The sequence below is a fragment of the Xenia sp. Carnegie-2017 genome, unplaced genomic scaffold (assembly GCF_021976095.1).
Source record: "Xenia sp. Carnegie-2017 unplaced genomic scaffold, XeniaSp_v1 HiC_scaffold_6, whole genome shotgun sequence".
Classification (NCBI taxonomy): Eukaryota; Metazoa; Cnidaria; class Anthozoa; order Malacalcyonacea; family Xeniidae; genus Xenia; species Xenia sp. Carnegie-2017.
This window is the reverse complement of record NW_025813526.1, coordinates 15,471,270-15,543,358: the sequence shown is the minus strand read 5'-3', so window position 1 is coordinate 15,543,358 and position 72,089 is coordinate 15,471,270. Positions and strand designations below refer to the sequence as shown.

General features: G+C 33.0%; 2 protein-coding genes and 5 long non-coding RNA genes across 7 annotated transcripts in view; 3 read left to right on the top strand and 4 right to left on the bottom strand.

The window, feature by feature from the left end:
- Nucleotides 1–8,327, bottom strand: part of LOC124458108 (neurogenic locus notch homolog protein 1-like) — an 18,138-nt gene extending 9,811 nt beyond the window's left edge. Inside the window, exons 1-10 of the mRNA XM_047008202.1 lie at nucleotides 7,954–8,327; nucleotides 6,935–7,051; nucleotides 4,940–5,174; nucleotides 3,621–3,898; nucleotides 2,825–2,935; nucleotides 2,206–2,328; nucleotides 1,422–1,694; nucleotides 754–1,233; nucleotides 421–664; nucleotides 121–176 (exon numbers count right to left, since the gene is read on the bottom strand). Of these exons, the coding sequence (XP_046864158.1) occupies nucleotides 121–176; nucleotides 421–664; nucleotides 754–1,233; nucleotides 1,422–1,694; nucleotides 2,206–2,328; nucleotides 2,825–2,935; nucleotides 3,621–3,898; nucleotides 4,940–5,174; nucleotides 6,935–7,051; nucleotides 7,954–8,293 (2,257 nt within the window). The 5' untranslated portion in view covers nucleotides 8,294–8,327. The remainder of the gene's footprint in view (nucleotides 1–120; nucleotides 177–420; nucleotides 665–753; nucleotides 1,234–1,421; nucleotides 1,695–2,205; nucleotides 2,329–2,824; nucleotides 2,936–3,620; nucleotides 3,899–4,939; nucleotides 5,175–6,934; nucleotides 7,052–7,953) is intronic.
- A 10,885-nt stretch (nucleotides 8,328–19,212) lies between these two features.
- LOC124458126 lies at nucleotides 19,213–19,772 on the bottom strand. Its single transcript, XR_006953022.1, has 2 exons — nucleotides 19,714–19,772; nucleotides 19,213–19,461 (listed from the first exon to the last, which is right to left on the bottom strand). It is a non-coding gene; the product is annotated as an uncharacterized LOC124458126 (long non-coding RNA).
- Nucleotides 19,773–19,826: 54 nt separating this feature from the next.
- On the top strand, nucleotides 19,827–29,430 carry LOC124458125. Its single transcript, XR_006953021.1, has 2 exons — nucleotides 19,827–20,143; nucleotides 28,859–29,430. It is a non-coding gene; the product is annotated as an uncharacterized LOC124458125 (long non-coding RNA).
- Nucleotides 29,431–45,258: 15,828 nt separating this feature from the next.
- LOC124458122 lies at nucleotides 45,259–46,084 on the bottom strand. Its single transcript, XR_006953019.1, has 3 exons — nucleotides 45,822–46,084; nucleotides 45,458–45,689; nucleotides 45,259–45,280 (listed from the first exon to the last, which is right to left on the bottom strand). It is a non-coding gene; the product is annotated as an uncharacterized LOC124458122 (long non-coding RNA).
- Nucleotides 46,085–47,277: 1,193 nt separating this feature from the next.
- Nucleotides 47,278–49,515, top strand: LOC124458117. The gene is made up of 3 exons (XR_006953014.1): nucleotides 47,278–48,714; nucleotides 48,785–48,861; nucleotides 49,127–49,515. It is a non-coding gene; the product is annotated as an uncharacterized LOC124458117 (long non-coding RNA).
- A 389-nt stretch (nucleotides 49,516–49,904) lies between these two features.
- On the top strand, nucleotides 49,905–52,123 carry LOC124458121. The gene is made up of 2 exons (XR_006953018.1): nucleotides 49,905–50,080; nucleotides 52,060–52,123. It is a non-coding gene; the product is annotated as an uncharacterized LOC124458121 (long non-coding RNA).
- A 9,161-nt stretch (nucleotides 52,124–61,284) lies between these two features.
- Nucleotides 61,285–65,298, bottom strand: LOC124457169 (uncharacterized skeletal organic matrix protein 5-like). The gene is made up of 3 exons (XM_047007452.1): nucleotides 65,261–65,298; nucleotides 63,654–63,756; nucleotides 61,285–62,002 (listed from the first exon to the last, which is right to left on the bottom strand). Exons 1-3 carry the CDS (start codon nucleotides 65,296–65,298, stop codon nucleotides 61,487–61,489), a joined length of 657 nt encoding a protein of 218 aa, XP_046863408.1. The 3' UTR covers nucleotides 61,285–61,486.
- Nucleotides 65,299–72,089: the final 6,791 nt, after the last annotated feature.

The following is a 72,089-nucleotide window of genomic DNA, read 5'->3' as shown; positions in this document are numbered from 1 at the left end:
GGATGTTTCTACGGCTAATCGTAAAAAGTTTTTTTTGACAACATTTACATATCTTGAATTTTTAACATAAAATCTCTTTTTTGCGCCTTTTTACATTAATCTAATAAGTACAATTCTTACTTTTTGATGAGCATTTTCGGTCGTCGACACAAGTCATAGCACCCCTATTACACGTACTAAAAAAAATGAAAAGGAAAAAAAATTATGTTGATCATAAGTATAGTAATAAAATAAATGGTTTGAGTCCGGGAGTATCGCTCTTCATTTGTTGATGAAGATCATCCAGGTTAGTAGAGTCCTGAGAAGGACTGCTGGTGTTAATGTTTACTGACGTCTCGACAACCTTAGCAGAAGTCATCTTCATACACTGACAAACATGTAAAGTATAGTAACATAATGTTCCTACGAAAAGAAAATTACCAGGTTTTACAACGTCCAACTTTCACACTTTCACCCGCCTTGTAATAAATTCCTTCAAAGAAACATGGACATTTCTTCATAGGTACACAATGATTCTTATCGTCCAAGTAAGATCCTTTAGGACACTGACATCCAGGAATGCATCTTTCACTGCATTTTAAACCACGTGATATATCACGACATGTTTTTGCACAAGCAGATCCGCATTCTGTGAAAATTTCTCCTTTGTTACTGCATGTTTTTTCTACATAAAAAACAATAAACGTTTAGTGAATATTTTATTAATATACCAACAATTATTTTTATGCCAAATTTTTCCACTTAAATGCTTACCACATTCTTTGAGTTTTGGATATAAGTAAGTTCCTTTGAATCTCCAGTCAATTACACCGCCATATTCAACACAAAGTTTACTGTAAGCAGCAAATGCGTTACAAACACATTTTATTGGATCGGTGCAGCGACCTGCGTCATATTTACAGTTACTGATCAAGGCGGCTGGAACAACATAACGGTTGCACGCTTTAGTGAATGGAGATGAAGCATTGGACATCAAGTGGCATATATCTATTGCAGCTTTCTTCTTGGAATCAGGGAAACATGATTGAGGTGGCAGGGAACATTTTGTACTGTATTGATTGTCATCATCAGGACGACCATTGTTGTTGCCACATAGAGATGTACTGCAAATCTTTCCCTTGTATTTTGCAGAAACGGTGACTTTGACGTATGTCCTACTGTTCCAACTCGTTGACATTCCGATATCAGCAGTAAAAACCAGCCAACTCCCACTGGGATTGGTGATTTTAAATCCTCAAAGAAAACATGGTTGTATAGTAAAGGTAACAACATCTATTTATTTTAATGATCGCAAATAAATGACATCACAATAGCTGCTTACTGATTGTCTTAACTTTCAAAATTTTTTGTATGAGTTTTCTGTTTATCATTAAGAAGACTAATTTAAATCAATTTAAACAAATTAAAATAGAAACACATACCATGACGAACTATTGGAAATTGTGAAAGCCTAACTCCGTTTACAACTGCGGAACGACTCTGACGTGTGAACTGAATGAAGTAACCAGCTATATAGATCTTAACAGCCGCTGTACAAGTGACAAGCCCTCCACAACGCGTATTTTTAGTGCGAACTGTAAAAAGTTTGTTTTTGCTGCAATCTTTTGCAAAGTCGTATTCACAATCTCCCATAAAATCAAATCTTTTGCCATCAAATGAAGTGTAATGAGGATCACCAGATGCAATGCATGTTGCTAAAGAGCATACAAAAGTGAGTAGTGTGCAGTATTTTCAATTCCTATAGTTAGATAATTCAGCATGGTAAAAAAAAACAGAGTGCGATGTTGGAGTTTGCAATATGAAGTGTTTCATTTACTTTGTATAATCGTATGAATAACAGATTTTTCCTTTTCAATTTTTTGAAGAAAGCAGGGTTTTTTCTCAGTTAGAAGTTAAAAAAAAATTACGGATTGAACATTCTATTTCAAATTCATATGTGAATTTCAAACGAACACACTGTTTTCTGCATTTTGCATTCCACACTATTTGCCCTGCACCTTTTCCACTATGCCAGTTAAGCATTATTATAAAGACAATAAAAGCTTTAAAAACAACAACAAGGAAGCCTGCAGAGGGAAGATAATATTATCATGCTTTGACATTGAATTTGTTAAATGCAATTTTGACAACAAATTGAATTTGGAATCGTTGGTGATTTTTTTGAATTGCGTAGCTAAAAATGAAATTTCTGCTGTTTTTACTTACATTGTGAATGTTCGCAGTTGTTGCCGCCAAAAGCAGGCTTGCATTTACATGTGTAGCTGTTACCCAAAATGTTGCATTGTCCACCATTTTTACATGGATTTGGCTCGCAAGGATTTGGAACTTCTAAAATAAAGCCCAAATACTATTCTCAAGATAATTTTTAAAAAATGATTTTTTTGTGTTAGAGTACGCAAATCTATTTGCTCAAAGTGCAGTTACGAAAAATTGGTTATTGTTGAAAAATACCAAGTTTATAATAATTCGACACGATATTGTATAAAGGTGAAACCAGTCAAATTTACTAGTTTTTTGTAAAACATCATACTATAGTAGAAAACTACAGCTTTAATATTTTAAGCCATACATAATGCGTGCTAGATACGTGGTGCAGTCAAACGTACACCGATATAACAGTTTTTATTGAACAAGCTTTGGCTGTCTGTCTATAGTCTTCTACGGAGGCTAACACGTCAAAGTCTGTAGACAGACATACGAAAGCTTGTTCAATAAAAAACTTTATATCATTAAACGTTTTACTGTGTTATATATAATCCTCATATATAATCACGCATTTTTTCGTGTTACGTAGTGTTACAATGAATTTAAGATTTCCAATTACTTGTTTCACAGCGAATACCAATAAAGTCTGGAGGGCAAGTACAATTGTAAGAACTACCATCAGCAACACACGAACCACCATTCTTACAAGGACTATGATCACAAACTCCAACTATATCAAAAATATATTTTAGAAAAAAATTCATCTGACAAATTTTGAGCTATAAGTATTATTAGTTATATGCAATGGAACGGCGAATATAATTTCGGGTAACACTGATTATGTTAAAATTAAAAACCTTGATTTTTTGTAATTTTAATTGACAGAAAATATTGAAAACCACACCATATATCGTGATTTTTTTTACAAAAAATGCATGCAAGTATTCGAACACGTTTATATTAAAATCACACTAAATATTTTAATAAAACAAAGACAAGGAAATTATTATTTTCAATTGTTGCATAAGTCACTGAACATGGAAATAATAAAGTGATTTTCATTAATTGTAAATTTTAAGTATGTGGCTGTGTATAATGGACTTGCTCACCAAAATTAGGCTTAAATGAAACGACAGTTCCCTTTATTAAATATTTCTCTTTTAATTTATTATTCATCGTACTGAACTTTTGAAGCCAATAACGGTTGATTTTCTAAAACATATGTGTTGTTTCTTAATTGTAAAGTTCCTTATACGACAGAAATTTTTTATGCTTAATCATAAAACTCTGAATAACTATTTGTATATTTGCAGTTTTTTGATATATTTTCGTTCTAAAATATGATAAGTAGCTATAAAGGCGAAAGGACTTTGTCTTAACCTTATTAATAAAGAATTAGTTTTTGTGATTCTTACCACTCCACATTTTACAGCATTTAAAACTGTCAATGTCCTTTAGCCAATCACCAGAATCTCGTCTTAACCCAGTGACATAGTAGCCATCTTTTTTACACATTGTCCATCCTTTTTTTTTGAAATCATTTTTGATATTTTCATGGTAACAATCACCATACTTGTCGGGATGATTGACTGGTTTGCAACATTTTCCCCCTTGGAGGTTGTGTAAGTGTTGTCCGTTTGTGCGATAGAGAGCATTTAAAAAATATCCATTCGAACAAACACTCCATCCTTTTCTGAAATACATTTTTAAGGAAATAAGTTTGTATCTTTATTTTTTTTGAGGATTGAATGACACAAAGAGGACTGCATTTACTATTTTTTTGTCGTTTTTTGTTGTTGTTCAGCATTTAGAGTTAAACAGCTTATCCTGCTTATTTTTCCATATTATTTATTCATTTATGTATACAGTCTTAAATAAGTCAGTTTAATTACGTAAATCTTCATTAGAAAAGTGTTGCTATACAAGTTAAAATGTAGCTAGCTACGAGCACATGGAAAACCAACAGACAAAAGATCGTAAGAAAAGAATTTTTCACTAAATTAAAGGACAACTTTCAAGACATTGCTCCTTGATTTTAATTGAAAAGCTATTTAAGTTGCCACGTTTAGAGACTAAGAATGATTCAATTCGTGTAATAAAAATTAATGCCCAACATAAAGTTTTGATTAGAGCCCTAAGTTGGGCAATAATTTTTATTACACGAATTCGATTTCCACTCGGCAAGTCTCTCGCTACTATCTCACTAAATTAAAGGACAACTTTCAAGACATTGCTCCTTGATTTTAATTGAAAAGCTATTTAAGTTGCCACGTTTAGAGACTAAGAATGATTCAATTCGTGTAATAAAAATTAATGCCCAACATAAAGTTTTGATTAGAGCCCTAAGTTGGGCAATAATTTTTATTACACGAATTCGATTTCCACTCGGCAAGTCTCTCGCTACTATTCGGCTATCGGTTGCTACTAATACGATCAGTGTTCACAATTAGGTAACAAAAACAATAAAGTACAAAACTTGATAAAAATCAAAATTGAAAGTGAAAATAGTAAGCACTATCCTGGATCAACATCTGAAAAAAAACCTGTAAATATTCGTACGCATTTTTTAGGTTAAACTAAACAATCACAAAAAATCATCATTTTAAATCATAGTCCAAGTAATGTATCCAAACTTCTTATGTTTCCTTCATTTTCACAGTAGAAAGAACTGAGAAAACGAACCAACAGACAACTAATACCAGTTAAAAGATTGATTCTGGGGAAAAATACTAACTTGTTGAAAGAGACCCACCAGTTAGCTCCTCGGCAAATACTTTTCTGCCCAATATATAATGGACTAGATTTGCAGCATTTGACTTCTTCAAGACGGTAAAGTCCGTCATAGTTGGCACTTAATGTGCTGCGATATAAGCCAGTGATAAACTGGTTTGTGGTGTCACAAGTTGACCATCCTTGTTTGTTGAAAGACCTCCACCAATTTGCTTTTACACAGACTGGCTTAACATTGACTAAAATAAATAACGTAATTTATATTTAAAAATGAAAGGACAGAGCAATAATTCACTAGGGAAGGTTTTATTGTTACTAAAAATAGAATCTTTGAAGCAACATTATTATTTGACAATATTCTTTGGTTGCATACGGAATGACAGACTGGAGGTAAAAAATAATCATATATTATGCGATTATGTGCATAAGTAGCTTTTAATTGGTTTTGAACGTTATTAAACTATGACCCGTTGCCAAGTGATCACAACTGGGGGAGGGGGTTGAATATTAAATTGCAGAGTGGAAACATCGTTATATGCCGATATATTTAAAAGACAAGTACATCAAAAAACTCATTTTTATTTCGTTTTATTGCTTATTTTATTTTAGGAGACATGATTGTTGTAAAAAACGTAATAAAAGCCATAACCTGATTTTCAAAATTTTCTATAAAAACTGAATAAACGACAATATGCAATGGAACGGCGAATATAATTTCGGGTAACACTGATTATGTTAAAATTAAAAGCTTTATTTTTTGTAATTTTAATTGACAGCAATATATTGAAAAAACACCATATATCGTGATTTTTTTTACAAAAAAGGCATGCAAGTATTCGAAAACGACAGAGCAATAATTCCTTAAAGAAGTTTTTATTGTGACTAAAAATAAAATTCTTGAAGAAACATTATTTTTTGACAATACTCATTGGTTGCATACAGAATGGAGGTAAAAAATAATCATGTATTATGCGATTATGTGCATAAGTAGCTTTGAATTGGTTTTGAGCAATAAGAGCAAGTCTAACAAATCATATATGATTGAAATTTTGAACATTTAGCTAATCCAGAAAGGTAAAGAGTAAAAACTATGTTTAAATAGAACAGGATTCTTTAAAATGCGGGCCTATTAGCTTCAGCCTACATAGCCTAATGAAATAATTGGACACTACCCATACTTGTCAATTCTTCGAATAAGTTCATAAAGTACAATCTCATTGGTTTAAGAAATTTTATGTAATATATTTCGGGTGCGCACATTCTAGGACGTCTGGAAACTTGTCGGTCAAAATGCTTTTTATAGTTTGTATTTACAGAATTCCAAGTTCAAGAAACCAACTTATAATAGAGTCAAAAATATTTAATATAGCGTATCTAGGTTAGCAGGGCCATATCTAAGTTGCTAACTGCAGGAGAAGTGTTAGCCCTAACCCAAAAACTAAACCTACCCCTTCCTTTATGTAGAGAAAATCAAAATGTGCTGATGTTAACATAAGCGAAAGTAAATGTTTTGAACCCAGGATTATCGTTACAAATTTGTAAATGTTGATCGTCCAGTCAAAATCACTCTGAAGATGACTACCGCTAAGGTTGTCGAAACGTCAGTCAACAACAACAAAAACAGTCCTTCTCAGGACTATACCAACCTAGACGTTCTACATTTACAAATATTTAACATATGCTATTATCATTTAGAGAACCATATACTTCCAATTTAGTGTGCTGATGGAGTTTTAAGTGTATTGAAGCTTTTCATATATTTAGTACTGATTTCTTGCTTGATTGTATTGATAATGATGAGCTTGCATGTTTGGCTGTGAGCCTTATTTTTGTGGTTACATGCAAAATGTACATGTGGCAAATTCCTTGCAAAATAGAACTGCACAGAGAACTCTTCAGATTTCTCAACTGAGAACAAAGTTTTAAAATTGCACAGAGATGCTCTTTATTCATGATCCGTGATTAAAAGATCTTGATAAAGACACTAATTAATTCATACCTTGGCACGAGTTACATTCTCCTGAAAATCCTTCCATACACGTGCAGTTCAATGTTCCATTAGTTTTACGATAGTATGTGTAGGGTCCACATAAAGGAAAGCGAAAAGTGTTTGTCGCTATAAATATTAATAAAATTAAAAATAAAATCAACCAGAGATTTTAAACGAAACATATTCTTCCTCAAAGAACACAATTTGTCACTCAGTATCCACTATGACGTACCCAGCTAGCAAGTTTGCTATGTAGTGGTGGTATCATTGGTGTTCACGAATGTAGTAAAAACAAAACAATTAAATATATGTTGAAAATTTACAGAGTATGAACAAATTTGCTGGCTGTTTGGGGCACTATAAAGGATGTATCTAAAGAAGTTAGATAATTGAAAAATGTTTAGAAAATTATCAATTCATCAATAGTTCTCGCAAAGTGTGTCAAAGCTCGTGTATTTTGGCATTGCCTTGTCTTGTTTATTTAAAAGTAAAATGAATTAAAAATTAATCTCGAAAACCATGAGAGTACTTCGTAATTGCCTTAATTTGAACTGCATGCACAAAGAAAATGAAAAGTTTCAAATCTTCTTTAATCCAAAGATGTAAAAGTTTGAACTCTGTTTTGCAATGTACTAAAATTTTAGAAAATTCGATAATTATTAAGCTTACTGCACAACATGCTCAAATTGGACGTTTTTGTCTTTCAATCTATTTTCATGAATTTTTTCTTATTTAGGACTGATTACAAGCCAGTGTGATTGTTGAAATCATGTAAGAAACAATAAAGAGTTAAATTTAACACACAAGATGTTTGGCAAGAATAGACAAACGGCAAAAACGTCTAAATTAGACACTTTGCACTTTGAACTTAATGTTTATCAAATTTTCTATAATTTTGGAAGGAAGAACAACCGTTTACTAAGGCAATGTAACTTTGAACTTTTTAACGTCTTCCTATTTTATGTACATTAGCGTGGGAGTTTGGCAAGTCTTACATTATCATGTCAAATAAGTAAATATTTAACTACCGTTTGAGTCAGGAGTGATACTGTGTATAGCTACAGCCAAATCAAGATAATCGTTGTTTACAGGAAGAAAAAATTTACGCCTCGTACGTTCATCTGTTGTGTTATGAACACTAACGACACTTTGTCCGACACTAATCATGATATAAATGAAATCCCCAAATACTGCCATGGGATCTCCTGAAGTTCCAAAATCAATTACATTATGGGAGTAGTAATCACAAGAAAAAACATTTCCGTTTGAAACTCGCCAATAAATCTTCTCTTTTGCCATGTCAAGCGTTAGATCTTGTGCTATTGACTGAAGTGAAACTGAAAAAATATGATGTTTATTTGCAGTCATGCTCCATAGCCATAAGAAAACTTCTGTACTTTCTGCCAAGAATAGATACCTTAATAAAAATATTTGTTTTGTACATTAGTTTTCGCTATACGTACTGAAATACATAAGCAATAAACAGACTAATATATGCAAGAAAAGAAATATAGAAATTTTTTTAATTTAGAAAAAGATGTTGTCAAAGTATTCAGAACTACCTTCATATATAGACGATTTAATGGAATATATTCATGAAATTTGATAAGATAACAACATAAAGCTATTGTAACTAACAGGAAAAGCTCATCTTTATCATTTTGAATCTCTCTTTTAAAAACCGAACTAAAATATATGAAGTAATTAAATATTGCATGGGATTCAGAGCATAAGAAATGTAATATGTTATTTTTATTCACATAACTTCTAAAATGATTGGTATTGTTTAAGATTATTGTAGGAACGAGTAATGCTGTAGTTCGGAGTGGCTGCTGAATCAATTGTGTTGGTAATTTATAATAATGAAAATTAGCTGATGCGTGGAAATTTTGTTCGAATCGAAAATTTGGTGTTGGTAAATAATATGTACTATTTAATGTAGATATTTAATAAAGAAAGCATTGTCATTTCAATTTTAGCTTTCCTAATTTTTCAGTTTCATCTTGCATGAAAAGTAGCAGCTCTTTGGATGGATCATCGTCTATAAATGTCTTTAAAAGAGCTATAGCTTCACAAACATTGTCTTTTGTTGATACTTTTTTCAGTTTGTTTGGACAAACGATTTTTTAAAACTATCTTAACCTTCTCTTTTTAATTGTCAAATTTTTTCATTGTTTTTCTGAAAAATCAGAAAAAGATTGACACTGGAGCTAGCGCTATTGGTACCATTTGAAAATGATGATTCTATTGCCATGTCATGTTCGTGTCTTTAACAATCTTTGGATTGGACAAGCTGCAAAAACTGATGAACACTTTGGCCTTTACTTTAGCAAAAATTTTTGATGCAACTGGCAGTTTTGATTATCATTGAAGCATATTTGCATTCTCCAATACATTTCTTAAATATATTACGCATTTGAGTAACAGCAAAGTCCATGTCTTCTTGTCGTTCATTGCACTTTGCCCCGAACTCTTTAAAAACTTTCTCGTATATATTACCGTTCTTTTGGCTTTTTGTGTTCGTGACAATTAATTTTTTCTTGTAATATGATAAAAATTAATGCCTAACATAAAGTTTTAAATAGAGCCATAGAAATACACCAAAAGTTGTAAAATTGAATTTATACTGATGTTTCGCCCTTACTCAAGACATATTCAGACAAGTAATAAATTATAATGAGATGTTAAGACAAGATATTGTATTTACAAAGTGTGTTAAATTACGACTAAAGGAGGCGTTGGCAAATGGATTACATGATAAAGAAGTTGGGAAGTAAAATTTGGTGAAGTTAAGAGAGGTTAAGTGGAATGGAACCTCCTTGCACGAAGAGTGAAGGCTTGTCTTTATTAATTAGAAGGCTCTCATCAATGGAGAGTTCATAGGAATCGTTAGAAGAGAAAATTATTTTAAACTCGTAAATTATTTATAACATATTCAGAAAGTTCTCGCTCATCAAGGCTTTTCAGCCAATTTCTTTTTAATCACATGATTATTATCTTCAGACTCATCATCAGTAGAGCAACTACATACCTAACGTTTTCTTAAGCTACACAAAGAAACACTGCATGAACTAAAGGTAGTGGAATGATTTTCCATTCAGGTGATTTGTTTGGTTGTGTGATTGGATTTATTAAAGGGAAGTGTGCAGCCACTTAATTTGCAGCTCTCGACTTTTCAATATACTTTGCCATTCAATGCAATTTAAGAGAAGGCTTGAAAAAACTATAAACTTGATATAATGATTATGTTTTTTTAAATTGCAACATTTTTTGAAAGCTAACTACATTGGAATGTGTGTAGTTCTTTTTATCTTCATTACAAAACGAAAAGTTGAAGTTTTTTACGTTCACCACATTCGTGAATATTTTAAAACTTTATTGCCATTCCGTATTGAGATTGTTGCACATCTCTTACACTGCCTCAAAGAAGTATACAAAAGAGCACAGCATAGCAACAAACAATGCTCCCAATTTGTTAAAATCTTATTTGTAGGACATATCTTATTAAGCATATGATTACCAAGGAGGCGTCAAGCAAATTGCTTTTTCTGACAAAGAAAAAAGCTCTTAGGTGGCTAGCGAAGCCAGTAAAAGAATTAAATGTACAACACTAAGTTACACAGTGAATTTGTACTACTTTTTTTAGGTTGTGGAAAGCCAAGCTCTGTGAGTATTTGACTAAAGTTTTATGTGCAAAGTAATTATTTAATATTTTATTTCAGTTTCTACCGCTCTGTTTCATTTCATTTAATGACTTCATCATATACAAACATTGATCTCTCCGTTGTTACGTTTTTTCTCAAAGCTCTTTGCTTCCTTAACATAAATATCGCTGTCGATTTTTGCAATTTCAGGATCTGCATGTTATTTTCTACTGCATGTGTGCTGTATAATCACACGAAATGTGTTTATCATTGCAGTTGGTTTGAAATGCCTTATAGTCACGCAATAAAATTTTGCTAGCCAAATCTCTCCAAAAGACGTTGATTTTAATAAAAATCTGTCGAAATATATGAGGTTTGTTTCTTTATAGCCAACAAAATACTTAATATTCACTCCCTCAGGAAAAAGCGAGTTTTGTTTCCCCTCGAAAATCGATATTTTTTTCTATTATTAAACCCTTAAATAACAAACCATAATACGGACTTCTAAAATTCAACTTTTCTATTAAATTAAAACACCGTCTCTAAAAATAAAAACTCTTACCTTACTGAAGAAAAGCCTCCAATAGACTGACATAGTTTCGTAATTTTGCGTTAACAAGTTAATAAAAAAAAAATTCAATATCGCCTTACCCATGTTTTGAGTCAAATGCAATGCTGGAAAATTGTAATCCTGGTTGAAGCCTCATAACACTTGTAATTTTATTTTTCAAACAAATTTGGTAGATAATGTTCGTGGAGTCAATGTAAAAGATACGACGACCAATCCAGTCAACTGTAATATCATGAACAAAAACATTTTTCGCAAAAACTTCGTTTCTAGTTAAGCCAAAATTTCCCCGTTTGATGTTTTTGTCATCAATGTAGTAAAGCACATTCTCAACTACATCAATTTCGATGTCATTATATCTTGATGCATTGTCAAATTTATTCTTACTGGATCCAATAATAGCGCTGACATGAATATCTCCAGTAATAGAATCAACAGAGTATACTTTATCAAAGCTCATGATAATCAAATATGGCTTTGGATAAACATCTAAATAAACAATAAAAACACTATAAATAACAACGACGCGAGTGGATTAAAAAAGTGCAAATTTTTATAGACTTTAGAATCATAATATTTGGTGAAAGACCACAATAAGTGTTTTTAGAAAGAGTTTTTCACAGTAGAAATATTACTAATAACTGAAATTAGATTGACTGCATAACTTCTATCTATTATTGTTGCATATTTTTATTTTAGTGCTATGAGCAAGAGTCTATGAAAATTTATCAAATCTAAAGATTATACCTTCGTAAAAACACATTTCTGTTTGCATTTGCATCATTTCTTTGTTGTATTGTTTTACTTCCTTGCATGCAGTTGTGTTATCGTCATTGCCATCTTTATCAACGCAGGTTTTTATCCACTCTTTCACGTTATCTTTTAGTTTCTCTAAGCTTTTCTTGCAGATTGGTATGTCGTCATTACCATTTACTACTTGCCCAGTAATGGACAGGATTATAAGAGTCCCAAGAAACGCTTTTGTTGAGCTTGATATCATCTTTATTTTCTATTTGTTAGAAGGTGAACGATTATTAATTTCTTTAAAGCTTTCGTAATAAAATTTTACATTATTGATGAAAGTCTTATCAACACTCCAATGATATAATCATTTTGTTCTTAGCCTTTTTTGGGATGTATGAATCAGGTATTGATTTCTACAATTACGTAACATTTTAACTTCTTTCCCCAAAAAGTATTTTCACGTTTACTTTCAGAAAATTGATGACGATTGAATATTGTTGCAATAGATTAGACAAATTGTTCATTATAATGACTAATGTTTACAACAATTCATATAAGTCGAGTTCACCCGCGTATAACTTGTTTTGCATAAATAGATATAAGGTTTCTAGGAAACGAAAGCATAGAACGAAATAATACATTTCAATGTCCATTATAATTAAATGACGCAAAATATGAAATTTACCAAGAGCAGTTTAGAAACAATTTAAAATGGGTTGATTTCAAACTTGCTCGTGTGAACTTAGTTTAATGGGAAAGACGTATTGCTCAGCTAAGCCAGCAAAGTTGAGGGCAAAATAGTCTGTTGCGCAGTGTTTAACAGAATCCCGATGCCGCTATGCAATACATGATACTCTGCTTTACAACATCTGTCAGTATTAGAGAGAAGTTTGACTCTCATAATTATTTAAGTTTGGAATTGAATGAAATTTATGGGCATTTTTACCGAACTGCTAAAGTAAAAAAGTCTAAAAAGCTAAATAGAGGAATGCAACTTTGCAGTGTTAAAAAATTCTTACTTCTTCAAATATTTTGCTTCAGACAATTAAAAGGCATTTGCCATGTGTCAGAAGTATTCTTGCAATATTGAATAATCGTAGCCGAAGAAACAAGAGACGAGAAATGTATCATTTTTTCTGCATGTATTTCTTGCTCTTTATAATGACTTCAGTATTGATGTTTGATGATGATTTGCCCCATATCAATTGCGTACCTCTCTTTCTTGATTACTTCCCTAAATCCTAAATTTTAGTTTTAATGTCCAATCAAACATTCTTTATCACACATGCATTCAAGTTTTAGTTTACTATCATTCTCATCTAAAAACGTAAAACAGTTTGCAAATATTTTATAATTCTTAAATGACTATTATAGTCGAAAAACATTTTTTATCTGTTTATTTTTGTTATCTGCATTTACAATAAAAATAGTTAATGATGGTTGCTTCAAATATTTTTGATGTAGCAACTATTTTGTCTGGCGCATCAATGGAAATATGATATAAGACATTTCCAGACATTCATAAATATAAATTAGTAGAACTTTATCATTGGTTGTGATCAATCAATTCGTTTTTGTTTTCATCATAAGGATAAATATAAAATGATAAAAAGATTTGCGAAACGGTAAAATGTTTTTAAAGAATTTTAGAGAAGTCAAATTACCAAGTAGCATATATGTATATATGATGCATGGCTATGCTACTCTAAACTACAGAAAATGTTTAAAAAAAACATACAAAAATGTTTCATAATGCGTTAAGTATTATATAAGATGAAGATTGTGTTAGATTATCTGTTGGATTACGTATAAGCATGACTATGATAAAGAAATGTATGCTCTTGATAAGGAGGTTTAATCCATACGAGCTATTGTTCTTAAATTATGTGATAGGCTCTGAATTTTAGGTATTTTTATGTTTTCTTTACTTACCATTGAAGAAGCAATTTGGCTATCAATGAAATTTCTCTTTTGAATTCTGACGAGTTGTTTTCTATTCTTCTCAAACAGCAGCTTAGAAAAAATATAACTGAATAAGAAATTGTTTTGTCCTAAAGTGCTAGTAATATTGGCTTTTTGAATTTTGTTATCAACACAAGACAAGTACTTTTCTGTGAACGGGGAAACAAATTTTGATGATTTTTCATTATCTTTCATTATTTTTCATTGTCAGAAAAGATATGAAACAAAATATTGTTTCAACAATTCCAAGAAATACTATTTACATTGAAAATAACAGACCAAATTATTTCAATTCCTTATAACAACACCCCGGGAAAAAATATGTTTATGTTTACGTTATTCAAATTGGTCAACTATTTCAAGTGTCACTGTAAACTAAAAGAAAAATGTGCACTGCAGATGTTAGTTTCGTTCATAGATAAAATACTATAAAGCCAGAAAAGGAGTATTGTCTATGAGCAACTTTTGTTCAATTTTTATATTTAATTATAATATGGTTTATCCCCTTTTTACTTAACCTAACATGAAACTTTCTAAAGTACATGAAATTCAAACAAGGCTAGTTTCTTAGGTAATTATCTATTATTGTTTCAACAATTCCAAGAAATACCATTTACATTGAAAATAACAGACCAAATTATTTCAATTCCTTATAACAACACCCCGGGAAAAAATATGTTTATGTTGACGTTATTCAAATTGGTCAACTATTTCAAGTGTCTCTGTAAACTAAAAGAAAAATGTGCACTGCAGATGTTAGTTTCGTTCATAGATAAAATACTATAAAGCCAGAAAAGGAGTATTGTTTATGAGCAACTTTTGTTCAATTTTTATATTTAATTATAATATGGTTTATCCCCTTTTTACTTAACCTAACATGAAACTTTCTAAAGTACATGAAATTCAAACAAGGCTAGTTTCTTAGGTAATTATCTATTATTGTTTCAACAATTCCAAGAAATACCATTTACATTGAAAATAACAGACCAAATTATTTCAATTCCTTATAACAACACCCCGGGAAAAAATATGTTTATGTTGACGTTATTCAAATTGGTCAACTATTTCAAGTGTCTCTGTAAACTAAAAGAAAAATGTGCACTGCAGATGTTAGTTTCGTTCATAGATAAAATACTATAAAGCCAGAAAAGGAGTATTGTCTATGAGCAACTTTTGTTCAATTTTTATAGTTAATTATAATATGGTTTATCCCCTTTTTACTTAACCTAACATGAAACTTTCTAAAGTACATGAAATTCAAACAAGGCTAGTTTCTTAGGTAATTATCTATATACCTCCCATTTCACATGAATTTAATTTTTCATGTCTTTATTGTATTTAGTTCATTTCAATGTATTCATTCCCATTCCTCTCTCAAAAATTCGGAAAAAAAGGACAAAAAGACACATTAATGTTTTGACCTCCACCTCCGTAAACATTTTCAGAGCAAAATTTACCACTTATATTTTCATAAGTTACAATCATCATAGAGGAAAGTGCTTTTTCGTTTTCACCGAATGCATAAAAGGAAAGTACCTGCTTATATTTTTTCATTTTTTTGTCATAAATTGTGGCGTACTACGTATGTTTGTGTCTTATTAACATAATGTCAAGTTTAAGTTGTTTAGGCACACCACTTGTGCAATATGTATAAATGCACATCATTAGATTATACTTTTGAACAATTTTTCTAAAAGAATAATAATATTTCTACAATTCGTATTAAAAACATTAAATTGGCATTGAATGCAAAAACGTTCTCTTAAATTTATTCAAACAGTTTCTACAAAAAAAAATGCTTTCTGCAAAAAAAAATCTGCAAAAAAATGTCTCTTTGTTAGGTTGTTTTTGACTCAAATTATTAAATGAAGATATGATCTTTGCACTTTGCAGGACAATTTAAGCAATTGTATCATGAACGGGATCCCGTTGCATATTACATTCTTCACTCAGATTATTGAGAGGAAAACAATGATTTGTGTGACAGGGAAAACTTATTACTGATTGCAAAAAATAAATACCTCACAAAAAGTTTCCTTTTATAGTTTAAATTTTTCAACAGCTTTAATGATGTGATTTTATTAGGAGTGCAATCTAACTCACGCTACACTCAGCAAACGCGGATCAAATATTGCATGTTGCGCACGCATTAAAATAGTAAAAATAGGCGCGCAGTGCGTACATGTTGTTAGCCTCTAAAAGATCAGCAGCGATACGCCGAGCAAAAATCAGGGCTCAGCAACTAAGCTTAGTGCAAAACCGATAAAATAATGGCCATAAAAAAAACAGTCGTTATTCTTTCTACTGTTGACAATCCTAACCTACACAGGTCTGATATTGTATGATAGTGTGTATCACAACCTCGGCAATAAAGACAGCCAGCCAGCCGCAAACACTTAAGACCAGTTCCTCCAATCAATAGTTCGTTGCACTTTACGACATTGATGTTGAATAGAGGTAGCTGCACTCTTTCCATAGCAAAATAGAAGTTCTATTACAACAGCTATTTTAAAAAAATTAAAGACTTATATCTCTAGAACCAACGGTATTAATGCATCTGCCTCCTTTGCCACAAGGATAAAACCAACATTCGTTTATTTCAGTTACAATAAAAAACGTTCATAAATCAGTTAAGAATTTGGATGCAATATTAAGAACAACGTCTTTTTAAAAGCTTACTCCAAATCACAACTACTGAGCATGGCTACCAAGTCATCTAAGTGTGAGTGTGAGTGTTAGTGAGCTTTTATAATAAGGACAAAATTCACACAAACATAACATGCATATCGTACATAAAACTTAAGAACTTTTATGCATCAGCAATATTAAGCATATTTTTGCATACACCTTCTTTTAAGTTCGTTTAACAAGTTTTTGAAAATTTTGACTACAAGTGTTAACTCAACGGACAGGGCCACTTTTTAAATATCCTAATATTGCTAAGAACAGTTATATTGCTCTTGTCATATTTATTCAAAGTTGTTTGATCATTTGATGCTAATGGATAAACGAAAAGATTTTTTTAGCTCAAAGAAATTCTTATATAGACTTTAGCTGCAGTGGCTAAAGTCTCAGTGATGTTGTAGATCTGCTCAGCCCCTCTCCACCAAAATTTTTTTAGAAAATTTAAATTTTCTTTGGAAATGTGATAACAATCAAGTGTTCTAAAATTCTGAGAATAAATGCCGAAAAGTAAGCATAGAGGACTATGAAGACATCTTGTAGATGCTATTGTCTTAATGACCAAAATGACATTATGAATTTGTTTATTCTAGAAAATTTTTATGTAGCCGGGTAAGCTGGCAACATATAATATAAGATCTAGAAAGACCAACTTACCGAAACATTTTCGATACCTTACCGAAACGACAAACTTCTTGCACATGATACTTTTTTACTGAGAATTTACTCAAATGCACGTACACAATTTTCGATCCATTTTCTTTAAAGTGTCCAATTTTTACCATCTTAACTGTAAAAAATATTTTACTTTTTTGGGAATCCGTTTATAATGCAAGATCCTTGAGCAGCTACCGCAGTTTTAATAGTAGTTTTACCAAAGTCATTTTGATGCCAAGAATTGGCTCTATCTTTTGCAGTTGGAAGCTAAGAACATTTTTAAAAACTCTTTACAAAGTGTAAAAAGCGGTATTTTTCTAGCAGAAAAGCGACGATATTATTGGAATTTCTTTGTACGAAATGTCTCAGATAAAGAATACTGCACTGTGTCTTAAATTGACAAAAGTGGATTTGAAATTTTGTTTTTTGATCAGTGATTATGAAAATGTACAAGATTGGCTGAATACTCTCAAGATTCGGCGATTAAATATGGGGCGCCAAATGTAAAAAATATTATTTATGCAAAATAATGTCTCGAATTTCATTATTTAGTAACCATCTCTGTATTAAATGCAAACAATCCGTTGATTTTTTCCAAACAAGCCCTGTATTGTTTATTGCAAATTAAATACTCCACTGCTTATCAATCCGAATTTAGAATAAATATCGTGCGTGCCAAATGTAAAACAATGAGCTGTTGCTAAACTGGAGAATGATTAAGAAGAAAGACGAATTAAAAAATAGACTGTAATAACGATTACTTCCAGTATGTTACCCCGGAGAATGTATTGACAATACACTATTAACAAATTTGGTGGCAAAATTTCCTTAGTTCGTATTTAAGTTACACTGCAGCTATAAACTTTACTTTGCAATTGGCAAATTTCATTCTTGTATTATACTCGTTTCACAATGGAAATTTTGGTTGGGAATATCGACGAAGAAACAGACGTATCCACAAGAAGTTAAAAGTACACTAGATATTTAGCTAATTTGTTTAATGATCTCATTACGCTTATTTCTAATTACTTTATTGAAAAGGCAACCTAAAGTTGGTGCAAGTCCAAGCAAAGTCAAAGAGATGTTTCATTTTGGATTCAGCTTCACTCAAATGACCGTACGCTAATGACCAACTCGGCTAACAAACAATAACCTTTTACGTAACGCAGTTATTAGTTATCCTGAAATATTTAAAGCCATTTCTGATTCCAATCTAAAAGGATTATTTAGAATTCAAACAGGGCCACCATACACAGGGTTTGAAACCCACCTCGCGACTGATGGCTTTACTAGTCTTATCACTTTTGGAGAAGCTTCCGACGACAACAAGGCTGAATCTGTACTACAAAGTTCTTAAAGACTGTCGATAAATATGGTAGACCGTTAAGGGTACGATTTGATCATGGTGGGGAATATGTTTGAGTTTTGCAAAGTATGATTCATCACCGTGAGGGAGAGGGGGTTATAATGTTATAGCTGGGATCTTCAGTTCCTAATCAGAGAGTACAACGTCCAATTGGTGATGTTAACGTTCAAGTTAGTCGATATTATACTGAAACCTTTGAAGAGATGGAATTTGAAAAAGAGCTAGATATTGCAAATGACAGTAATAAATTTTGCCTACACTAGGCATACCTACCCTGGATGAACAAGGCATTAGTCGATGTTGTTATGACTCAAAATAGCCATAAAATATCAACAGTATTTTGCCACGCCACATCAACTTATGTTTGCATTTGGCCATTTCACAGAACTTAGCCGTTTCATGTAACATGAAACACTCTACCCTGCTGTTTCAGTACAGGATCAAATATGCAATGCCACAACACTTCCTTATTTTAAAATCTTACCATCAGTATGCCTACTTCCTAATGAAATAATGAATGAAAAAAAGCACAGTTGTGCTTTTATCAGTATCTCAGGATAAAAACAAATAGCAATAAATGAAAAGTGTGCAATTTCTGATAATTATCTTAAAGAAAATGATTTATAATTTTATGGTTTGCATCAAAATATGAATTAAAACGTAATTGCATTGAGAGGTTTTATTCACAATGTGATGATGTCAAATATATCGAAAAAATTAAAGTTGGCTTTGCATTGTTAAATTCCTAAATTATTGTCAACATAAGGCAACAATTTGCTAATTATACAAATTGAATAATATTAATATATTGTCATTAAATATAACACAAAAGATTAAGTTGGTTAAAGACAAGGTCTAAGACATCAGGCTTACTTGCCAGCTGCCTAAAATGCTCTTCTGTAGCGGCAGAAACCTAAATATTTGCAATAGATGACGTCAATACGACAATGACTTCCTTTCTAGTCAGTTCGCATAATACCAATTATATTGAAATATTGTATAAGTAGAAAACAAGATCAGACGGAGTAATAATGTGAAACTCTTCACTCAAGTCTCTAGTGATTTTAGTGGGCACCATATTTAATTGACAAAACATGACGCAGGCTTCTGCGCTCTAATTTATGATGTACTCAAACAGTGTCCTCGCCAAATTACTAAAACTTACAGAATTATATACAAACAATCCCATGTTTGTAAATGTAGTTCGTCCAGGTTGGTATAGTCTTGACAAGGACTATTTTTGTTGATGCTGACTGACGCTATGACAACCTAAGCGGTAGTCATTTTCGGAGTTAAATGAGGAGTAAACGTGAGGTTAAACGTATTTGTTATCTGGTTGTTACGTCATTGCATTGAGTGTACAGGAAATGTGTGGGCGTCAATTGTGTATTGTCATTGTGAATTAGTGTGAAGTGTAATGCTTTTACTTGACCGTTTGTTTGTATTGTGAATAAGTCGTTTGTTATGTGCCGGTTATTGCTGTAATCTTTTCAGGGGGGTTTGTTCCAAGTTGGTGTACCAGCTTTTTATCTTTAGGTATGGATTTAATAGCATCAGTAGCGTCGGAAGAGTCTTGTAATGAAAATTTATTTAGGGTAAGTGGATTCAAAAGATTTGCAATGAATTTTCCTACGTTGTAGTGTGGTGTGTTTGTGGTGTCAATTATTGGTCGTAACTTAGGTAATGTGTCAAATTGTTTGTGCGTTTTAGGTAGTTCATCTGCTCTGCCAAAGTGCGCGTGAGTAGGTCGTAAGAAAGTATGTTCGGTTTCATTGAATATTTAAGTTGTTTTTGACTGACGTTTCTAACACCTTAGCGGTAGTTATCTTCAGAGTCAAATGAGGAGTAAACGTCAGGTTAGTCGTATTTTTTATCTGGTTCTTACGTCATTGTATAGTGTGTACAGGAAATGTGTGGGTGTCAATTGTGTATTGTCTTTGTGAATTAATGTGAAGTGTAATGTTTTTAGTTTATCATTTGTTTGTATTGTGAATAAGTAGTTTGTAAGGTGCCGGTAATTGCTGTGATCTTTTCAGGGAGATTTTTTCCAAGTTGGTGTACCAACTTTCTAATGTAAGCCGTTGTTTATAGTCAGTACTGTAAGTAATGAATTTTGCCGAGTCTCAGTCAATGTTGTGCTGTGTGATTCGGTGATGTTCGGCAATGTGATTAGTTTTGTCTTGTTTCTTTAATAGCTGGATTGTGTTCAGTAAGTCTTATGCTTGAGTTCTTGCCAGTTCCCCCGATATAAGAGACGTGGCAATCGAAGCAGTTTCATTTGTAAACTGCACCTTGTCGTTTTTTGGGTTGTTCTTTGTCCTTTATGTTCGTTAGAGAGTTAGATAGATAGATAGATGATTTTTTTCTTAAAACTGGCAGCGATATTGCTGAAATACGTTTAAGATTACATATAATACATGCATAAATAAATTAACTAAATTACATCTTCAATGAGTTGGTATTAAAGTTAGCATTAAATGAAGATTGAGTCCTAAATTCCATAGTTGAACGTGCTAAACGAAGAGGCAAAAGGTCTTGAAGCTTATGTGAGGAATCTGCTATTATCTTCTGAAACAACGCTGTTGTTATATCATTCCTCCTTTCGCTAAGGCGTTGCAAATTAGTAAACTGCAGAGCGTTTTCATATTCTTGATGAGGCAGGATTATTTTTAATGCTCGCTTTTGGACTGACTCTAGATCATTTGGCAGATACAATGTCAGACTATTGTGGAACACTAGATAAGCATACTCTAAGACATGTCTTATATACGTTTTGTAAACTTGGAGCAATTCCTTGACTTCGATATTTGCTCGTTTTAGTTGAATAAGATAATAGAGGCGTTTACAGCATTTCTTAATTATTTCATTTACGAGGATGTTCCACTTAAGGTTGATGGCTATAACCAATCCCAAAACTTTCGCGTGCTGGAAAATATCCAGTGTAATGTTATTGATGGTAATTGGTTGAAGGTCATTGGTATTAGATCCAAAACAAATTCGCATCTCTTTACATTTGGTTTCGTTTAACTGGAACTTATCACGCGAGATGCTGTTCGCTAATGTGTCCATTTGGTTTTGTAAGTTACTTGTTTGATCTTTCTCAATTACTTCACTAAAAGTGGTATCGTCTACGAATTTCCACATTTCATTATTTGGTAACTTGAGATCGTTAATCATTATCAAAAATAGCCAAGGCCCCAATTTTGTGCCCTGCGGAACGCCTACAGGTATGAGTTCACACTCTGAAAAGCAATCGAATTTCAGCTTTACTCTGTTTCCTGTAGGAGAGGAAATCCATAATCCAATGTAGAACCCATTTCGGTATATCAAAAGAAAGTAGTTTTTCAACCAATAAATTATGATCAATGAGATCAAAAGCTTTCTTGAAATCTAATAACAGCACACGAACGGCCGCCCCGTTACTATCAGTTGCTTTATTCCACGACTGTAACATACTAAGTAAAGCTAGAGTTGTGCTTGAATTTGGAATTGCCCCATACTGATTAGAGTCTATCTTCTTAAGTACAGCTGGTGTGACATAATTTTCCACAACAAACTCCTTCGGCTACTTTTGATACAATCGCAGTAAGTGATATAGGCCTTAAGTGTTTATTAATATCTCGTACAGGTTTCTGCTTTGGAATCGGTATAATATTTGCTTTTTTCCATGATTCTGGTAACCTGGCCTCTTTAAAGGAGGTGTTTATAATATCTGCCACGGGAACGGCCATTAAATCAGCATTCTCTTTTAGAACCCAGGCGGGAATACCAATTGAGCCAGTTGCTTTCCTTGCGTTAAGAGCTGACAACATCTTGAAAGCAGTAAACTCAGTGACAGGCAACAACCTCGGGAAATCATCATTCTCATTATCAAAGCATAAATGTTAGGGCAGTGGGTTAAAATCTTTCATGGTGTTAGAAAGGATTCGTTGATCATGTTTGCAAGTTGCTCAGGAAAATGATCAGAGAGTGTTAGTGCATTATCAATATTTTGCCAAGTTGACATCATATCTTCCTGTGAAGAAACCGACGGTGAAATACCACTTTACTTTTTGATTTCCTTCCACCAACTTGCAGATTAACACGATTTTAAATGTTGTACTTTGTTTTGGTAAAAACCTTTCCAAAAAGATTTTCTTTCTCGGTTTACTTGGTTTCTTAATTTCTTGAAAGAGTCAAGGTCTTTTTGTGCAAAAGCTTTTTCCGTTTATCGGATCAGTTGTTTTAGCGATTTGGTCATCCAATGAGGCTCATTATTGATCAGCACCTTCTTTTTTGGGAGTAGGAAATCAAGACCAAAGTTAATGATGAGCTCTAACATTTTCATTTTATCGTCACTATTTCTTCCTACCCACTGTTTGACATTAACTTCTTCTAAATATTTACCAAAGGCCGAAAGTTTGGATGGTCGCAAATCCCTGGACATTACCACTATTTTAGTCCCCGAGTTTTCAGATCTTTTTATAATGAGGGGTTTTGCACAAGTAAGTGCCAGATTAGGTGAAATACTGGTAAACGGTGATTTCACATCAAAAGACACTAGTACATAGTTGTCCGGTATTTGTATTCTGATCAGTTTTTTAGTAAAAGTTTCAGTGGATTGTAGCTTGTGTTTTGACTTGCTTGTAAGTGGTTGCAGTATCTCAGTCGAGTACTTTGAGAGTTCGTAAGTAGGCGAACCATAAAATGATACAATTTGTCGCATAGGTATTTGTGGTTTGTGATGTTTTGGTAGTCCGTATAGTCTGGGTGGTCGTGTTACTGAACATCTAAGTCGATAGTAAATACGTTTAAATATAATGTTAGATTTTCTCATAGAGAAGATCTTGCTGTTAGGCTTGCGTACTATATTGTATAAAGGCAGTTTCATGTTTAGGTTTTAATCATACTTGTGAGTTGTCTACTCATGTATACAGTTTTGTGTGTGTTTCACTTCCTGTATCCTACAATGCATTGCGTTCCGCTTTGTTAATTTTTTTCTTAGTTGATTCTCTCTCTTGCCAAGAGATATATCGTGTTAAATAGATAAGCATCCTAATCCACATCAATCTTAAATAAACAACAGGTTATGGGCCCAGACACCCATTCCAACTAAGAAAATAAACATCAGTGATCATGGATGATAAAAGCTGGAGTGTGGATAAGCTCACTACAGACAATTACTCAACTTGGAAATTCAAACTCAAACACCTTCTCATAGCAAAGGACTTGTTTGGATATGTAGATGGATCCATTACTCTGAGCAGTGAGGCCAGTGAAGCAGACAAGACCGCTTATAAAAAGAATCATAGCAAAGCTTTCTCCCACATAGTCTTATCAGTAAGCGACAATATCATCTATTTCATCACTGAATGTGCTAATGCCCAAGCAGCATGGGACAGGTTGAGTGCTCATTTTGAGCGTGATACTCTTGCCAACAAACTGTTTCTCAAGAAACAATACTTTAGAACTGTTATGAAGGAAGGTACGTCTATGCAGGAACATCTCCGACATATGAAAGCCATAACAGACAAACTCGCAGCGATCAAAGCTAATATAAGCGAAGAGGATCAGGTCGTCACTCTGCTTGGTAGCCTCCCCGATAGCTACTCAACTGTCGTAACCGCTCTAGAGGCACGAGGTGACGATATATCGCTAGAGTTTGTGACTCAGACATTACTTAATGAGGAACAGAAGAGAGAACAAAGATCTCTGGCTTTGGCTGGCGTATCTGGTAGTGGCAGATCTCAAGCCAATTCTGACACTGCCCTGCTGTCGGCCAATAGCAGACCTGATCAGCAAATAGAGGATGCTATATATGTGGTTCTTTGGACCACTATCAGAATGTCTGTCCCAGAAAGAGCAGTAGTGGTAGGGGAAGTCGCGGATCTCGTGGTGGTAGAGGACGTAGAGGGCGTGACCGTGGCTATGAAAATAACTCTGACAGACCTCATCATGTTAAGATGTCACAACAGGATGATGGTGATAGCGGTGAGACGGCGTTTGCGATGTCCGAGGGTAACGTCGAACCTTAACTCTGGCTAATCGACAGTGGAGCTAGTAGTCATATGGCCAAAGAACGAGATGCTTTCTGTGACTACACGCCTACTGCACCAGAATCACCCGAGTATGTTATGATAGCCGATGGTTCCAAGATACAAGTGAGGGGGGAAGGTAGTGTGAAACTTCAGGTCTGGGAGAGTCGAAATAAATCCAGATATGCTACTCTGTACAATGTGTTACATATCCCCGAACTAAGTGGAAATCTGTTCTCAGTAAAAGCCGCTACTCAGAAAGGCTACGTAATCCAATTCGGACATTCTCGATGCTGGGTCAAAAATCGTAGAAAGATGGTGTGTGCATCTGGCACCATGAAAGATAAACTTTACTACCTCGATGTTAGAACCGATGATCACTCTGCTAGGTGTGCGTCTAATACAGTTCTGTGGCACCAACGTCTCGCACATGCTAATATCAACAGTATCAAAAACATGACTCAGTGGTGTAACAATGGCTGTGATCTATCAGGTAACATTGGTGTGTGTGAAGCCTGTGTAAAAGGCAAGATGACTCGTCAACCATTTCATACTGATAACATGATCAAATCAACCAGGGTGCTCGAGTTAGTCCATTCAGATGTGTGTGGCCCTATGCAAACAGAATCTATAGGTGGTAGTAAATACATAGTGTCATTCATTGATGATTTCTCTCGATATGCTCTTGTTTATTTTTTGCATGATAAATCCAGTGTGTTTCAGGTCTTCAAAGAGTATGAGTCTATGGTTACTAATGCTACCGGTCAGACTATAGGTACGTTGAGAACTGACGGCGGAGGCGAGTATGTATCTCACGAGTTTGAGAGTTACCTGACTTCACGAGGTATTCAGCATCAGCTGACTGCACGATACTCCCCGCAGCAGAACGGCTGTGCCGAACGTTATAATCGTACTATCTGTGAGGCAGCACGTTCACTCATCGCTCAATCCAGTCTTCCTAAAACGTTTTGGGCTGAAGCAGTAGCCACCTCTGTGTATCTGAGAAATCGTCTTCCCACGCGAGCTCACAGAGAGGTCATAACTCCTTATGAGAAATGGAACAATAAAAGGCCTGACCTCGGACACGTAAGAATCTTCGGATGTCTAGCGTTCGCTCACGTTCCAGATCAGCTGCGACGAAAGCTGGATGAGAAAGCAGACAAGATGACATTCGTGGGATATAGCCTCAGATCCAAAGCATATCGACTCTACAATCCGCTGACTAAGAAGATAGAGGTGCGCCGTGATGTAGTATTCGACGAAACTAAGCTAGGTATGCCAAAGTCTACTGTCAAACCTGAGGAAGCTCGCTCTGAGACTTTAGAAGTAGACCTACATGTAAACAACACTGATGAGTCGTCCCCACGTACCTCCGCACGTCCATCTAGTTCTACTCAACCCATCATCCGCTTCGGTATTGATGATCACACTGGTATGGGTCACGTTGCTTGCTCAGCCACTGATATCATAGAGCCACTGTCTTTCTCAGAGGCGCAGGAGAGTGTGAATCGTGACAAATGGATGACTGCTGCTGAAAGTGAGTATAAATCACTTATCGAGAACAAAACCTGGGAGTTAGTGTCGCTACCGTCTGATCGTACTGCTATAGGTTCGAAGTGGGTGTTTAAAGCAAAATACTCACCCGATGGTACTGTAGATAAGTTCAAAGCTCGACTAGTCGCCAAAGGATACGCACAACAAGCTGGTATAGATTACGACGACACATACTCACCAGTAGTCCACCGCTCTTCATTACGTGTGCTACTGGCTGATGCTGTGGAACGTGAAATGCTCATACACCAGATGGATGTGCAAACAGGCTTCCTAAATGGCACACTTCCTGATGACGAACAGATTTATATGACACAACCAGAGGGGTTTGTAGTTCCAGGTAAGGAACACTTAGTCTGCAAGCTAAATCGTTCGCTATACGGACTAAAGCAATAGCCGAAATGTTGGAACACTGTGCTAGATGAGTTCCTAAAATCTTTAGGGTTTACTCGATCTACTGCAGATAGCTGTGTTTACGTACGATGGAAGGATAACTCTAAGATGATGATCACAGTGTACGTGGACGACATTTGTATTATGTCTGATACAGACACACAGATGACTGAGGTAAAGTCTGCTCTCTCAGCTCGCTTCAAAATGACAGATCTCGGCGAGCTACACCACTGCATAGGTATAGTCGTAAAGAGAGACAACTCCTCCTTACACCTCAGCCAGACACCGTATATCCGACAACTACTGAAAAGATTCGACATGGAAAACTGTAATCCTGTATCCACCCCTGCAGCATGTGATGTCAAGTTAGAAGAGAATGATGGTAGCAAGCCAGTCGACGCTAAGCTCTATCAGTCTATCATAGGAAGTCTCCTATACGCTGCAGTGTCTACTCGTCCTGATATAGTGGAGACAGTGGGAGTTTTATCAAAGTTCAACTCCTACCCATCTCAGACTCACCTGACGGCCGCCAGGAGGGTTCTTCGCTACCTCAAAGGTACCCAGGATTTAGGTCTCGTATATCGAAAACAAGGAAAATCCCTATATGGATATACAGATGCTGATTACGCCAGTTGTGCCGACCGTCACTCGAAGTCTGGAGCAGTGTTCATACACGCTGGTGGACCGGTGAGCTGGTGTAGTAAGCGTCAGTCAATCATAGCCTTATCAACTGCCGAGTCCGAATATATAGCTCTCTTCGATGGTGTGGTGGAGTGTGTATGGTTACGTCAGTTACTGTCAGATACTGGAGCCCCCCCATCGACAGCCACCACCATTCATGTTGACAATCAATCTGCTCTCGCGATAGCAAACAACGGTAAAACAAGCAAGCGTACAAAGCATGTAGATATTAAGTATCATTACACACGTGAAGCTATCGAAAAAGGTGACATCGCTACTCAATATTGCCAATCCGAAGAAAATATAGCAGACATTCTCACGAAATCTCTGCCCCGAGAGCGATTCGTTTCACTTTGAGATATGTTAGGGTTAGCTTAGTCTGACCGGCATAGGACTAGATTTTGGATTGTGTTATTCCTGTTTCATGTTTTGTTCACTTGGTTGTATTTTGTTTTTTGTTAAACATCAAACTGAGTGGGAGTATTGTATAAAGGCAGTTTCATGTTTAGGTTTTAATCATACTTGTGAGTTGTCTACTCATGTATACAGTTTTGTGTGTGTTTCACTTCCTGTATCCTACAATGCATTGCGTTCCGCTTTGTTTATTTTTTTCTTAGTTGATTCTCTCTCTTGCCAAGAGATATATCGTGTTAAATAGATAAGCATCTTAATCCACATCAATCTTAAATAAACAACATACTAGTGATGGTGCTGGGTCTCCTTCGAGTTGCTCGTACGTTTGTCTGTTGTTAACAAGGGTGTCCATTTAGTCAAAGTAATCATTCCTGTCCATGACCACAGTGACGGGTTCTTTGTCTGCTGGTAAAATGATGATATTACAAGTGTCGTTAGCAAGTTGTTCGCTCTGTCGTCCAAATGATAGTAATAAAATATATGGTTTGAACTCGGGAGTATCGTTACATGTTTAAATATATAGTTCGTCCAGGTTGGTATAGTCCTGAGGAGGACTGTTTTTGTTGTTGTTTTGTTTGTTGTTGTTACTAACGACTACATACGTTTTGCAAGCAACGTCAGACGCATGCGACAACAACTCTTGTTCAATCAAAACTGCAAAGATTTTGGTCTTGTTCCCACAGGACTTAGAATTAAGTCCCCGTTTAACACACAATAGGCTAGTCAGATTGTCGAATCCACTACCAGATGACTGATACGAGCACAGATTAAAACTGTCGCAGACGAATCAACTATTCCATTAAACAACAAGAACAAAGACTGAACAAACTGAAGGAACTCATACCAACGACAGTAAGTGATACTTTACTTACTACGATACAAGCTATTTCATAGAAACGAGCAAACAAGACAGAGACACAACACCAAATCAAACAACAACTAAACCTTGAACGTTTAAAACGCACTAAAACATATACAAGACATAAACATGACGATATCTGGGTGAGGAATATCTCATCCCGCTCATTAGACGAAACTGAAACACGACCAATATCTTACGGACTAAAACATTCCATAACACCTAGAAGAATACCAACTAAGACGATAATATCAAGTGTCAAGGCTGTCCTAGCGTATCAAAGTCAGAGACAACCAAAGACAAGATCAGAAGCAGGGTATCCTTCGCTTTACAATCGCCTTCATTTCTGTTCTCCTTAGTTTAGAAAAAAAATTAAGTAAATTTTCTCTACTCTGCAGGTAATGACCCAACTTTTATTCTTCTTGGTGTCGTTTGCAACAGCAATTACGGTGATCAGGAATGATAGAGAAAAATTAAATCTTTGGGCACGCTATTTTAACTGCCATTGTCATGATGATGGGTGACTTTGATTTTGAAGAAAGTTTTGTGGAAAATGATATCTCTGAGTTCAATACAATCAAAATGCTGCGAATAGTTCTATTTTGTTTTGTTTCTTCTGATTGTGTCAATCATCATTATGAATCTATTGGTTACTCTTACAGCTCAAGACCTAAGTGACGAGTTCAAGAAAAAAAAATAAGCAAGTCAAACTCTTTTATACTGTGAGTAATTGGAATTTGTCATGAAAGCAAAAAATTGTTATAAATGATAAGCCTATATAGGAGAAACTTCCTTAACTTTAATTTCAGAAATATCATTTTGATTGAAAATATACAACAGTCTATATGCACACTGCCTTATAATGATTGAAGAAAGGAGAACAAGAGCAGTCTTCCCACTAATTAAAACTGAAGCTAAGATCAAAGAGTGTAAATATACGTAGAGGTGAATAAAAAACAGGGAAGAAAAACAGTCTTTATATTTCCCTAAGATATCAACTTAAATAGCGAATGTTAGTGTAGGCAGTTATAACAAAAATTAGAAAGCAAAAAGGATATTGACGCTACTTAAAAAGACTAATACGCAAAAAAATAATTTAAAAGAAAGCTTAATCAATCGTGCAAGCTTTTTTAACTATAGGTTTATCTTACCTAGTCAGAGGTCACTGTTCTTCAACTACTAGAGTAATAGGATGTCAAGTCTCACGATCGTAGTTGAATGAAAAGATTTTATTTTGGGGGTTTTAGATTAGTAAAAACACTATATTAATAGCCTCCAATATCAACGCTAAATACGTCGGCATAACGTATTTGTGAAAAAAAGGATAAAAGCTTCGATACATCGATTTCCAGGTAGAAAGCCTGTAGCTGGGAACCAAGTTTAAGATAAAAATTTAAACGAACTAATTACACAATAGCAATTGAACTCCCTTATTGATCCGGTCATCACGCTTATCGGTCGATATTATACCAGATCGTCCACTGATCTGGCTATTCACCAATGGAATGGCTTAAAAAGCGTTCTTAAAGTCCCTTATTTGTCAAACATGTCGAGCCAACCCGCTTATCAGTCAGTCAGTTAATATAATTCCAGATATGTTAAAATCTTATGATCTGGTTACTAGAGTGACATTTATATAAGTTTTCAGATATAAAATAGAATTTTGACAATGAAATTTGAACGATCATTATAAATCAGGAATTTGATGATCACAAAAAAATTTAAAATCAAACGAAAAACTAACTGTAATTTGAAGTTTTATTGTAATTCTATGAGTTATTGGAGAATGAAACGAGGGAATCACGTAAGATATGTGCACACAGGTCAAATGTTCAGTCTTCAACGCTTTGATTATTAAAAACATAAGGAAAAAAACCCATAAGTGGGAAACAAACCAAATTGTTCTCTCAGGCATTACTGTGCGTGGTTGACTTCTTAGTTTCCTTGTTCATTAACTCACATGCATAGAATCATACTTAATTTCTATTTCGTCATTGGACCACGTTACTAAAGAGTTACATGAGATATTCAAAGTGTTGGGATCATGAGCGTACGTAATAATAACAGCCCATCAATCGTCAATATATTCTGAAAAACCGCTCTCGATGAATAACAATAACATTATATTTTGCTACATTTGGTCCTTTGGACCGCACTGTAACAACGCTAGCCTATAACTGGCGTTGATGTGCAGGGAATTGTTATAAGATATGTGAAGCGTAGATGCATTTATCCATTCAGCAACTTGCAAGGTTCATGCAATATCAGCATTACTCCATTTTGCTACAAATGATGACGCAGCTCTTGTGTTGTTTCTTTTAAAGTCAGTAATACCATCCATTTTTAAGATTTTTTAAGGCACCTTGATAGAGTGTCAGATGTTACGGCTTAATGGGGCTTCTGATAACTAATCAATAATTGACCATTTTTACTGTCTCATACACCATACTAACTTCAAAAAATACTGCAAAAAACCTTATACCTTTAGCAGAAGAGGTCGAAATTAAAGTAATTTGCTTAGAATGCAATAAATCTTCCTTTTTCAATGGACTCATAATGTGTTCTGGGACACTTAGTTTCTAAGAATTTGCCGGTCGTGCGTTTTTTTTTAAATTTTCTTTTATTTTTGTGTCGGTTAGTTTAGCAGACTAACTTTTGTTTATAATGTCAGCAAGTTGCTGATTTATAACTGGACCTATGTCCTCATCTTAATGGAAATATTTCTAGATATCAATAAGCATAGCGTCCTATTCATTTCGAGCAGTTTCGACGCTTCTTTCACCCTCTATGACCGTGTTGGCTAGGGTGTACGTGGTGTGCAACAAGGCTTCTCCATCATTAACATCGATTTTGTGCTAAAACTCAGTTTGTTTTAAGCTTTTCGATCGTTTCTTCATCGGCTTATCCGTTTCCATGTGCTTTAAATGCACCATCACAGTTTATTGATTTCTTCATTTATTACATGGATTCTGCGATGCTCAAAAAAACTTAATTTAAGTTTTGAAAAAAATTTTGGCATCTGCTTCTCGTTGATTGGATCTCTTTCGTTATTGTCCAATATGTCAGTTTTTTTGAGATCATACTGTAAAATTTCATCCTCATCAGAAGTTCTCGCCATTTATAAAATTTTGCGAGCGACACTAATGAACAAACGTGGGAAAATAAACAGTAGCTTTGCATGAGCATATCTCACGTAACTCCTTAGTGACTTAGTCAGATGACAAAATAGAATTGTAACCATTAAATTTGATGACTAATTTTTGAACTGTAAACTTCAGTCGCGTGACTATTTTGATTTATTCTAGATCCGCCCCAGATAAAGACTATTGAATAATTCATTATGTTTTTAAGTTAAATAATTATTTGCTCTAATAAAAAAATGAAAACTAATAAAATCAATGTCTGTCGAGTGATTTATCTAAAGCCACTTACACAAAGCTTAACTATGTTTTTTGTCTTATGTTTACCAAACGCCACAAAATAAGCGTTGGCGTGGAATTGAGCTCAATGAGCGTGGAAAAAATAACAAGGTGACATAACTTTTTTAACCAGATAATGAACACGAATTCCTAATAAATTATGTGTTAGGCATACTATACCTGTTATCTTTTAATGCTTCTTTGCATGATGAAAAACCTGAAAAATAAATGTTAAGAAGCGTTAGATAAGCATCAGTCAAATTTGGGACAACCTTGAACAACACGTAATATGAAATGTAGCTAACTTTAATTTCCTACATTTTTTTATTGAAGCGTTATTAAATATACTTAAGAGCGCTTTGAATTAAAAAATCAACCAATAATCAATACTAGTGAGCAACAAATTTATGTCAAAACTAGCTGACGAAAGATTAGAACAATTGAATTGCAAATAAGAGAAAACAGCAGAACTGATTGCAAACATTGATTTGAGGAAATAGAGACCGTAAACAAAAAGAACTAAAGTGATTTAGCAAAATGAATTCAATTGCATTGAGTCAATATTGAGAAAAGAAAATAAAAAAACGCCGTGGTCATTCTGAAAATGGAAGAAATATGAAACATAGAAATACATGCCATTACTAAGTAACATGAATCAATTATGTTTGTAAATGATGATCGTCCAGGTTAATAAAGTCCTGAGAAGGACTGTTTTTGTTGTTGTTGACTGACGTTTCGACAACCTTAGCGGTAGTCATCTTCAGAGTCAAATGAGGAGTAAACGTCAGGTTAGCCGTAGTTGTTGTCTGGTTCTTACGTCATTGTATTGTGTGTACAGGAAATGTGCAGGAAATGTGTATTGTCATTGTGGATTAGTGTGAAGTGAAATATTTTATTTTTAGTTGTGATGTGTAATTTAGGTGTGACGTTTTTAGTTGTAGTGTGTGGGTGTCAATTGTGTATTGTCATTGTGAATTAGTTTGAAGTGTAATGTTTTTAGTTGATCGTTTGCTTGTATTGTGAATAAGTCGTTTGTAATGTGCCGGTAATTGCTGTGATCTGTTCAGGGGGGTTTGTTCCAAGTTGGTATACCAACTTTCTAATGTAAGCCGTTGTCTATAGTCAGTACTGTAAGTGATGCATTTTGCCGAGTCCCAGTCAATGTTGTGCTTTGTGATTCGGTGATGTTCGGCAATGTGATTAGTTTTGTCTTGTTTCTTAGTAGCTCGTTTGTGCTCAGTAAGTCTTATGTTTAAGTTCCTGCCAGTTTCCCCGATATAGGAGGCGTGGCAGTCGGAGCAGTATATTTTGTAAACTGCACCTTGTCGTTCGTTGGGTTGTTCTTTGTCCTTTATGTTCGTAAATATACTTGCAATTAATAAGATGTATACACAGTGACTGAGGTATATTTTAAGAATTTCGTCCTTTGGCCGGTTACATTGTTTCAATCTATGTAAGGAAACCCTAAGAGTCAAAAAAGGCAGTCGACTAATTTTATTCAATTTAAAAGTACCACAATTGAAAGAACGCCATTATTGTAACACTCTTCCTTACAGCATTTCAGCCCGAAGCTTACATGAAGTTATGCGTGAACTGGTTCTTTTGAGGACTTTAACTATCAATTACAGCGTGAATCAATAACAAAATACGCAATACAACCTAAGTTTATTAAATTTCATATTAAATTACAGCGTTAAAAAGCAGCGTGCTCTCCATCGTACGTCACGTAAGGTAAACTAGACCCAGTCACAGCACCTCACCGGCAAACACGAAAAAAGCCAATTTTGAGGACAAACAGTCAGGAAAGATCAAATTTTCCTCGTATAAAATATATTGCAAATGTTCTTTAAATAGTTAACTCAATCTAAATACATTATTTCTTAAAGGGTGATGTAGGCACTTTAAAGTGACGAGATTGAAAATGCATTTTTGACATAGGATGAAAAACACGTGCGAATATGTTGGAATGAAAACAGTCCATGTGACTAATTAATACGAATCAACTAGATCTACTTGCACCGAATTCGAAGTAGCTAGCTGGGTTACTCAAAAATAAGCGAAATCGTCAGAGCATGCGCAGTCAACTCAACTTTCTGCCCGAGCTCATAGTCATGGCGATGACAATAAGATCTATTAGCAACAATTAAAGTAAATACTTCAATAAGTAACATATTATCGGCGAAACGTTTGAGCATGCGCAGTGGACTAGACCAACTGTGGAGCGTACTTTTAAACATTGCGCTAGTGTAGCTGTTACTCTTTAATTATGATTTGAGGATTTATATCCAACTAGCAGTCACACCAACCTTTCTTTTCACCCACTCATTTTGCCGACATCACCCAATTTCAATGCTTTTGTGTGCTAATTTATACAATAAGAATGGCATTCACATTAAGCAAGGTTTACATATCACTCGAACATTGAAATAATTTTTGGTAACACTACGTGTGAAGTGTTCGATTGAATTGTATAAGCTTCACTGTTAAATGTTATGACAATTAAAATTTTGTGGTTTGTAAAACCATACTATCTTGATGCATGTTGATATAAAAAGTTTTTTGTTTCTGTTCACCTTGGTTTAGCAAAAAAATTTAAGTAAATTTGCTTTACTCTACAGGTAATGATCCTACTGTTATTCTTCTTGGTGGCGTTTGCAACAGCACTTACGGTAATCATGAATGATAGAGAAAGATTTAAAAACTTTGGGCACGCTATTTAACTGCCATTGTAATGATGATGGGTGACTTTAATTTTGAAGAAACTTTTGTGGAAAATGATATCCCTGAGTTCAATACATTCAAAACGCTGCAAATAGTTTTATTTATTGTGTTTCTTCTATTTGTGTTGATCATCATTATGAATCGTTTTGGTTGCTTTTGCAGCTCAAGACATAAATGACGAGTTCAAAAAAAAAATAAGCAAATCAAACCCTTTTATACTGTGAGTAATTGTAATTTGTTATGAAAGCAAATTATTCTTATAAATGAGAAGCCTATATAGGAGAATCTTCTTTAACTGCAATTTCAGAAATATCACTTTGATTGAAAATATAGAACAGTCTATATGCACATTGCCTTATAATGATTGAAGAAAAGAAACCAAGGGCAGGCTTCTCACATATTAAAACTGAAGCTAAGATAAACGTGTGTAAATATAGGTAGAGGTGAATAAACAACAGGGAAGAAAAACAGTCTTTACATTTCCTTAAGATATCAACTTAGATAGCGAATGTTAGTGCAGGTAGTTATGAAAAAAAGATTAGACAGCTAAAAGGATATTAATGTTACTTAAAAAGGTAATACGCACAAAAATAATTTAAAAGAAAGCACAATCAATCGTGCAGGCTTTTTTAGCTCTAGGTTTATTTTAACAAGTCTGTGGTCACTGTTTTTCAGCTACTAAAGTGATAGGATGTCAAGTCTAACGATGGTAATCTGATTTAAAAAATAAAAACAATTTATTTTGGTGGTTTCAGATTAGTAAAAACACTATATTAATAGCCTCCAATATCAACGCCAAATACGTCTGTACAACGTATTTGTAAAAAAAAAGATAAAAGCTCAGACATAAATCTTACCCTTTAGTAACTTTGTTTTTCTGTGAATATAAGATACTTAACTCAATATATTTTTTAAAGAGTCCTCAAAAGAGAAAAAAACATTCTAAATTTACAACCCTTTTGTATAAACTAAAAGATAACGTGTATCAATGTTGGCATAAATAATGATCTTATGTAGAGCGTTGTCTCTTATCTAGGCAATAATGATAAGTGATTTAGATAGAAAGATGCACAGCTTTAACAAGTGGTCTTGTTGGAATGGCAACAGCTTTTTAAAACCAGCTGCAGTTTGGCTAAAACGTCAAGACAAAAATTTGGTTACATGATTTGGAAATATATCTATGGGTCTGACCTGATTTCAACAGTTTTAGATAAAACATGAGAACAACGACGTATTGCAAATGGAACTTACAATGGTGAAACAGGAAATTAAAAGGTTGAAAGAGGAAGTTTAAGTAAAAGATGAAGAATGACAAAGACTTGAGTAAAAAGATAAAAGATAAACTTAAATCGATGAAATACAACTTGATAATGACAATGATGGGCATTGAGAAAGACAGGTTTCTAAAAATCCAAGGACATTACTACACTTCAATTTACAAAAGGGGTGTGTATTAATACATTAATAGAATTAATACATTAATTTAAAAGAATTTCATTTCTTAAGGAAATGAAATTCTTTTAAAAACCAAATAGATCACTCGCAATAAATAAACTACTATATGTCCCCTGTAACTGAGTTAATGATGATATGGGAAATACAATGGCGTAGCCAACTTGTAAATTTGTGACAAAAATTTTAAATTGACGTTATATATGTCAAAATTATATAATACGAAAATTACAATTAAAATGATTTATGACGCTTAAAAAAGACTGTAAGTTTTGTGCTAGAGGTTCTTACTTCTTTAAATGACTCAAAATTATTTCACATTTTATTACCGCTACTTGATTATTACTTCGCCCTACGGCTGAATTAAGTGCTTGCATTATTAGGGGAACTTCAATCTTAGCTAAATCGGAAACTCAAAAACAAAATCCAATTTTATCACATAACTAATAGCTCTTCAAAAAAATACATCACCCCCCCCTTCAGGAAGCATGAGACAGAATTTTGCTAAGCTTGCCCGTGATCTACATATTATTTTAAGAGATTTTTCTTTGAATTCAGATCCTAAATCTGCTATGGGAAATTTTTAACTTATGGATAAAGCAAATATTTTCATTTTTTAGTTGGTGAAAAATTACAGTGTATTTCTTCATGATAGTGCCATCAAGGTATTTATGAAGTCTAAGAAGCGGTATTTATTTAGCAGAAAAGAGACGACGACGCAATGGCGCCGTTATTAGCGAAATGTCTTTGTACGAAATGTCTCCATAAAATAGAATACACTGCGTCCTAACTAGAAAAACTGGGGTTGAATCTTATTTTATCATCAGTAATCATGAAGACGTACAAGATTAGCCGAATACTTTTAAGATTCAGCCATAAAATATGGGTCGCCAAATGTGAAAAAAATTATTTATACAAAATCATGTCTAGAATTTCATTTTTTGGTAACCATCTATGTATTAATTGTACACAATCATTAGATTTTTTCCAAACAAGCCATGTATTATTTTTTACAAATTAAGTACTCCACTGCTTGTATCGAGCCAAATGTAAAATAAATATCGTTTTTGCCAATACTAAAATAAAGAGCTGTTGCTAAACTGGAAAGGACTATGAGGGAAGAAAAAATTTCAAAAGACCTGAAATTACGATTACTTCATGTATGTTACAGGGTGAGTGTAATAACAATATATTAAGAATGCTAGCAGCAAAGTTTCCTTAGTTCGTATTTAAGTTACACTGCAGTTATATATTTTACTATGCAATTGGCAAATTTCAATCCATTATTATACTCGTTCCACAATGGGAATTATGTTGGTAATATCGACGAGGAAACAGGCGTATCCACAAGAAAGTAAAAGTACACTTGATATTTAACTATATGGTTTATCTCATTTCGATTATTTCTGATTACTTCATTCGAAAGGCAAGCCCAACGTTAACGCAAGCTCAGTCCGAGTCAAGGAGATGTTTGATTTGGGATTCAGCGTTGCTCAAATGACCGTGCGCTAAGGATTACCTCGACCAACAATTTATAACCTTTAACGTGACGCAGGTATTGATTATGGTGAAAAATGTAACGATATTAAGAAGTTAGTTTGATCGGATAGAAAAAACGGGCCGGCTAGAAAATGCTGAAAGGGATAAAACTAGTTTTATTCTTTATTTTGACGAAGTCTTACAAGAGTCCCGCTAAATCATAAATAATTTACGACATCTTGGCATCCTAGACCCATAACCTTTGCAAAAATTTGACGACGTCTTATACGAAAAGTCCGGCATACTAAATTACTCTAATTAATATTCAAATTCTCCTGCTGAATTTTTCATTTTAAGTTTTCACTGGGGATCGAAAATTTATAAATATACGTGCATGAGAACTGAAGGTGTGTCACTTGTTGCATTTAAAGCAATTATTCTTGGGAGTATTTTTTTATATTTTAATAAGTAACTTCCATCACAAACGATTGTATTAAAGTGGATTAAAACAAATGGAATTTTACTACAAATACTCAACTCACAAATCGTAATTAATACATATATTTTTTGCTTACCATAGAAATATCAAATAAGAGCCTTTAAATAAAAGCATTCTATAATAAGGTTGTTAAAAATCTGGTATATATTAATCAGGTAAAACGTTATTGAACTATATATATAAATTGTGAAAAGAGAAGTATATTGAATTATACATATAACCACAATATTTAACCCACAAATCGTAATTAATACATATTTTGTATGCTTGCAATAGAAATATCAAATGAGTGCCTTTAAATAATGCTTTCTTTAATAAGGTTGGTAAAAGTCTGGTATAACATAATCAAAGAAAAGTATATTGTACTATACATATAACTGATAACAAACAAGAAAGTACATTTAGCACTGCTAAAGCTTGTTGGCATGACAATACATAAAACAAATTACACATATTTATAACTTAAACAAAAGCAAGTGTAGTTTAAATAAGCGTTATTTTAATTAGAGAGCAAAAATGTATCCCATTGATTTAAATTGATCCTTATTGTGGCAGAATAACGAGTTTCCATAGCTATTTATTTGATCGTTTCGCGTGCATCGCTCGTACGTACAGCCGAACCCAATGAAAGAGTCGCTTGACCAACAATTGATTTCATTATTTCCTATGATGCCAATCCTTACACGAGGGTGTAAATTGGAGTCGTCAATGACGTTGATACCTTCTTTATTGCAGTTTTCTTGAAGAACGCTTTTTTTAATTAATGAGATCCATTTGCTTCGGTTTACATTGGTTTTGCAGTATTTTCCACCGGCAATGATATCGTACAATGATTTAGCTTGAAAATCGAAGCTGATAAAATTTGTCTCACCATCGAATCTCATTCCAACACATATCTTGTTTATCTTGGTGCTCCAGTAGGTAGGAAGTTTTGTCTCCAAATCATCCATTCCTGTTTTACCATATTTAAACCTTGTAACTATTTTTATTCTTCTAAAGCGATGAGTCGAAGTCAAATGTTTTCTAAAAAATTTTTTAAAAAATTAAGGCACAAATTGAGAATCCGGTTTACCAGTTAACATTTCCAACATTTATTTTAAAACCAATAATATTTCCAGTCATCAAAAAATAAATGATAAATATTAAACATGATACAACTACAAAATTATATAGATATGGATAAAATTTAACAATTATAAGGAAATAAGATAAATTAATGAAGAGCATGTTGCAAAAAGATATTGTGTTCAATCTGAAAACTTCAACATTGTGCTTAGAGTTAGGGCAGATTCAAGAATGAGATAAATCAAAGAAGCACTCCACATCAACAAAACTAGCCCTGACCTCAATGTTCAAGTTTTTAGATTAAAAACATTATTTAGTTTATATAACGCTCCTTATCAATTTATCGTATTTCCTTATTATTCTTATAATTTTTCCATATCTATATATTTATATTAATGTATCATATTACTTTTATATGAACTTTTTACTATTTATGTAATTATTCACTTATTCTGGAGATGGCATCATGAGATGCCTAAACACGTATATTTAAAAAAAACTCTTCGTCTATATTTATTGTAGTGCAGTTGTTGTATTTATTGCCTCGAATCAAGTTACATTTAAAACCCGTGCATGAGTGGTAATGACAAACGTTATGCAATGTTAATGACTTTTACTAATTAATGGAAATGAAGCTTAAGTTAAAACATCAAATTTAAAGATAAAAACGCAATAATTTTAAAAAAAATGATGCTCGTTAATGCAACTTAAATAGATTTTTATCATTCTGTTAATGCCTTCATTTTTCATTAAACACAAAAATTTATGTTGTTATACTACTATATTTTTTGAAGAAAATATTTAAGAAAATTTATTTGTACCTTATTCCCATCAATTTTCATCACTAGCGTCCAACCTTCTCCAGAACAACCAGATATAATTTTTTTACAGAAAACTTTGCTGTAGCCAAGCAAAGTTTTTGTTTTTACCAAGTAAACACCATCTTTTGAACTTTTGCATTTGTTTGGAATAAATAAACAAAACAATTTGCAATCTGCATTTGTTGCTAGAATTTATTAATATAATATTTTATGACAAGAAACGTTAGCAAACATCAAGTTATTTCAAACACTATCATTATATGTATTATATCGCTAAATTATCATGAACTTTACGCTTTAGATAATGTGTTTTCGTAAAAGAAATATTTCCAAAAACGCAACTGCTTTAAGAAAATATTTATTTTATCAAAGAGTTATATGTTTGGTACACTTAACTTTTTTAACTCAATAAAGACTTCAAGTTACCTCTTCATTTATAGTGTAAGGTAACTAGCTACGTTGTTATCATACCATACCTGCCATATTTCATTGCTTCTTTGCATGATGAAAAATTTAAAAAGTAAGTGCTACAAAGCGTTAGACATGCATCAATTAAATGTGGGATGACCTAAAAGAATACGTAATATGTCATATAAGGTGATGCACGAGTATGACTATACATCGGATATGAAAGGACATTGTTATGAACGCATAATATATAAAAAATTTTTTCTATATTTTTTTTAAAACGTTTGTTGAATTTAATGTGCTGAGTTTTTTGTGTTTATGAGCGCTCGACAAATGGTGCCATCAGTCATCAATAGTAGCAAGCAATAAATTGACGTCCAAATAAGCAAAGAAATTGAACTGTTAAAGTATCATTTGGAGCAAACAACCCAGCGATTTGAAGACATTCAATTGTGGAAAATAGAAACTGCTAACAATCGAAGCGAAGCAGTTTTCGACAAAATTTGCGACGTGGTCTTAATTTCAATATTTAGCTTTAAAGTGTTTATGAAACGAAATTTCATGGTTTTGTATTTTTATACAATTACAGAGTGTAAACCTTGAAAAGTGTCTAGTGAAAAATTTAAGGGATAAAAACGATTCTTTGGGAAAGAAAATCTCATTTAAAAATGACACTGTCGCATGAAAATTCAAATGAACTTTCTCTATTAAAAATATTTTGATTTTTATAATTTTGTATTGCGCTGTCATTGTTTACATGGGCAACACAACCAATGACGTCACGAGCTTCTTGAAACTAGTGTCCAGGGCACGGACATGTCACAAAACAATTTTTTTCAAAAACAGCAACTTCAACCACCTATATTTTTTTATCCATAGGAGTTATGAAAAAAGTTAAACCCTCATCATACTCAACGCATTCTAAACTTTTAATTCATAGCAAAAAATAATTAGGTAAAATTTAATTTCATAACCACTTGAAAGAAAATGAGTTTTAGTAAAATGCGCCGGTAGTTTTTTTACTTAGAATCGTTTTAAAAACTTTATCTTAATTATGAAATTATTGGAGGAAAAAAAGCCAATTCGACGTACTAAACTTACGTAATGAGGGAACTTTAACAACATTTTCACTTGTAAATTGGTACACATGATTCCACTTGAATACAACAGTACTTTTATTTAGACCAGTGGTGCATTTATCATTAATCAGCAACATAGGACTGGAATTCTCACAAACAACGTCATGATTCCACAAGTTTAAATAACTTATTTCACCAACAAATGACATATTTGGATTAAAAACACCATTCTCACATTCAAGTTTTTGACCAATAGCAACAACACCACCACCACGTAATAAAGGTAATGAATGATTGACCATAGTTTTGTTATAAATTGTAATTCCATCAAGAAATATTTTTTTACGAGTGCGACCAATTATGATGGCCAGGTGATGCCAGATACCGTCGTTGATTGCCGAAATGTTGAGTTCTCTATTATATAACGAAAACAAGTAAGTTTAAGGCAACTAGGATGATTTTCATTAAATAAAAAGCTTAATATTGTAACTGCATACTTCTGGAATTTTTTATCCAAAACAAGATATTTTTTGAGAATTCTTAAACGCTATTTTAATAGAATACAAATAAAGAAACTGGAAATTTTTTTTATAAACGAAAAATGTTTCATCACTTCACATTTTCAGTGTGTTCAGTTCTCACCAAATCCCCTCTTTTATACTAACTTTGGACCAAATTTCAATAAGGAAAATCATGCAACTTATCGTGAATAGCTAAGTTTCAAAACAGTGCATATCGAATTTTTAAATGTAAACTACCATATGCGGCCCAGAAATCTGTTTAAGTTTTTTTATTCAATCGATTTATGTAAATAGTAAATACATAATTTCATTTATGTGCAATATTTGACACGCTCACGAACTTGCGTAAATTCCTGGTTTGTATGATTTTAAAGGTCGTATATTTTAACTAGGTTAGCAACTCTTCACACGATATTACTGACCGTTAACACACACACTTTCACCAAACTGTAAATATCTTATAAGTACATGGCAAAACATGAAAATAAATACATTTCATTAATCACAAATAATTTTGCAATATTTTTGAAATTTTTTAGTACTCAAATGTATTTCTAAGTATACAAAAAATACGAATGTTTTAAAGGTTTGTGGCAAATATTTAGGAAAACCTATGCTTTGGTAACCTATCTATACATTCGCCATATTTTTGAATGCTCAGACGCTATGCAGACTGGCTTAATTTCTGTGAAAACAATTGAAAACATTTGTAGCCTATCTGCAATGTGTTTAAGCTTAAAAAATATGACGAATGTTTAGATATGTGTCCCCAGCATAGGTTTTACTAAATATTTGCAACAAACCCTTAAAACATTCGCATTTTTCGTATGCTTAGAAATACATTCGAATGTTAGAAAACTGCAAAAATATTGTAAAACAGTTCTTTATTAATAATACATATTTGTATTACGTTTTTTGCTATGTACTTATGTGATATTTACATTTTTGTGAAAGTTTTTGTGTTAGCACTCGGTAATTTTGTGTTGAGAGTTGCAAGCATTGTTAAAATAAAAGAACGTTTAAAGCATACAAACGTGGAAGTCACGCGAGATCGCTTGCGTGACAAACAATATACATAAATCCAGTGGCGTGCGGTCATGCAAGCGTAGGCAAGCGCCGCTTACCTAAGCATTTTACCGAACAAAAATTTTTTGGATCAATCTCTGAGCAAAATCAGTTTAAATTTTTCGGTTCTAAACAATGTCAATGTAATCTTTTGTCTAAATTGTCTTTATAGTTGAAATGCTTGCTATTTATACGCGATTTACTGTCGTGGTTTTCGGTTTCACTTTGCTACACTGGTAAGATGAGTCAAGTGTATTAAATTAAGTGGATTAAATTAATTATTTATTAACCAAGGCAAGCGCGCTTGCCTTCGGAGCTCAATTTGAACATTTGCGCATGCGTTAATCTAGATTTGGAGGCTTCTTATTCGAGGAATATCGAGAAAAGGCAAGCGGCGCTTCTAAGGGCGCCGCTTGATAGCGATTGGTCAACAGTCTTGTACGCTCGCAATTTTAAACACATATCAGCGCACGAATAATATTCTTATATTCAACACATTGGACATCCGAATTATTCACGCCGTTATTGTTATCGTTTATTAAAAGATGACTGAGAGCGAAAGGTAATGTTCTGATTTCTAATTCAAAGTAGTAGGTGCTTTACTGGTTATTTTATTATTTTCTGATCACAATGTGCGTAAACAAGCAGGGGCCGCAGTCTGCAGAGATATCGAAATGCACGCAAACGTGTGTTGTGGTAAAGTATGACTAGCATTATGACCAAAACACTATGCTCTTGTCAGTCTTGTGTCGTTGAATTCGTAAATTAATGACTAAAAGTAAAAGGTACAAGATACTAAATAATAAACACGACTCTCCAATATTCTGAAACGTACGAGTCAGTGCCAGACACATTTTGAAGAACGGGAGAACACGTTGCCATGACGTCATTATACCAAAATATAAACATTAAACAACGCCATGGCCTCAGTTTGTAACACACCGTGCCAATTTTGTACGCGAAACTGGCTGTTCTTAATTGTTATAATCACGACTGCTACAATACATTTCGCGCCTATTGTCTTGCAATTTATGTATGTAGAAGATATTATCTGTAGCATGTAATACAAGATTATGATATTGACAAGAGCTTCCTTTTGCGTAGTAGTTTTGATATTTGTATCAGGTAGATTTTAGCGTTATATATAAGTCTTTCGTATGAGCTCCGAACGTGAGTTCAATGTACTAGAACGCTATTAAATTTTGTGATTATTTTATTCACTAGCGAAGAAGTTATTTACAACAGTCGTGAGTGTTCTATGTGTTAGAATTTATTTACAGGCTTTTTATATATTTGGTTAAAGAAGGTGCAGTTATTACACAGCGGATAATGTACTTGAAGTTTGAGTAGTTTTACCTAATTATAAAGTTAAGTGCGTAAGTTTAAGTAGCGCGTTCGAGTAAGTGTAGGATTGGCTATTTCCTCTATTGCTAATACATGAATCTAGATGAGCAATATACGCACGTTATGTACGTCACTACAAGATATCATTTAACTGATGTAAGGTATAAAAGCCGCGAACCTCACCCCCAGCGCTTGCCTATTAAATTCGGTCACCGCACGCTACTGCATAAATCAAATAATATATTTCTTATATACACATATCGTTTGAATAAAAAACTTAAACAGACTTCTGGGCCACCTAAAAAACTTATGCAAAACAACCTAATGCAAATGTCGCGCTATAAAAATGAGTGTGTGTTGTGTTCAAAATGGCATTGTTTGTGCATTTCAACAAACTTTTGATTAATGAACGATGCAAATAAAGTAGTATGTTTATTCGCAACAACAGCAAAAATTTAATGTATTGTGTTTAGGTCTTCTGAAAATAAAAAATATTTCGTGATATAAGCTATTTAAAAGCTAACGAAACTCATACAATTTCAAATGTACGATTTTAAAGAGTTGTTGTTACTAAGAAAGAAACTAAACTATAACATTTTACTCTTACAAAATATGCTGGGACTGCATTATGACAACAAAGCAATTTCTTTCAACGCCAACAAAAACTTCATCTGGACTATCTTCTATAGCGTAAGAAAACACCGCCGTTCGTTGACTTGAGTTTATTTTTATCCAAAACATCAACGTTATCGCAGACATATTGGGCATCATATTATCCAATAGAATCACGTTCTCAACATTTGCATTTTTGAAGAGCAAATCGTAACTTTTTTTGCGTGCTAAGGATAAATTAAAATTTCTTATATTTACATCAAAATAAAAAACCACAGTGTATGTAAAAACCATCGAAACTTACACGATTGGACTTCGCATGTTTTATTGTACTCCTAAACAACAAAAATTATCATTTGTAAAGGAGAACATGCAATTTGTGTTTAAATAACCGATATTTTAAAATATTACATAACTAGACATACGTTTTTTTGACATAATACTTATGTATTCCTGAAGGAACATTTTTACCAACACAATTATTCTTCTATTGACTTAAAATTTATTTTTACCTTGAATGGGGCGTTGAAAAAAATGTAATCATAAAATCGATTATGTTTTAAATCGTTTTCATTGCTGTTGTTGAGTACACTATGTAACATTTCACAAAGACTCCAACGCCTTGACTTAACTTTCTCCTGTGGTTTATAGACCGACAACATGGTTCCTTAGCGCAAGAAACAATGCATTCTATCTCATTTTTCACATCAATTTTTTTGTATATATTGCTCCACAGTCTCCGATCTAGAAATGAACAACTATACTTCAAAGATAGTTTTGATAAAAAAAAAGAATTGTGTCTAGTTAAATGCAAATTTTCAATATTTGACGACAAACCCTATTTATAGCTAGTATTTTCTACATAACGTGTCTTACCTTTGTGTGAAGAATCGAAGCAAAAATTGAAACACATGATTTGATAAAAGTAGACAAAACACAAAAAAATCGTCAAGAGCATCTTTATACAGCATTTGAAAAACAAGTTGCCTCACATAAACATTGTAGTCAAAAAACAGCTTAGCTAAGTGAATCACTAAAAACAAATTAGTTTTCGATACGATCGCTTCTTTAAGTGCTTTTTTGTAATGAAATAATTATCTTATGTTAAATATTGTTTACTCGATCATACAGTGTAGTGCAAAAAATATTCCCTTTGTAATCTGTTCTACTCAAAATTTAAAAAGTTATGCCTTCAAAACGTTTATTAAACACGTAATGTTTAACTTAAATTGCAACTTGTCATTCACAAATGCTGTTAAATAATTTTTGTGAATTTACCTAAGTTAAAATAGTGTGCTCACATTAAGCAAAAAATGTAACAAAGGGCATCAATAATTCAACATTTACAAGTAAAACACTCAATGCTATAAACAAACGAATAAATATTGTTTGTTTTCTCTTAATAGCTAATTTTTCATTCATTTCCATTAAAATGACACTGTAAGAAAACTCTTATTTATGCCCTAAAAATAGCATTAGACTGCTTTGCAAAGAATATTTTGAAATTAGTACGGAAATAAACAATTTTCTGCTTTACTCAAAAGCACTGTCTTAATTTCAAAGGCTAAATCTCAGTAAATGCAGCATTTAAATATTTGAAAATTGTAAAATACATGGCAAAATTTCTTCTTATAATGGAAGTTGCCTGTCGTTCGAAAAGTCTTGATTGACTTACTTTTGTGACGTCATGCAAAGCACTTGTCAATAGAAGATATATATACCAAATACCTTCGATGATATGATAATTCTGCTAGAATCGGATTTTTGCAGACAGACAGGGTCCATTTAGAGGCAACTTACAACCGACATAGCAAAAAGATGATTTGAACAAGTTAAAACGTTTTCTTCACGGATACATTAAACATTACACCTTGTTCTAATATTTGAGAAAAAAGTTTTTGCTGATAGGTGGATTTTAACAAATGAATCAAAGGGAGGAAACAATTTTTGCGTTTGCATTTAAAGTTACAAAATAAGAAGCATTTCTCATCCAGGGGACATTATAAACTAGTAAATTTAAATTGTCATAACAGCGCGTTGTTTACGTATACAAGGCGTCGAATTATATTAAATACTAAGTTAAAATAACTCGCATTACTAAAATGACGTCAAAAGCTAATGAGACAACAATATTTTTATAAATTGAACAAAACTATGTCTAAATCTAGCACAAATGTTTCTCTTAAGTAGCTAACTTATTGCGTATGTCACTTTTTAATTCATAAATAAAACTACAAAGGCATTTAGGTTCACATTATTTGAGCCACTTAAAGACAACAAATTTTATGAACAATTTTTCTTGCGTCCTTCAATTAAATTTGAAAAAGTATACTCAAGTGAAATTATTTTAAAAGAAAAGCATAATTCTAAAGAAGAATTAACCTTTACTAAACGGTATTTGTTTTTGGACTGCCTTATCCAAACACACGGGAGATAAGCGAGATTTAAGTGAAGTGCTCAAAACATGAGCCGAAGGCGAGTACTTTTGTACCGCTTTTCTTAACTCGAGCAACATTCCCAAGAGTTTGGAAAAGCATTTTAATCAATGAAAACCATTTAGTGAATGTTTTATACAATAACAACAAGAGAAGAGTGTTAACAACATGAGATTGTTCCTAAAAATACATCACTTTTTTTAAATGTTTATCCATATAATAAAGTAAATTTCAACCAAATGTTTAATTTTAAGAACTAGGATGAATCCACTACTCTTCATATTGCAGTACAGGATCGAAATGTCGAAGTCCTTAAATTATTGCTAGAACATGATTATTCCATGATAAACTGCGAGACTAAAGATAAACGGACAGCACTGATGGAAGCTACCTTACATGGCAAGAAAAACGTTTTGGAATGTTTACAGGACAACAAGGCAGCCATTACAAACGATTATGAAATCATTAACTGCATGAATTTGGCCATTTAAAGGGGTGATCAAGATAGCGCTATGATACTAATGTGTCATAATAGTAACCTTAATTACCATGTGTTTTCTTTAAAGCAAAAGATATTGCATACCTAAGTTCACAATGTAAGAAAAGTGTTACTTTATCAGTATATTCGTTGAATAAGAATGGCTCTTGCTTATAACGCATTTCTTTTAATAAACTTTAGAAAACGAAAATTTAAGAACTTTGATTTTTGTTTTCTGGTTTTGGAAAAATCGTTTCACGATCCTGATTGCAAAGTTGGTTTCCGAAAACATGTCAGATGTGGCTTATCAAGCTGTTTGTAACAGCATGATTTCCACAGGTGACCCAGAATATGATAACTATACAGTTGAATACGACTTCATATGTTTACAAGGTAGTGCCAAAGGTATGTTCACTCTGTTTTTATTCTCTTCTTCACATCGTTCTTTACTGTGCCATTCATTAAAAAGAATAACATCTTCATATAAATATGTTTTATAACTTTTATTTTACCTGCATAGTGCAATATGAAGTCTACTAAACGTAAGCCTAGCACACATGGCTGTCAAAGCGATGGTGGATAATAAAAGCAACAAATGTCTTTCTCATCCTGTCTGCTTGAAATATCTTAAAGAAAAGTGAAGAAATAACACATGGAAATATTACACACTTGAATTGTTTATGTATCTTGTGTTTTTACAATTTTTTTAACTTCTATGCATTTAGCATTCCCAGCTATAAGACAACGCTTTTAAACAAAGATGATAGTTCAACATATAGCATTCCTAACACGACACGAGGTATTTTTAACAAAACAAATGGCATTCCTGTTTATGAGAAAACATCTCAAGACAACGGTAATCCAGTGCATACACATCTAGTCAACAATAAAGTTTCTTACGATGTGTTTTTTATTTCTAACACTAGATAATGCTTCCTTGACAATGGCAATGGCAGTTCGTTTGTTTTTTTCTGGCTATGGTTGCATTAGAGAATTTTGTCAAGTGAGATTAAAAAACATTGATTATTTTCTTCTTTGTTCTTTCTATAAATTATCTTCAGTAATGAAAAAGGTACGTAAAGTCTTTTTTTGAGTGAATATTTAGCTAAGCTAAGTTGATTTTTTTGCCTTTCCCACGTAAGTTATTAGTTCTGTTTTTGGACAAAAATAGTTTTTAGTTTGGTTTTAATAGTTTTTTTCAAAAATGTCAGTTGACATACGTATTAGTGATCTCTGATTTATTACAATTTATTTTTGTTTTTCTATAGGTAGTTCTTTACAAATTGCACTTCTTTATCTACGACATGAACTTTTTGAATGTGTTCTCTACATATACACAGTCATTTTTCCTCGACGATTTCTCAGTGAAAAGCCTGTTCCATAGCATTGTTTTCTACACGGCTTTATCTGGTTACAAATTTCACCCAATTTCCATACTTTAGTGTGCTGATTTATACAATAAGAAGAATGGAATTCACATTATGCATGGTTTACATATCACTTAAACATCAAAATAATTTTTGGTAACACTGCGAGAAGTGTTGGATTGAGTTGTGTAAGCTTTACAATTAAATGTTATGACGATTAAAATTTTGTGGTCTGTAAAACCATACTATCTTTATACATGTTGATATAAAAAGTTTTTTGTTTCTGTTCACATCTGTTTAGAAAAAAATTTAAAGTGGTTATATCACGAATTTTAGCCCCCCTTTTTTATGAGCTTAATTGAAAATTTGGATTATTTGAAGAACTATGACATGTCGCTGGACTTAAACAGATAAATATAAGTTGCTTAATTTTGCCTCCAAATTCGGGTTCCATTTGCGAATTTTTTACGACGCCATATTGATACTTGTGACGTAGATAGTTGAACACGTCTGTTTCCGTCAATATAATGTTATATTATAGAAGGTGATTTTGTTGTCGTTTTTCTTGTCTTAAAAACAAATAATGACAGTATTTTCAATAAAATACTAAAAAACAAGTTGTCCGGAAAGTATGGCCTCAAATCACTGCTCAGATAACTCGAATTCGATGTCTGAATGCGTATCTGATTCGAGCTCGGAATCCGTGGGTTATGTTGAGCATTTAAACGACTTCGCATATGACGATGAACCCCTCGAAGGAGATGGTGACGAAACACATACTCCAGATGATCCCGATGGAACTCTCCCTGCGATATTAGAACAACGAAGTGATGGCGTAATTCCACTCGGTGTATGGTAAGTTGTTATTTTCTCCTGTTTGTAATATACATAAAGTTACTTAATAAACCACAATGCTCCCACGTCTCAGATGTAATTGTCAATGCTGTCATAACGATTTGTTAGAAGTCAAATTAGAGTTCAGATGCTGAGAGGAAATAGGACCAGCTTTGCAGAAAATGACATTCGATGGCAGCATTGAGAAAATATCGTACATAACACAGCAATACGTTTATTAACATACCAGATATCATTAAAGTGCTTTGTTTCTTTTTTTCGTTTCGGATCAACTTTGCAATCCCTTTGTGCCTGTCACTGATAAAAACATCCATGGTAACCGCAGATTTCTCAAGAGACTGAAAAGATCTTTTTGCTCCCTCCAGTTCCATGGCATTACTGCTACCAACTTCACTGGCCTGCTTAAAAATCAAAATGCTTCCATCATTGAAAGTAAAAACACTACAAACAATGATTTCTATCATTCGATAATACCTGAAGCAATTCAAAATGAGCCAGCTTTGATGTTGTGTTGCTCCGAATTGTGTAGACTCCATATTTCACACTGTGCACAAATGTAGTTAAAAAACCATACAAATGCAATTTTTAGGTATGCAATCAAATGTTGAAAATACATTTCTTGTGATGATAAAAAGAAGCACACTGTATAATAATTTCCAGAAATTTATTAACTTTTATTAATAACGTTATGTAATTTAAAAAATGGATTTTAAAAATTAATCCAAACTTTGTAGTTATAATATTATAAATTTCAAAAATATATTGAACTAGTTAGACCAGCCTTATCAGAGAATTGAACTCTGGACCCCTGGTTTATTAGACCAGTGACTGTGATTTTGGAGAAAGTTTTGTGGAAAATGATATCTCTGAGTTTAATACATTGAAAACGCTGCGAATAGTTTTATTTTGTTTTGTTTCTTCTGTTTCTGTCAATCATCATTATGAATTCGAGTCAATCATCATTATGAATTCAATCATCATTATGAATTCAATCATCATTATGAGTAACGAGTTCAAGCATAAAATAAGCAAATCAAACCCTTTTATACTGTGAGTAATTGGAATTTTTTGAGAAAGCAAATAGTTCTTATAAATGAGAAGCCTATATAGGAGAATCTTCTTTAACTTTAATTTCAGAAATATCACTTTGATTGAAAATATAGAACAGTCTATATGCTCACTGCCTTATAATGATTGAAGAAAAGAGAATAAGAGCAGTCTTCTGAGGTGAATAAACAACAGGAAAGAAAAACAGTCTTTACATTTCCCTTAGATATCAACATAGATAGCGAAAGTTAGTGTAGGTAGTTTTAAGTCAAAATTAGAATGCAAAAAAGATATTAACGCTACTTAAAAAAGCTAATACGCCCAAAAATAATTTAAAGGAAAGCTTAATCAATCGTGCAAGCTTTTTTAACTATAGGTTTATTTTACCAAGTCAGAAATCACAGTTTTTCAACTACTAAAATAATAAGATGTCAAGTCTAACGATGGTAGTTGAATGAAAAGATTTTATTTTGGAGGTTTGAGATTAAGAGAAACACTATATTAATAGCCTCCAATATCAACGCCAAATACGTCGGTACAACGTATTTGTGAAAAAAAAGGATAAAACTTCGACATAAATCTCAACCTTTAGTAACTTTTTTTTTCTGTGAATATAAGATAACTTAACTCAAATATTTTTTAAGGAGTTATTAAATGAGAACAAAAACAGTCTAAATTTACAACGCTATTGTAAAAACTAAAATATAACGTGAATCAGTGTTAGCATAATTAATGATCTTATGTAGAGCAATGTCTCTTCTCTAGGCAAAAATGATAATTGATTTAGAAACAAAGATGCACAGCTTTAAAAATTGTCTTGTTTGAATAGCAACAGCTTTTTAAAACCAACTGCAGATTGGCTGAAACTTCGAGACAAAACTTTTGTTACATGAATTGGAAATAAATTTATGGGTCTGACCTCATTTCAACAGTTTTAGAAAAAGCATGAAAACAACGACCTATTGCAAGTGGAAATTACAATGGTGAAACAGGAACTTAAAAGGATGAAAGAGAAAGTTAAAGTAAAAAATAAAGGATGACAAAGACTTTACTAAAAAGATAAGAGACAAACTTAAAATGATGAAAGACAAATTGATAAAGACATGATGGGCATTGAGAAAGACAGGTCTCAAGAAATCCAAGCCCATTACTAGACTTCACTTTGGAAAAGGGGTGAGTATTAATACATTAAAGTGTACCTGGCTGATTTCTTTTGGAAATGAAATTGTTTTAAAAACCAAATAGATCACTCGTAATAAATAAAGTACTTTAAGTCACCTGTAACTGAGTTAATGATGATATGGGAAATACAATGGCGTAGCCAACTTGTAAATTTGTGACAAAAATTTTAAATTGACGTTATATATGTCGACATTATATATTGAGAGTATATTTGAAATCTCTTCAATGTAATTATTTTTAACAGATATCAACTTTTTTATCTGTTGGCAAGTAGTTGTCAGTTATTTTCTCTCTTTTAAAACATGATTCTTTACTTTAATCTTCTTAAAGTAAATGGTTTAAACACGGGAGTATCGTTACATGTTTGTAAATGTAGATCATCCAGGTTGGTATAGTCCTGAGAAGGATTGTTTTTGTTGTTGTTGACTGACGTTTCGACAGCCTTAGCGGTAGTCATCTTCAAAGTCAAAAGAATCTGAATATGACTACGTCCAAGGTTGTCGAAACGTCAGTCAACAACAACAAAAACAGTCCTTCTCAGGACTATACCGACCAGGACGATCTACATTTAAAAACATGTAATCTTCTTGCCGCATCAAATTACTTAAGGACATAGTGCAAGTGTCTTTCAAAATAAATGTTAATTTCGTTTAGAACATGCACTTAACAATATCTACTTTAAAAAACAATAATGAAATAAATGTGATTAGTTAGTTTTCATAATGTGATGTATGACGACATCTGCCAGATCTCTTGTGAACGACAACTCATGATGCATGTTGTTTTGTTGCGTTGGATTTGTTCTTGCAAGATTGCTATTAATAAAACTCTATAAGCCCTATATTGAAGACGAAGAAAACGTTTTACTACGATTAAAGGAATTTCAAACCCAGTTAGGCGACCACACTGGCCGACAAATTAAAACGGATTAGATTTAATATGACGACTTTTGTGAAAATCGAAGAATTTAATGGCAATAATAAAGAATAGCGACATTTTGTCGATTTTAAGAATCACTTTTCAGGGCAAAGATATGGAAGACGAAACCAAACACCGATCGACTTTTTGGTTGGCGTAGGGACAAAACGTATAAGTTGATTCAAAGTTTGGTAGCCATCGTTGTCCTCAAAACTAGGAGTTACGAAGAGCTGGCGCTACTGGTACAGGATATAACTACAACCGAAGCCATCTGAACCATTCACAGAGAATAGTACAGCGTTTAAAATTCAACACTAGATGCCAAAACCAGAGTAGGATCTTTTCAATGTTAATGGCAGAATTAAAGCGTCTAATCAGAGGATCGCGAATTTGGTCGAAATTTGGACGAAATGTTGCGAGATTGACTTGCTTGTTGGACAAATTACCATAAGATTCAATAGCGATTATTAGCTGAAGCAAAACTGACCTTAAAGTGAGAACTTGACCTTGCTTTTGCTATTTAAACATCCGAGAAGGTCGCTTCAAAGGATCATTGACGTAGTGGACGTGGTTGTCCTGCTTCACGTTTCATGTATAATTTGGTAAGCCAAAAACGGAATGGTTGAGAGCCCTTTGGGAAAATGTTATTGTATACTTGCCTGTCAATTGAACCCTTCCGTTTAACTTTCTTAGGAGTCGTTGTAGTTTAGCTTCTCGGGTCAGTGTAGGATTTTCATCAAGTGGTGTGAATTTTGTTGTGTTTAATATATATATATTTTTGCTTATTATAGAAAAATCAAATGAAACCTTTGAAAAAATTGTTTTCTAACAAGTTTTGAAAAAATTTGCTAAACATTACTCAAACAAACATGGTTGAATATAGTTCGCAAACCTTACTTTAAAAAGAAAGTACATCTACAGCTAGTTCTACATAAATCAAATTAAAAATATATATAGCCTGAAACAAGAACAAGTGTGGTTCCTATTACCACTATTGTAATTAAGGAACAAAAATGTATCCCATTGATTTAAGCTCTATTATCGGTTTTCCTGTACAATAAGCTGAGTTCCCGCAGCTGTTGATTTGAGGTATTTGCCCGCAATAAATACCGTTGTATGGACCACCAAAACCAATGAAAGAGTTGCTTGTCCCACAATCGTTTTCATTATTTCCCAGGATACCAATCCTTACACGAGCATGTAACCCTCTTTCTGCCTTTGCGTTGATACCTTCTTTATTGCAGTTTTGTTGAAGAGCACTGTATTTAATTAATGACATCCATTTGCTTCGGCTCACATCGGTTTGGCGGTATTTTCTATCGGCAATCATATCGTACAAAGATTTAGCTTGGAAATCGAAGCTCATAAAATTTGTCTCACCATTAAATCTCATTCCAACACATATCTTGTTTATTTTTGTGCTCAAGTAGGTAGGAAGTTTTGTTTTCAAATCATCCATTCCTGTTTTACCATTTTCAACCTTGTAACTATTTATATTTTTTCAAAGCGATGAGTCAAAGTCAAACGTTTTCTAAACAAAATTTGTAAAAGTTAAATAACGAATTAAAAATTATGTTCAAAGTTAAACATTTCTAACTTTTATTTTAACTACAATAATATTTCCTGTCTCCAAAAAAATAAGTTAGTTGTATTAGACATGAAATGATCTGAGGTATTATATCCTCTACCATACAACGACAAATCGATCTTCTGTAACTGTCTCAATGTTAACACAGGCGGAAATCACATTGTGACGATTGTGGCACTTACTGTCTTTCCTTCCACAGTAAACTCTTTACTCATTGTAATATTAAGTTTATATCAAGAATGTGAAATGAACTAAATATACAAAAATTCAAAAAATTCAACCTAAAGCCATAGCAGTTCTACTTGTTAATTGCACATGTAATGTGAGGTAATAAAAACAAATCTCCTTCAATGCTTGCATCAACAATAATTTGATGCGACTCTTAGTTCGTAAACCAAAGCGTGCAATATGCTTCCATTGCATTTTTGCACGCATGAAGAAACTATACGCTTAATTCTTCATACAAATAACACGAGTGACCATACAAGTTAACTTAAGTGAACATGCTGACATTAAAAGTAGTTTCATTTTTCAGAAGGAGAAGTTTCTCATTTACTGATGTTTGTGGTTTTGGTAAATTAAAACCATGTGAAGCTAACTAACAACTGAACATAAGTACAAATCATTAATGTTTATACAAATTTAATGTAAATGGAACTTTAAGTGAAGTAATGTCACTTTAAGAAAGGTAATTACTCTAGCTAAAGACCAAGAAATATTAATCAAAAATTGTGTTCTAATATTCAGCAAATAAAGCAATAATTATACAAAATAAGCAATTTAATGTAATAACTGCAAATTTAATCAGCAACAGTTTGACATAGCAGAGATATAATCTACAATAATAACAGGACCAACCAATCGCCATGCTACCAAATATAAGTGCGAAAAAAAAAGAGGAAATCCAACGAAACAAGAGAACTGAACATTTAAACAGCTTAGCACAAAGGAAACAAATTAGTCTCTAAACAACAAAACAAGACAGGTAAGGCCCAACATAATGCGAAACAGTTCAGTTGACATGAAACAACGCAAAATGCAGAAAACCAACAAAGGAGCAAAAGACAGTCCAAAAGCTCACGAATCAAAGCAGTAAAAGACACAAAACGATATATGCCGCCAATTAAATCAACATCTTCAAAACTCACGTTTTGAGATGCAAAATCGTAAGGCCATTGAATAAGATGATGAAAGACCAGCGAAAGAAGACAACTGAATGCCGACAACACAATATACTTAAAGACAAGAATCAGACCTGCAAAAAAACAGCAAACTATAGAAGAGGAAAGAAGCAACGAGCGCATGCAGAAGGAGAGAGAGCCAAAAGGAAAATCCTGTTTAAAATTATCTGTGCTTTATAAAAAATGTTCATGTTAATTATTATTCAAGAATATGTCAACGTAATGTCTCGTATTGTGTACTCTGAAAGATTAAATGTACAATGGCACGAGTACAATTGTTTTGTATACAGGGTGTATTAAAAAAATTCGAATTTAAATTTGGTGTTGAACTAGGCAGAATAAAATTGGAAAGTCATTTGTTTTTTCCTCTTTCGTTAGCCCTTACGAAAATTATCAATAGGATCTTATTAGAATTCCAATAGGAATATAAGATTCCTGAAGGAAATCCTATAAGAAGGCAGAGTGAAATCGTTTTTATTCCGATTCCGATAGGAAATATATTAAGAAAAAGATGTCACTTTTAAAGCCTATAGGAATATTTAAATTCTTGTAGGAAATCCTATAGGAAGGCAAAGTGAATTCATTTTATTCCGATTCAGATAGGAAATATATTAAGAAAATGGCGGCAATTTTAAAGGCTATAGGAATATTTAAATTATTGTAGGAAATCCTATAGGAAGACCGACTCAATTCATTTTTATTCCGATTCCTATAGGAAATATATTAAGAATATGGCGGCAATTTTAAAGCCTATAGGAATAATTAAATTCCTGTATGAAATGCTATAGGAATCCATAATGGATTTGTTTTGCAATTCCAACTGGAAATCCTTTAAGAAAATAGTGGGAATTAAAAACCTATATGAATATTAAAATTCCTATAGGCTTGGCGCCTTCAAACTATTAGTTGATGTAAGTGTGGACATTGTACTTTGTCGAAAAAGGCAATCGAGTGTTTTTGTTGCTACGAAAGAGCGCTTGACTACGATGAGTATGAGGCTTTGCTAGGCCAAACAGAAACTCAAGGAGAGTATTGCTTGACAACACACCAAGAATTTATGGACAATATGCTGCCAGAAAGTGTGTTAAAGATAGACGTGTGTCGGTATTTTGAAGAAAACTGGTCCCTGTCTGATGAGGATCTGGAGAGAATACACAAGCTGTATCGATTAGTCGCATATCAAAGACGTTCTAGGTGGATTTTTCAAATTTTGGGAAGAAACATGAAAACCATTTCCTGTTTGTGTTTATGCTAGCATACGAAAACGCTTTGCGTCACCAGACGGACTTTATACGCATTTTTAATTTGCCAAAATATCAAAACGGTAATATCTTAATTTATTTTTTAAAAAAATTATGTTTGAACTCTACTCTCGATTAATACACTTTGCCTCTCTACATTTGCATTCATTTTGACATAACAATCCCAATGCTCTACAATCACACTTTGATGTGGCAAATTTTCCTTTACATTTACAAATATTTGTGTGAGGTCTGCTCCTTGTGAACTTTCGGGTATAGCTGGTGTACTATATCTCGCTTTTTTGTTGGCTACAATTTGCTCCTTTGAGGGTCTGTCCTTTCCTGCTAAATATTGTTCAACAAGGGATTGTGGTTCAAGAGCTAGCATCATATCTGCATGAGCTTTAACCTTCTTCAAAGTCGAGTACTGGCTTCTTAGTTTTACGACCTCATTCAATATTAACTGCACATATCCTAAATAGGATAATTATTTATTGCTCTAGAGAAACTATCACCAAAACGTATTAGCCTTTCGATAATACTACTATTTTTTATCACAAAAGACCGTAAATTTAAAGTATTAGACAAATGTTCTTTGACGTTCTTTGTTATGTTCTGCAATTGCGATGCCATATCATTTTCAAAGGTTTGTCACAAACTGTGCAAAAGTAAAAAGAATGAGTGATCCACCCAAAACTTGTATTCATTCATAAGTTATAAAGTTAATTGAAAAATGTACTTGTACATTGTGCACGCAAACAAGCACGTAAAACATTACGGATATACGAAACAGTACAGTCAAGAACAAAATACAGCGGCTTAAACATTGTCCTTTAACTCTTACAATTAACAGCAATTTTTGGCTGTTCTCCTGCATTTAAAAGAATTGTTTGACATAAAATTAAATATTTATAGCATACTTCCGAAATACAAAGAAATTGCTGCATTTCGATTAAAACTATATACATTCATTTAGTTTGCAATGAAGTATATCTTAATCTTATTTTAATGAAGTATAACTTTTACGATTTGGTTTGGTTTTGCATTTCCATGATGAAAATGAGACAATTAAAACGTCAAGTATTGCCTGTATAACAGTTACTAAATAACAAAAATATATCTCGTAGCTCGAACTTGTTTGTTATTATTACTCCAAGTAACAAAATTACCACAGCTGTTCACACCGCAAGATTTATGTTCATAAGATCCACCAAAGCCAATGAAAGAGCCAGGTGTAGTACAGTCGTTTTCATTATTTCCCAAAATGCCAAGATTTACACGAGCGGTTTTACTATCTTCTCCAACGACGTTAAAGCCTTCTCCATCACAGTATTGTTGAAAGGAGCTGTTTTAACTAATGTCAACCATTGGCTACGACTCAAATTGGTTTTCCTATATTTTCCGTCAGCAATGATGTCGTATAAGGACTCAGCTTGCATTTCAAAACTTATGAATTTTATTGTACTGTTTACTTTCATTCCAACACACATCTTCTTTATTTTAGTGCTCCAGTAAGTAGGAAGTTTTGTTTCAAGGTCATCTAATCCAGTTTCACTTTTTTTCCGTCATATAACTCTCCTTGTTGCTCCAAAGCGATGAATTATATCGAATCGTTTTCTAAGTTTAATAATTTCGTATCATAAACGAACGAAAAATTTTTTGAAAAAACAGTGTTTATTTTGTGCATTAAAATAAAAAGAGTATTTGAAATATATAATGTGAACATCAAAATTCCATCCATCAAAATGCAATAAATAATGATAAATTAATTCCATTTTCACTATCTTGATCGTATTGGTAATAATGCCCATTATAACTCACGATGTAAGCAATTTTGGCGATGATTGGTCAATTACCTGCAGATAATTCTCGACATCTGTATTTATGATGTCACATCTACGGATAATAGTTTCCACAATTATTGACGCCATTGAAAAAGGGTTTTGAAAAATAAAATAATAGCGATGTTTACCGTAATTTCTAAACACAATAAGCGAAAGCTTTTCAGCAAAAAGTATGGAAAAAACACTAAAAAGCAAAGAAACTGCTTTTGAACATATTTACAGCATAATAAAGCGCGAAGGCCTGTAATAAACAAGTTTTGTTTCAGTAAAAATTAGCAAAGTTGTAAAAATGTTTTGCGTTTATCAGTTTTAATAATATTTCATTTAGTTAAAATGAATAATAAAACAATTATTGAATTCGTATTTCACATGATATCAAATATTATTCAGACCTCGGTCCTTGTTATCGGCCACAGCTTCGCTTTGGAAGATAACGTTGACCTCAGTCTGAATAATTCTTTATATCATGCTCAATCTCGTCCAATAATTGCTATTAACACGTTGATTGCATATTTTTAATCTTTGCTTGCACAGACCGATGACAACTCGTAAACCAACCAAAATATTTCTTAGATAGTTTCATGCGCCAGTTTTACGCATAATACGTAAAATGAAACACGATTTACTGAATAATGTATTTCTAAATATAATACGCAAATCTAACCAAAGACTGCTCTCCCCAGTAGACCAATTTAGTGCCTGATGGGTGTCTCATTAACTTTGAAATATGTCATAGGCAATCGCAAAGAGAGTGTTGACCTGATCATCGTCTTCTATTAAAATATTTTAGTAGAAAAAGTTAGTGAACAAAGTCATTATGTTTTGACAGCAAAATGCAATTTGGGAATTTAATGGTTTAAAGTCAAGAATAAGTTTTGAAAGTCGTGGAACTGTTGTATGGAGTTATGCAGATAATGTTATAACCATTGTCAACCATTATAATTGTTAGCATGTTCGTCATATGAATGAAGTAAAAAATCAACTTATTACGTTGCCTTTTTTCGGACAAAAGCTGCTTGTTTGATGGGGTTACAGATAATGGTTTTTTTAAGGTTGGCACAGCATTGCTCTTTAACCGTACTCGAAATGACTCCTCGCACTATATTTGTTGAAGAAATATTTTGTGCACCCTGTTTCGTACGCGTCTTCAGCAAAATGGAGCGAGCAAATTCTACTGTTCGCCAATGGCTTGAGTGATTTCCTTTTGCAAAAATCAATCCATATTTTTCTTCTCTTCTGCTGTGCTTCTGATTTTCCATGAGGGAACTGAAAGAAATGAACATCATTCTTCTTATTATTTTAAAGTCGCTGTTGCAACCGTACACCGAGCAATACATGTTTAGAAAAAAATCTAAACTGAAATATACCTTTCTAATTATGAGCAGCATTTCATTGTGCATCAGCTTTTATAGCCAATGCATTGTGACAACAAATCCGTGCAGCGTGTTCGTGAAAGCTAACTCCCATTCCCGGAAACAGACGCAGCTATTCCGTTAACTCTAATTTTACGGATATCTTTGGTGTGTACTTGACGTTCATGTCATCAATCTAACAAGCATATTAGGTATTTTCCGTCTGATGTTATCACGAAAGACCGTAAATTTAAAGTCTTAGACACGCTCTTGGATTTTCTTTGTTACGTTCTGCAATTGCGATGCCATATCATTGTCGAATGTTTGTCACAAACTGCGCAAAAGTAAAATGCATGAGTGATCCATCCAAAACTTGTATTCATTCACAAGTTATAAAGTTAACTGAAAAGTGTACTTGTACATTGTGCACGCAAACACGCACGTAAAACATTACGGATAAACAAAACAGTACAGTCAAGAACAAAATATAGCGGCTTAAACATTGTCCTTTAACTCTTACAATTAACAGCAATTTTTGGCTGTTCTCCTGCATTTAAAAGAGTTGTTCGACATAAAAACTAAATATTTATAGCATATTTCCGAAATACAAGGAAATTGTTGCATTTCGATTAAAACCATATACATTCATTTAGTTTGCAATGAAGTTTATCTTAATCTTATTTTAATGAAGTATAACTTTTACGATTTGGTTTGGTTTTGCATTTCCATGAGGGAAATGAGACAATTAAAACGTCAAGCATTGCCTGTATAACAGTTACTAAATAACAAAAATATATCCCATAGCTCGAACTTGTTTGTCATTGCTACTGTAAGAAACTTGTAAACTTGCGTAGTGACTTTTTACAGCAACATCTTGGGCTCCAAGATTTTGTTCTGTATTTTAATAATGTATAACTTTTACAGCGTTAAACGTATTGACTATAAATCGTGAATTTTCTATTTTAGTTAATTCAGTCTTTATTCATTCCAGTATTTCTAAAGAATGAACAAATTAAAAAATAAAAATATCAAGCAATGCCTTTAATGCAACAACTAAGCAATAAAAATATATCCCATTGTTCGAACATTTTTGTCATTGCTACTCCAAGAAACAAAATTACCACAGCTGTTCACGCCGCAAAAATTACAGTCATGTGATCCACCAAAGCCAATGAAAGAGTCAGGTGAAATACATTCGTTTTCATTATTTCCCAAAATGCCAAGCTTTACTTCAGCGTCTCCACCACGTAGTCCAACGACGTTAAAGCCTTCTCTATCACAATATTGTTGAAGTGAGCTATTTTCAACCAATGTCAACCATTGGCTACGGCTCAAAGTGGTCTTCCTATATTTTCCGTCTGCAATGAGCTCGTATAAGGACTCAGCTTGTATTTCAAAACTTATGAATTTTATTTTACTGTTTACTTTCATTCCAACACACATCTTCTTTATTTGAGTGCTCCAGTAAGTAGGAAGTTTTGTTTCATTTTGACCTAATCCAGTTTCACCATTTTCCGTCTTATAACTCTCCTTGTTGCTCCAAAGCGATGAATTATATTGGAACGTTTTCTAAATTTAATAAATTCTTAACATAAATGAATGAAAAATTTTTGAAAAACAGTGTTTATTTTGTGCATTAAAATAAAAATAGTATTTGAAATATATAATGTGAACATCAAAATTCCATCCATCAAAATGTAATAAATAATGATAAAATAATTCCATTTTCGCTATCTCGATCGTATTTGTAATAATGTCCATTATAATTCACGATGTAAGCAATTTTGGCGATGATTGGTCAATTATCTGCAGATAATTCTCGACATCTGTAATTATGACGTCACATCTACGGATAATACTATCTACAATTATAGACGCCATTGAAAAAGGGTTTTGAAAAATAAAATAATAGCGATGTTTACCGTAATTTCTAAACACAATAAGCGAAAGCTTTTGAGCAAAAAGAATGGGAAAAACACTAAAAAGCGAAGAAACTGCTTTTGAACATATTTACAGCATAATAAAACGCGAAGGCCTGTAATAAACAAGTTTTGTTTCAATAAAAAATTAGCAAATTTTAAAAATGTTTTGCATTTATCAGTTTTAATAATATTTCATTTAGTTAAAATGAATAATAAAACAATTATTGAATTCGTATTTCGCATGATATCAAAAATTATTCAGACCTCGGTCCTTGTTATCCGCCTCAGCTTCGCTTTGGAAGATAACGTTGACCTCAGTCCAAACAATTCTTTATATCATGCTCAACCTCGTCCAATAATTGCTTATTATCACGTTGATTGTACATTTTTAATCTTTGCTTGCACAGACCGATGACAACTCGTAGTAAACCAACCAAAATATTTCTTGGATCGTTTCATGCAGCAGTTTTACGCATGATACATAAAACGAAACACGATTTACTGAACAATATATTAATAAATATAATACGCAAATATAACCGAAGACTGCTCTCTTCAGTAGCCCAATTTAGTGCCTGATGGGCGTCTTATTAACTTTGAAATATGTCATAGGCAATTACAAAAGAGACTGTTGACCTGATCATCGTCTTCTATTAAAATATTTTAGTAGAAAAAAGTTAGTGAAGAAGTTAATATGTTTTTGACAGCAAAATGCATTTAGGGAATTTAATGGTTTAAAGTCAAGAATAAGTTTTGAAAGTTGACTACTACATTCATCTTTACGTGCTTGCCGATATGATAAAGACCCTAGTCGAATCTCCATAAATTTATCTCATTTCCTTATTGTAATGTATCCATATCTATATATTTACGTTACTGTTTATATTACTTTTATATAAACTTTGTATTATTTATGTAATTATTCACTTATACTGAAGATGGCATCATGAGATGCCAAAACATGTCTTTTCTTAAAAAACTCTTCGTCTATATTTATTGTAGTGCAGTTGTTGTATTTATTGCCTCGGATCAAGTGTCCATTAAAACCCGAGCTTGAGTGGTAACGACAAACGTGATCCAATATTAAGGACTTCTACGATTTAATGGAAATCAAGGTCAAGTAAAACATCAAATTTAAAAATAAAAAAGTAATATTTCAAAAAAATGATGCTCGTTAATGCAACGTAAATAGATTTTTATCAATCTGTTCATGCCTTCATTTATCATTAAATACAATGATATATGATTTTATACTACTACACTTGTTGAAGAAAAAATTTAAACATTTTTAGTTGTACCTTATTCCCATCAATTTTCATCACTAGTGTCCAACCTTCTCCAAAACAACCAGATATAATTTTTTTTGCAGAATACTTTGCTGTAGCCAAGTGAGGTGTTTGTCTTTATCATGTACGCACCATCTGTTGAACTTTTACATTTGTTTAAAATAAATAAAACAATTTTGGAATCTGGATTTTTTTACTAGAATTTATTAATATAATATGTTATGACAAGCAACGTTAGCAAACATCAAGTTTTTTCAATTCTCTTTTTTTAAGAATAAAAAAGTCCCTATTGAGTATAATGATGGAGAGTTATGTATTATCTATTTAATAAATATGAAAAACATTTAGAATTTATTATGTTACTAAAATATAATGAACTGAACGTTTTAGATGATGTGTTTCCATAAAAGAAATATTTCAAAAAATGCAACTGATTTAAGAAATTTTTTTATCAAAAAGTAACATAAAATTAGAACTGATTAAGAACAGGTGGAGCGGATCTGTCGGAAACTGAAAAGGACTTCATACATCATTTGTTAGTGGCATGCACAAAAATATCAGTAACGACGTCAAGAGTTGGGAGTTATAGTGGAGAGAAAATAAGAGATGTGAGTTGGTTGTGAAAAGTATGTGACCGAGACGGAGTCCATTGTACAATACAGTAACGAACGTACATGTTATTTAGAGAATTTTACTAGTTAATACAACTTTGTAAACTTTGTTTTCGCGTGTTTACTTTAATCGATTGTGACTTATCGAGGACTACGAATTTGGAAGTACGATTCTCAACAGATCCATGATTTTTCAAACATCAGTCAAATATCACCGAATGTGGGAATTTTTGAATTTCAAAGTCTCAGAAATGCCATTTTTATCGTTGTAGAGCAATAGAAATTTTTGGTGGAGTTAGTTTTTGCGTAAAAATAACACATTTTGCTAACCTTTTTTAAAAAAAAACTTTGGAGTTTACAAGAGTTGGATGTTATGCTAAATGCTAAGACTTATTAGCAACATAAAATTCAATTTACAATAATGGTAATCCAAAACAGTTAAGTTTTTACGAAGTTGTCTTGTATAGACCCCCCTAGAGACTATAAATCACACCTCTATGTACTGCTTTAAGTTGGAAATGATGAATGGGACAGTTCATATTTTTTGACTATCGTCATAAAAATCATTTGCGAGAGATCCGCTTTTATCTCAATTGGCTATCAGTTGAAGTTGGTAAAGCCAATGACAATAAGACAAAAAGTTAGACGAACTATTTACACAATAGCAATGCACTTCCTTATCGGTTGGGCCACCCTGTTTATCGGCCGAGATTATTCAAGATGGAACAGTGATTAGGAAATTGATTAATAAAAAGGCTTACTTAGCGTTCTTGAACCCCATTATCGGTCAAACCAGTCGAGCCAACACGCTTATCAGTCAGTCATTTAATATATTTCCAGATAGGTTAATTTCAAATGATCTGTTTGTCAAGGTGATATTTATATACGTTTTCAGATATAAAACAAAATTTTGACAATGAAATTCGAGCTAGTTTAAATCGGGAATTTAATGATTACAAAAAATTTGAAAATTTAACGTTAAACTTACATGTAATTGTTTTAACTTACTTGTTTATTGTATTTCTATGAGCTATTGCATAACGCATGTTCTATGAGTTATTCAAGTGAGATATGCGCATACAGATCATGTGTTCAGTGTTTAACTTTACAAGTGATGCCAACATAAGAAAAAACCCATAGGTTGAGAAAACAAACCTAATTGGTCTCTCAGGCATTAATGGGAGTGGGTGAATCCTTATAGTTTCCTTTTCTAATAGCTAAAAGAATTACAATCAAAATTCAACTTTCAGGTAAGCCTCGTTTAATTTTTAAATTTCTATTTTGTCATTGGACTACGTCACTAAGTTGTCACGTTAGATATTGAAAATATTGGGATTATGAGCGTACGCAATAGTTAAAACCTATAAAAGAAACAATTATTCTGGAGAAAACCACTCTCAATTAATAATAATAACACGATCTTTTGCTACATTTGGTATTGTGCACAAGACTGTAAAACGCTTGCCCAAAATTCTCTTTATTGTGCAGGGAATTATGTATTTATCCATAAAGCCTGTTGTGGGATTCTTGTAATATCGGCATTGTTCCATATTGTTGCAGACGATGAGGCAGCTCTGGTGCTGTGTCCCGTGAAATGAGTAATTCCAGCCATTTTCAACATTTTTCAAGCCACCTTGATAGAGTGTCAGATGTTACGATTTTATGCGGCTTTTGGTAACTAGTATAATCAACAATAGTTTATTTTTACTGTCTTGTATGTCCCTTGCTCTTACCAAATAATTTTAATATCTTGAAGGGACAAGAGGTAACGTTGTCGGTGAAGGATTTTATCACTAAATGGCACTGACTACTGCCAGGTCTTGATGTTCTGAGTAATTTTGTGAATTAAAAGATGCACTCGTCACCTACCAGTTACAAATGCTCAATAGACAGTGCTTTCAACGTTTGCCATCTATGCTCAGAGATGAAAGAAAAAAGCATAGTTAGTTTTAATTTTATTTTTTTACAGTAAACCTTCTTGCATTTTGATAGGACTCCCTCATATTGCTTTCTGGAACATTCAGTTTCTTCGAATTTGCCGGTCTTGCGTATTTTTTCATATTTCTTTGATTTTTTTGTGGGTTAGTTTAGCAGACTAACGTTTGTTTATAATGTCAAGTTGCTGATTTATAATTGGACCTATGTCCTCATCTTAATGGAAGTCTTTCGAATCTTCAGTTAGCATAGCATCTTATTCTTTTCCAGCAGTTTTGACACTTTTTTCAACCTCTATGTTGGTGTTGGCCAGGGTGTCATATCGACTTGAACATCAGATTGTTTTAAGCTTTTCGGTCGTGTCTTCATCGGTTCATCCGTTTCCATGTGCTTTACATGCACCACCATAGTATATTGATTACTTCACATATTTCATGGATTCTCCATTGCTCAATAAAACTAAATTTAAATTTGAAGAACTTTTGCATCTGTTTTTCGTTGATTGGATATTTATCGATTATCATTCAATATGTCAAATTCTTTGAGATCATACGGTAAAATTTCTTCCAAATCAGATTTTCTCGCCATGTATAAGATTTTGCTATCGTCACTAATGAACTAGCGTGGGAAACTAAACACTAGATTTGCACAAGCATATCTCACGTAACTCCTTAGTGATTTAGTCCAATGACAAAATAGAATTGTAAGCATTAAATTTGATGACTAATTTTTGATCTGTAAACATCAGTCGCGTGACTTTTTTTATTTACTCTAGATCCGCCCCAGATAAAGACTATTTCAATAGTTAATTATGTTTTTAGTTAAATAATTATTTGCTTTAATGAAAAAATAAAAACCAATAAAATCAATGTCTGTCGAGTCATTTGTCTAAAGCTAGTTACACAAAGCTTAACTATGTTTTTTTGTCTTATGTTTACCAACCGCGACAAAATAAGCGTGAGCGTGGAAATGAGTTCAATGAGCGTGAAATAATAACAAGGTACACAAAATTTTTTTAACCATATAATGAACACGAATTCGTAATAAATTATGAGTTAGGCATACTATACCTGTTATCTTTTAGTGCTTCTTTACATGATGAAAAAGCTGAAAAATAAATGTAAAGAAGCGTTAGATAAGCATAAAGGCTGAAACACACTAGGCAGTCGCTTTAGTCGCGCGTCTAAAACTACCGCTTTGCGTGGTTACTAAGCTAGTAGCTTAGTCGCGTCAGCTAGTCGCTTTGAAAGTTCAACATGTTGAACTTTTGACTTTGGTCGCTTCAGTCGCTTTACACTGATTGGCCAATAGATACATTTTAACTTCCTAAATGTATATCATATTTCCTGTCATAAGCATCATACGAAATTTATAGATTATACCTTGGAAAACGAAGGCAATATATAGTGAATTCACACTGGAATCTTTCAGTTTTTATATGACTTATCAAATAGGGACAATAGGAGCTACAAACTGGAACCCTAATGCACAACCTAAATGCACAGAATAAGATTATCCACGATATACGCGTAATGTGCTATGATCATATTGGCGTGTTTTAACTGGCTTGTTCTCTTTTCTCCACATAGTAGTTTGTACTGAGTAAATATTCATATATTAGTAGCTATAACAAAGGCCAAAATAAAAAGTGTAAGTGATATCTGTGTCTGTAACAAACCAAAATCACCGCCATGTTCAATAGACGCCACGGTAAATGTCGCGATGGTCGCTGCATGTGTGTTTCTAGCGTTCAAGCGACTGACGCGTGCGCATCAATTCGCTTTGGACGCGCGACTGAAGCGACTGCCCAGTGTGTTTCAGCCTTAAGTTAAATGTGGGACGACCTTAAACAACATTTAATATATGGGAGGTATTAAGACCTTGTTAATGGAGCATAATATATGAAATGTAGCTAACTTTAATTTCCTACATTTTTTTTATTGAAGCGTTGTTGAATTTACTAAAGAGCGCTTTGAATTAAAAAATCAACCAATCCTCAATGCTAGTGAGCAATCAATTTATTTCAAAACTAGCTGATGAAAGATTCTAACAAATAAAATGCAAATAAGAGAAAACAGCAGAACTGATTGCAAACATTGATTTGAGGAAATAGAGACAGTAAACAAAGAGAACTAAAGCGATCTAGCAACATGAATTTAATTGCATGAGGTCAATATTGAGAAAAGTAAATAAAATAACACCGTGGTCAATCTGATAATGGAAGAAAGATGAAACATAGAAATACATGCCATTACTAAGTAACATGAATCGATTATCTACATTTCCAGCTAGACACAAAAGAAAAATTATAGAGAAGAAAAGAATAAATAATAAGAAGCAAGACTTATCAAAAAGACCGAGATATAAAAGTACTAGTAGTTTGGATTTACAGAATTCCTAGTTCAAGAAACCAACCCATAATAAAGTCAAAATTATTTAATATAGTGTATCTAGGTTAGCAGGGCTATAGCTATGTTGCTAACTGCAGGAGGAGTGTTAACCCTAACCCTAACCCTAAACCTACCCCCTCCCTTATGTAGAGAAAATCAAAATGTGTTGATGTTAACATATGCTAAAGTAGATGGTTTGAACCCGGGAGTATCGTTACAAGTTTGTAAATGTTGATCGTCCAGTCAAAATGACTCTGAAGATGACTACCGCTAAGGTTGTCGAAACGTCAGTCAACAACAACAAAAACAGTCCTTCTCAGGACTATACCAACCTGGACGATCTACATTTACAAATATTTAACATATGCTATTATCATTTAGAGAACCATATACTTCCAATTTAGTGTGCTGATGGAGTTTTAAGTGTATTGAAGCTTTTCATAAATTTAGTACTGATTTCCTGCTTGATTGTATTGATAATGATGAGCTTGTATGTGTGGCTGTGAGCCTTTTTTTTGTGGTTTCATGTAAATTGTAGATGCAGAAAATTCCTTGCACAATAGCAACTGCACAGAGAACTCTTCAGATTTCTCAACAAAGAACAAAGTTTTAAAACTGCACAGAGATGCTCTTTATTCATGATCCGTGATTAAAAGATCTCGATAAAGACACTAATACATTCATACCTTGGCACGAGTTACATTCTCCTGAAAATCCTTCCATACACGTGCAATTCAATGTTCCATTAATTTTACGATAGTATGTGTAGGGTCCACATGAAGGAAAGCGAAAAGTTTTTGTCGCTATATAGATTAATAAAATCAAAATTAAAATCAACCAGTGATTTTAAACGAAACATATTCTTCCTCAAAGAACACAATTTGTCACTCAGTATCCACTATGACGTGCCCAGCTAGCAAGTTTGCTATGTAGTGGTGGTACCTTTGGTGTTCACGAATATCGTAAAAACAAAACAATTAAATAAATGTTGAAAATTCACAGAGTATGAACAAATTTGCTGGCTGTTTGGACACTATAAAGGATGTATCTAAGAAGTTAGATAATTGAAAAATGTTAGAAAATTATCAATTCATCAATAGTTCTCGCAAAATGTGTCAAAACTCGTTTATTTTGGCATTGCCTTGTGTTGTTTATTTAAATGTAAAATGAATTAAAAATTAATTTCGAAAACCATGAGAGTACTTCGTAATTGCTTTAATTTGAACTGCATGCACAAAGAAAATGAAAAGTTTCAAATCTAGTTTAATCCAAAGATGTAAAAGTTTGAACTCTGTTTTGCAATGTACTAAAATTTTAGAAAATTTGATAAATATTAAGCTCACAGCACAACATGCTCAAATTGGACGTTTTGTCTTTCAATCTTTTTTCATGAAATTTTTTCTTATTTAGGACTGATTACAAGCCAGTTTGATTGTTGAAATCATGTAAGAAACAATAAAGAATTAAATTTAACACCCAAGAAGATTGGCAAGAATAGACAAACGGCAAAAACGTCTAAATTAGACATTTTGCACTTTGAACTTAATGTTTATCAAATTTTCTATAATTTTGGAGGAAGAACAACCGTTTACTTAGGCAATGTAACTTTGAACTTTTTAACGTCTTTCTATTTTATGTACATTAGCGTGGAAGTTTTTGCAAGTCTTACATTATTATGTCAAATAAGTAAATATTTCACTACCGTTTAAGTCAGGAGTGATACCGTGTATAGCTACAGCCAAATCAAGATAACCGTTGTTTACAGGAAGAAAAAATTTACGCCTCGTACGTTGATCTGTAGTGTTATGGACACTAACGACACTTCCTCCGACATTAGTCATGATATAAATGAAATCCCCAAATATTGCCATGGGACCTCCTGAAGTTCCAAAATCAATTACATTATGGGAGTAGTAATCACAAGAAAAAACATTTCCGTTTGAAACTCGCCAATAAATTTTCTCTTTGACCATGTCAAGCGTTAGATCATGTGCTATTGACCGAATTGAAACTGAAAAAATATGATGTTTATTTGCAGTCATGCTCCATAACCATAAGAAAACTTCTGTACTTTCTGCCAAGAATAGATACCTTAATAAAAATATTTGTTTTGTACGTTAGTTTTCTCTATACGTACTGAAATATATAAACAATAAAAAGGCTAATATATGCAAGAAAGGAAAGATAGTATGTTTTTTTTAACTTAGACAAAGATGTTGTCAAAGTATTCAGAACTACCTTCATATATAGACGGTTTAATGTAACATATTCATAAGATTTGATAATATAGCAACATAAAGCTATTGTAACTAAAAGGAAAAGATCATCTTTATCATTTGAAATCTCTCTTTTAAAAACCGAACTAAAATATATGAAGTAATTAAACATTGCATGTGATTCAGAGCATAATAATTGTAATATGTTATTTTTATTCACATAACTTCTAAAATGATTGGTATTGTTTAAGATTATTGTAGGAACGAGTAATGCTGTAATTTGGAGTGGCTGCTGAATGAATTGTATTGGTAATTGATAATGCTGAAAATTAGCTGATGCGTGGAAATTTTGTTCGAATTGAAAATTTGGTGTTGGTAAATAATATGCACTATTTAATGTAGATATAAATAAAGAAAGCTTTGTCATTTCAATTTTAAGCTTTCTTAATTTTTCAGTTTCATCTTGCATGAAACGTAGCAGCTCTTTGGATGGATCATCGTCTACAAATGTCTTTAAAAGAGCTATAGCTTCACAAACATTGTCTTTTGTTGATACTTTTTTTCAGTTTGTTTGGACAAACGATTTTTTAAACTATCCTAACCTTCTCTTTTTAATTGTCAAATTTTTTCATTATTTTTCTGAAAAATCAGAAAAAGATTGACACTGGAGCTAGCGCTATTGGTACTATTTGAAAATGATGATTCTATTGCAAGGTCATGTTCGTGTTTTTAACAACTTTGGATTAAAAAAGCTGCAAAAACTGCTTGAACACTATGGCCTTTACTTTATCAAAAATGTTTGATGCAACTGGCAGTTTTGATTATCATCGGAGCATATTTGCATTCTCCAATACATTTCTTAAATATATTACGCATTTGAGTAACAGCAAAGTCCATTTCTTCTTGTCGTTCATTGCACCTTGCCCCGAACTCTTTAAAAACTTTCTCGTATATATTACCGTTCTTTTGGATTTTTGTGTTCTTGAAAATTAATTTTTTCTTGTAATATGATTAAAATTAATGCCTAACATAAAGTTTTAAATGGAGCCATAGAAATAGACCAAAAGTTGTAAAATTGAATTTATACTGACGTTTCGTCCTTACTCAAGACATATTCAGGCAAGTAATAAATTATAATGACATGTTAAGACAAGATATTGTATTTACAAAAGGTGTTAAATTACGACTAAAGGAGGCGTTGTCAAATGTATTACATGATAAAGAATTTGGGAAGTAAAATATAGTGAAGTTAAGAGAGGTTAAGTGGAATGGAACCTCCTTGCACGAAGAGTGAAG

Bases quoted from the DNA above. Each gene is read 5' to 3' on its own strand.
- LOC124457169 (XM_047007452.1), bottom strand. From the start codon at position 65,298: ATGCGTTATGCAATAGCTCATAGAAATACAATAAACAA. The intron at 63,757-65,260 runs GTAAGTTAAAAC...TACATGATAAAG, and splicing joins CATAGAAATACAATAAACAA to ACAAACACCTCACTTGGCTA. The intron at 62,003-63,653 runs GTACAACTAAAA...TATTAAATTTAG, and splicing joins TGAAAATTGATGGGAATAAG to AAAACGTTCCAATATAATTC.